Below are 72089 nucleotides of genomic sequence, written 5' to 3'. Positions count from 1 at the left end.
GACCGCCTTTCACTAGTCCGCCGATTGCCAATTACTTGCTCATCTTCCACTTTTCTTAAAGTTTTTATAGTTTATATGGGAAATATTTATTTTAATGTTATTGTTCTTGAAACATTTTATTTCCTTGTTTCCTTTCCTCACTGGGCTATTTTCCTTGTTGGGGCCCTTGGGCTTATAGCATTCTGCTTTTCCAACTAGGATTGTAGCTTAGCAAGTAATAATGATAATGAGAAATCATCAACCGACTGATTGCTAGATCACCGTTTGCTGATGGCTAGCTCATCTTTCTCTGATCATTGACCTCCAGTCTCGCCAATTGCTAATTATATCCGATTGCTATTGTGCTGATCGCCGATTGCTAGTCAATAACCAGTCATCAGTTTCCTGATAACTAGATCGCCGATTGCCAGCTCGTCTTTCTAAGATTATCGACCTCAGCTCGATGATCTCTGACCAGCCAGTCGTCAGCTTGCTGATCTCTAGCTCGCTGATCGCCAGTCCTCGATCAAGTGCTGATCGTCAATGGCTCACCGATCACCAACTGACAATCATTAAACCATTCTGCTGTCTCTCAAAGCTCTCCAACCCAATTGCTAACTCATTAATCGTCAACCTTCCTTGGCTGACTGACCAGGCAGAAGGCTGTCTGGTCGTTAGCATCTTTGGTTTACAGATCGCCGAGTCACCGATCATCGGCAGTTCGCCATTCACCAGCAGTTTGTCAATCAGACTTACTAGTCAACTTCCGCCCGTGGTTCCCTAGATCGGAAGGTAAACAACACACTTCTCGCTACTTGCCGTTCGGCATCACACCAATCCACTAAAGCGATCGATAGCCCCCATCAGGTGGCTTTTCGACAGGTGACTACTCGTGAGCACTCCAAATGCGTAGTAGACACTATACCCAGCCGTTAACTATTGATTAACATTCGGCAGACCGAAGCTGTTCTAAGGAAGACCATCAATCCCATCAGTGCGCATAGTAGGGTCAATCGTTGCCTAACCTACTTCTATCAGTTAAAGGAGTTCTCTTTCAGGGAAGAATCCTTACACAAGTTATCGCGTCCTATCCTTTCCTCCACGAGTCAAGACCCCAGCGTCAACACTCTCCCATGCGAAATGATCCGCAAGGAGCTGTCCTTTTAGGTCGGTGTCCACACCATGTTGGAGAAGTTCGGACAAGGGGTAAGACCACAGGTCTTCATATGCACGCTGGACCTAAAGGGCACATACTTCCAGGCCCAAACCTTCCATCTTCTAGGAAGTAGGAAATATTGGAGATTCTGTCTAGACAAACAAGAAATACCAGTTCAGGGCACGGTACTTCGGTCTTTCCTCAGCACCCATCCTGGGCTCACAGGATCGGCTTCTGTCTCCTCTGTTTCTGGACGACTGACTGACCCTAGCAGACTCGTTGGCAAACTTGCGTTAGCACCAGAAATTCTGAAGTCTTTTTACCAAGATTGGGTGATTATGGTAAACCTTTGGAAGTCTGGTATATCTGGGAATGATCCTAGACACCAATCTCCACAAAACCTTTTCATCAAAGGCAGGATAACGAGGCTTAGAAAGGTTACAAGACCCGTTCTCAAGACGAGAAAAACTCCCAGCCCAGAGTGACTATTCCTCCTCGGACACCTATCCTTCCTGGCCTGTCTAGCCTCCAACGGCCGCATCAGGATTTGTTCTTTCCAGTGGCGGCTTGAGTCCAATTGGAATCAGGCCTTCGAAGCCCCGGACATTCTGATCCCCATGGGACCAGAAGCTTGGACGAATCTCAAGGGTTGGGTGTCAGTCGAGAATTTACAGGGTGGTGTAACCTTCTCTTCCTTCCCCACCCCTCGGACTTGATGCTGTACTCAAGCAGGCCATATGTGCAGAGGATTGGCTTGCTGATTTGTGTATGAGGGGTAAACAGGACAAACCCGGCGCGATTAGCCTGTACTCTCATCCTGTCAGCATGTTTGACTGGGCAGGCTAATCCCGTCGAGATTTCACAAGTTTGTAATGTTATGCATTTCATTGCTCTTAGTTAGAATTTCCACTCATATTTTCATTCACCAAGTTATGATTTTCTTAAATTTCCTCTCCTTTTTCATAGTATGATTTATCTTTAAAACCCCACAGTATTCTGCCTTATCCGTGCAATAATATCTTGCATTCTGATGATAAACAGATACTGAAACAAAAGATGAAAAATTAATATTCTGATTAAGTTTTATGAATTCTCTTCATAGGAAAAAATGAAGGTGTAAAATATGGATGGAGGATAAATTAAGTAGCTAATGATAATTCTATTAACTTATGTATAACTCTCTCACATTTTCTCTCTGCCTATATAAACGCAATCGTTCTCAAATTTCTATAAATTAGCGCAGAAACAAGTACGCAGTATTGCTTCAGCATAAGATAATCTCCAGAAAGGTCTAAAACCCCATTTAGTATAATCCTCCCAGGAGACACTTGGACTCTCAAATTAATGGAGATGAATGGAAAAGGTAATCCTATAATGACTTCAAGAGAAATAAGTACAGTACAGTAATACTTTAGCGGACAAATCATTACCACGTAAAAGCCGACAGAGAATGCCTATCATGTTCCTTCATATGATTATTTCAAGTCAGATATCATAGATGTATATTATATAAAAAATAAAGAAAGTAAAAAGTACGAAAATTTGGCATTTTCAAGGTTAGATGTAGGCTACCAGTTGTACTTGATACCTGGTAATGTACCAAACTTAGTTAACAAGTGCCAAAAACGTAACCATGTAGACCTATCCTGGGTGCCCAGTCCTCTTGAACTAAGCAGGCTAGGCCATAGCATGTGTGGGCATTTCTCACAGGATTGGAGCGTCCCTCCAGTCCTGAAAGATAAACCGTACCGTCAGTTCTCTGCATGTATGGCCAGCTTTAGACACATCAAAAGAAGGGCCTCTGGACAGAGTCTGAAAGTACCTTCACTTAAATCTCTTAAGAGATGAAGGCCAACTTTCCGGTCCTTCAACAGCCTCATCAGTTTCTAACGGGCCACTCAGTGGTGAGATGAATGACAACACCATATAGGGGCTCACATCAACATGCAAGAAGGTACTTGCTCGCAGCCTCTTCCTATTTAGCAGTATAAATACTAAGATGGGCCGAAGTCCGCTCGGTACCACTATCAGCCCGCTTCATTTCAGACTAGAGGAATGTGCTCGACGACAATCTGTGCACAGCATCGCAGATAAGGTGTACTGGATGGTTTTTGGATCAACTCATAGCCGACAAAATCCCGACTTTGCGGGGTTCTCCAACGATGGATCTGTTCGTAACGCCCCTGAACCTCAAGCTTCCGCTGCTCCCCAGTCCTAGACCCCAAGGCTCTCTGGCAAGAAGCGTGCCAACAACGGTGGGTACAACGACGACGTTTACGTCTCGTCCCTGTTTTTGTCTGAAGAGAAGAGTACTCAACAAGGCTAGAACTTTGGTCAGCCTCTCAAGGGCTCTCATAGCTCTGCTATGGCATTACGCAGAACGGTTTCCAAACCTTCTGCAGCTCCTGATAGAGCCTCCAAGAGAACCCTGGAGACTACCCAGTACCTTCTCTCTCAGAGAGGCTTTTCGCAATAAGTTGCGAAGATGTTGTCAGGATATCTGAGGAATTCCTCAGCATCAGTCTACCGGGCAAAGTATAACGTCTTCTGAGGTAGGTGTCGTAGGAAAGCGTATCTCTCCACTCGATACCTCTATTCCAGCATTAGCAGAATCCATGAGTATATGCAGGAGGAAAAGACCCCTTTTCAGTTTCAGCAGGTGAAGATGATCACTCTACCTTGAGCCTCTCCTTCATACTGAAAGGAAGGGACATCCCCTCATCGCCAGATCTTCACAAACTTAGCTATTCCCAGTCGGAATTGGAACCTCCCTCTCGGAACATGGTTCGAGTTCTCCCTCAGGTCTTTAAGGAGACGACTCCCTTCTATTCACTTCACCAGGCAACAAATTTTCACCTGGTTTAGAAGACAGTGTTCCTACACATTTTGACAGCGACCAAATGAGTCAAGGAACTTCTTGGTCTCTTTCGACATCGCCCATTCATGAAAAGGTGAAAAGCAACATTCAGTTTTGTCCCCGAGTTTGCTGCCAGACATAGTCTCAAGAGGTGACGGATCCTAGACGACAAGTCTCCACTCAGTAACTGACGATCCAGATCATCTGTTACTGTACCCAGGGTGAGGTTTGAGGCTCTACCTCAAGAGAACAGCAACAGCCCACCCGGGTCCCTTCTCTTGTCGTCAGCACTGGGAGAGACAAGAGGAGGATCACCAAAACATCAACTCTGCTGGATTCACAAACTCATCAATTACCCTCTGAATCCAGATCCTGATCCAACACATCGACCCATGGTGTCTCCCTGTCCTTCTAAGCAGATTACTCTGTGATGTAGGTTCTTCAAGCAAGGGTGTGAATACTGTACTCCAAGTGACTCGTAACCTTTCACCTGCAAGATGTGACACACAGGAACTCGATACGATCTCTATCGGTCCTGTGGTGGCTGCACAACAGCTGATTGTATACCTCAAGCTCCTTATTGGACAAGTAGCAGAAGGTTAAGGGCACTGTTACCCGGTTATAGTCTGCGTGAATGAAAAGTTTTGACTGGCTCTTATTCTTTTTTTAATCCTCCCCTCTCCTGGGGAAAGCAGCATCCTAGGTTCTCTGCATAAGCTGACTTCAAACCACTGGAGGTAAACCATGCTCCCTTGTGTACCTAGTATTAAGCTAATACTGTTGCTTCCCCATCCTCTGGCGAGGTGGTATTGGGAAAGTCTTGGTTACAACAGTTTTTCCTACAAAAAGACTCTGAATAACTTTACCTTGACAGTTACACTTCTAAATATCTCGACACACAGCTTGCGTAGGCCGCGGACCTTGTGTAGCAAGGTTTTAGCGAAGGGCAGGGACTCCTTATTTTGAGTACTAACATACTCGGATAAGGAGCCCCCGGGTAAAGCCAAAAGCCAGATTGGCAGGGACTCCACCCTTCGTAATGGGTGAGTCATCCCTAAATTAATAGTGTAGGTTTGTATTCCAGTTACGGATCAAATGAAAAATTCGTAGATAATTTGTATTTTTCTTAACGATACAAACCTTAGCTATTTATACAAACTTGCCCACCAGCCCTATCCCCCTTGAAGTCCTGCCTCCAAGCAAAGTGAGCTAAAACTTGATTATATTGGTATGGATGAGTGAACGAGATTTTTAATCCTAAATAAAATCTGAGTTCAAAAGCTCGGTAAACACACTAATGTCGCAACACTGAATACTGAGCTCTACCGCAACTTTCAGTCAATTCTAGGTGTTGTAGATCTTTGTATCTCCTAATTAATCAAGAAAATCAGCTGAGCACTCAAATGTGGGTGTTGATAAACAAATTCCAAGATGATGTCCCGAGAGAGAGAGAGAGAGAGAGAGAGAGTATTCCTATGATAATTAATAATAAGGTCTGTAAACGAACTGTATGGAAACTGTGATACACTATAACATATTGGTGCTAGTGTAGTATTCATTATAAAGAGATTTTGAATGTTAAGAAGATGACATAACTCCGTGTTATTCGCAATACAGCAGCGTGACCTTAAAATCAGCTGATGCCAACGGAAAGTAAAACAAAAGTATTTGTTGATTATTGAAATGCTCCAGAAATTGAAAAATAGAATATAAATATGCTTTAATAAACAGCAGTTAAACACAATAATGTCTAATGAAATATGAAGGCTTAATAATGAACTGAAAATACTGTATAATACTGAATGAAGCTTTAAAAAAGGAACTGCCCGTATACACGCGATTACACACGCGCACAGAGAAAGAGCTAGAAAGGTTTTGCATGTTAACTAATAATAATGGATAAAATGAACTGTATGAAAACTAATTTCCTGTAACTTATTGGCGCTGATGTAATATTCATCATGAAGATATTTTGAATAAGTTAAGAAATTATATAAAAAATACACCATTCTTATGAACGCCATCTTTCGATACAGTTGGAGGACCTTCAAATCAGCTGATCATAACCAAAGGTAAACAAAATATTAAGTAGTTCTTGATTGGTAAAATGTTTCCAAAATTGAAAAATAGAATACGAAAATGAATTAGTTGAGCATTATGATATCCTAAGGAACAAGAAAATTAAATAATGATAAACAGTAAGAAAATATTGATGAAATATGATTGAGATGATTGCCGAATCATGACGCATCATAATAAATCAATAAAAACTTTACGTTTTGAGTTCGACATACGTCAAAATCGACTTATGTTGTGCCTCTCGGGCCCTATCTCTGTCGTAAGTTGACGATTACCTGTAACTTATCTAAACAGGCAAGGCGCTACCTTTTCGCAGCAGCTGTGCCATCTAGCAGTAGAGATACTCGGATGAGCAGAAGACAACTTGGTGACCCTATCGGCTCGCATCATTCCAGGCAAACGGAATGTGCTGGCAGACCGTCTGAGCAGAGCGACTCAGATAGTGGGCACCGATTGGCCTTTGAATCCTCTAGTAGCCAACAAAGTCCCGACTTTGTGGGGTTTCTCGATTGTGGATCTGTTTGCAACGGCCTTGAACTTCAGGCTTCGGTTATTCTGCTCCCCAGTCCCAGATCCCCAAGCTCTTTGGGAAAATGCTTTCCAACAACGGTGGATAAACCTGGACGTGTACGCATTTCTTCTGAGCTGTCTGATGAGAAAAGTCCTCAAGCAGGTGCGAGTAAGCAGCAACCTACGAATGACTGATAGCTCCACTATGGCAACATGCAGAGTAGTTCCCGGACCTCCTGCAGCTCTTCATGGAGATCCTAAAGGAATGCCTTCCACGGCACGACCTGCTCAAACAACCCCATTCCAACATTTACCACAGCACTGTAGCTTTGCTTCAGGTTCACGCTTGGAGACTGTCCAGCACCTCCTCACGCAGAGAGGTTTTTGCAATAATTTGCGAAAAGAATGGCTGGACACCTCATATGATCCACAGAGGCAGTTTACCAGGCAAAGTGGTCAGTTTTATGTGGTTGGTGTCGTGGAAGGGGTATCTCTCCCCTCGATGCGTCTGTTCCAACTATAGCGGAGTTCCTTGTACACCTTCGGGAGGAAATGCTTCTCTCGGTCTCAGCAGTCAAAGACCACCGCTCAGCTTTGAGTCTCACCTTTTAGACTAAAAGGAGTAGATATTTCCTCGTTGGAACTTTTCTTACTCATACATAGTTACAAGCTTACTTATCCCTGGTCAGAGCTTAGACCTCCTCCTTGGAACGTGGTTCAGGTCCTTCAGTCTAGTGAAGGGCCCCCCTTGCGAACCATTACCCCAGGCTTCTGATCACCACCTCACGTGGAAGACTGCATGGTCTGTCTGCTGGCATCTCCCATTCCAGGAGATGGGGAGAAGTAATCATCAGCTACGTCCCTGAGTTTATTGCTAAGACTCGAAATCCGCGTCTGCCGGACTCCAGGTTCAGCCCATTCTGGATAGAGTGTCTTCGTTCTGTAACCGAAGATCCAGACCAAGTGTTACTATGTCCAGTAAGGAGTCTGAGGTGTTACTTAAAAAGAACAGCAGCGTCTCGGCCCCATGTGCATGCGCTTTTTGTTAGCCAGGGGAAGGTCAAGAGGAATACAATTTCCTCTTGAATCAGGAAAGTAATTGATAGAGTTCTCAATCCAGACCCTCCTTCATCCAAACGACCCAGAGCTCATGACGTCAGGGGCATTGCAACATTCCTGGAATTCAAGAAAAACTACTCTGGAGCACAGGTACTGCAAGCGGCCGTGTGGAAGCTTCAAACGACCTTTACCGCCCACTATCTACAAGACATAACCCACAGCAACATGGAGACTTTTTCCATTGCTCCTGTGGTGGCCGTGCAATAAGTGGTGTAACGCCTTAAGCTCCTTGACAGCACAGCAAGCCTCAGCACAGCTAACTTTGCCTCTCTGCAAGTAACACTCATTTCCCATGGTCATCCTAATATTTTGTTACGTCCCCAATAACTCTTTGAGGGACGGTATTGGGTAAGTCTTAGAACTCTAGGTTTGTACTAGAGTTCCTACGTTAAAGACAAGCCACATTGCTAGTCGCTCTCACACAAGCTTCTACCGGCTGCTACCAGTGCGTTACCCTGTATCGGCTCTTGATTTTAGTGAGGGTAGGGTTCCTACTACTCTCAGGTCAAAGTAGATAGAACCTGGGTCATAGCCAAGGCCAGTTGGTAAGGACTTCCCTATAAATAGCGAAGGGTTTGTATTTGCGCCGAAACAAATAACAAATTTGGAAGTACAGTGATGCCTTGCAACACAAAGTTAATTGGTTCCATAAGGGCTTTCGTAAAGTGATATTTTACGTGTAGAAAGTTGCCTTTTACAGGTAATTAGCCTAATTCATTCCAGACGCTAGAAAATCACCACATTAAAAGATTATAAAAAGGATATGCACCACTAAACAGTACTAAATTTATGAAAAGTACTGTATTTTGATCATTTAATAATAAATTAACATTGATAATCTAAAAAAGAAGTATTTAATTAAATCAAATAATAAAAATAGAGTAAAAAATATATGGAACCTTGCCTTTGGAGTAAGGCGAAGTGCGGGGCTGTAGAGAAGGAAGAAAACGGCAGAAAAATTTTACCTACAAGTGGCAGAAAATGTAAACACTTAACTTTACAAAACAGATTTACAGGTGACAGAAAACATTAACACTTAATTTTAGGAAACACATCTACAAATGGCAGGAAATGTAAACACTTAACTTTACGATAAACTTAAAGTCAAATTTCTTTTTAATTTCCCTTTTCTAATCTTTTTTTTTTACTTTACGTTTTCTATTTTCTAAACTTAATTACACTACGTTCGATGGCAACTCCTTCGGGTAATTATGTCTGGCCTTCTTGAAACAAACCCCCACATACGAGACTTTACCCTTTTCGGGAGACTCGTTTCTGAGAAGTTTTTACAGAACCTCAATGGGTGTTGTTAAAACTTCATGAACGCCGTAAGCCGTCCTGGAGCATGCACTCTAGCCAAGACATAACTGTGAGGTTATTGTCTTGAACTCGGTTCTACCGTTTGATGGAGGCAGCCTCCCCCGTCATTGTACCCTGGGTATAACGACTTGCCTTTTTACACGATAGGCTTCCGAGACTTCATTCTATCCTTACAGGGTCATTGTTTCGAACAATTAGTCCCGAAGGAATATTGTTAGCTGACGTTAAAAGAACGACAGCAACAGCGTGGGCAACTTTTCCTTAAGTTTACGAACGTTTCAAACCCCGCCCACAGGTAACCGGACATCCGTTTCCGTGTAATGAACACTGGCTAGCCCCTCACATAAAGAGGAGGGGTAAACCAAAGGGGAAATGATCTCTTCTATAACTGTATATTTTGTTTGAGAATATGTTCGCTCTCATTCATGAAAATATTACAGCTAGTCAATGAGCAAAATTTCCTTCGGCAATAATGTTGCGATTCGTCGCACATACAATATTCCAGCAACCGGATTCGTTGCAAACGTTTCCTGGAGGCAGATAATACGCATGCACTAGCGCAAATGGACACGTACATATATGCGTGCAAGCGATCTTTTTGCCTATAAGGGCTTTATACATCTTGCAGTTAGAATTTCATTCTATTAAGTTGTATATTTATATCCCTTACTTAAACCAGGTTTTTCAGTACATTACTTGGCTACTTTCCTGTAACCAGACATACATCATTTACGTTCTGCCTCCTTATAGGCATTTTTTCCTTTCCCCCGATCGGATGTCTTAGTCTCCTACAAAGGCTTTGGCTGGAAACTTCTCATAAGGATATATGTTCCCTTGTAGGGAACATTTAATATAAAAGCTAGTTTACCGATCGGAGACGGAGAAGTACGTACGTTTTTTGTCCTAAGAAGAAGAAAACCTCGTTTACGAACGTTTTCAACTTTCTCCAACTGAGTTCCGGACACGACTTTTAAGTCGAACTACGCATGTATGCCTGTCTTGCTCACAGTTTGGTGTTACTACTCCGTAGTAGACTTATGCTCTTTACCCATCCAACAATAGATTGAAGATATCTCTCCCCTCCTAGGTTTGGTTGGATGCGTTCGGTGATTACCGTACTGTCTCTTATCCGGAAAGCAATCTCTATGGAGATTCGCTATTATAACATAAGCTGTACAGATTAACTGGTTTACCGTTTGGTATCGGTCTTATTCGGCCAACCACACTGGATTAGTGGCAGTTGGAGGGAGAACAGGCTGTTCTCCTTCCTTGCAAGAACGTGCAATTAGTTACACATCTCGACATCATCTCGAGATTTGTTTATTGGTATGCACTCCCCCCCCCCTCACCTCTGGACAATCCGTGGATGATGGGTGGCAGACGAGAGCTTCTGCAAAGAGGCCTGTCTTCTTGTCTTCCCTCTGGATCTGATGCTTTCTTTAATGCATCAAAAGAGAAGTAGGGGGGGGGCGGCATATGTCGCACCATTCCAGCCTCGTCTGTTGGCCCGATTCAGAAAGGTATTATTATTATTATTATTACTATCCAAGCTACAACCCTAGTTGGAAAAGCAAGATGCTATAAGCCCAGGGGCTCCAACAGGGAAAAATAGCCCAGTGAGGAAAGGAAATAAGGAAATAAATAAATGAAGAGAACAAATTAACAATAAATCATTCTTAAAACAGTAACAACGTCAAAACAGACATGTCATATATAAACTATTAACAGCATCAAAAACAAATATGTCATAAATAAACTATAAAAAGACTCATGTCCGCCTGGTCAACAAAAAAGCATTTGCTCCAACTTTGAACTTTTGAAGTTCTACTGATTCAACCACCCGATTAGGAAGATCATTCCACAACTTGGTAACAGCTGGAATAAAACTTCTAGAGTACTGCGTAGTATTGAGTCTCGTGATGGAGAAGGCCTGGCTATTAGAATTAACTGCCTGCCTAGTATTACGAACAGGATAGAATTGTCCAGGGAGATCTGAATGTAAAGGATGGTCAGAGTTATGAAAAATCTTATGCAACATGCATAATGAACTAATTGAACGACGGTGCCAGAGATTAATATCTAGATCAGGAATAAGAAATTTAATAGACCGTAAGTTTCTGTCCAACAAATTAAGATGAGAATCAGCAGCTGAAGACCAAACAGGAGAACAATACTCAAAACAAGGTAGAATGAAAGAATTAAAACACTTCTTCAGAATAGATTGATCACCAAAAATCTTGAAAGACTTTCTCAATAAGCCTATTTTTTGTGCAATTGAAGAAGACAGAGACCTTATATGTTTCTCAAAAGTAAATTTACTGTCGAGAATCACACCTAAAATTTTGAAAGAGTCATACATATTTAAAGAAACATTATCAATACTGAGATCCGGATGTTGAGGAGCCACCGTCCTTGACCTACTTACAATCATACTTTGAGTTTTGTTAGGATTCAACTTCATACCCCATAATTTGCACCATGCACTAATTCTAGCTAAATCTCTATTAAGGGATTCACCAACCCTAGATCTACATTCAGGGGATGGAATTGATGCAAAGAGAGTTGCATCATCTGCATATGCTACAAGCTTGTTTTCTAGGCCAAACCACATGTCATGTGTATATAGTATGAAAAGTAATGGGCCAAGAACACTACCCTGTGGAACACCGGATATCACATTCCTATAATCACTATGGTGCCCATCAACAACAACTCTTTGAGATCTATTACTTAAAAAATCAATAATAATGCTAAGAAACAACCCACCCACTCCCAACTGTTTCAGTTTGAAAACAAGGGCCTCATGATTAACACGGTCAAAGGCAGCACTAAAATCAAGGCCAATCATACGAACTTCCCGACCACAATCAAGGGATTTCTGTACAGCATTGGAGATTGTAAGAAGGGCATCACATGCTCCAAGGCCTTTACGAAAACCAAATTGCAAACTAGGGAGTAGATGATTACCTTCAGCAAACCTATTAAGACGTTTTGCCAGAAGACGTTCAAAAACTTTAGATAATATGGGAGTTATGGAAATTGGGCGGTAATCAGTGGGACTTGAGCTACCACAAACACATTTACATAGAGGAGTAACATTACCAATTCTCCAACTAGTGCTAAAAGCTCCTCTTCTTGCTAACTTGCGCAAAATAACAGATAACTTTGGAGCTAAGAAATCTGCTGTCTTTATAAAAAACAAAGGAAAAATACCATTTGGGTCTACACCTCCATAAGCATCAAGGTCCATCAACAGAGCTTTAATCTCACGAGATCGAAAAGCTAAACTAGTTAGTTTAGCCTCAGGAAAACAGGAATGAGGAAGTTCAAGTTTTTCATTACTCTGTTTACTGTCAAAAACATCAGCCAAAAGGGTTGCCTTTTCCTTTGGACAGTGAGTGACTGAGCCATCTGGTTTAAGTAAAGGAGGAACTGTTGCATCTACACCAAAGAGTGCAGATTTAAGGGTAGACCACCATTTATGTTCCTGAGTTGTACCAGAAAGTGTTTCTTTTATGGTTAAATTGTACTCCTTTTCAGTTGAGACATAAACTCTCTGAGCAAAAGCTCGAAGCTGAGTATAGTTGTTCCAGGTCAAATCTGATCTGTTCCCCTTCCAAAGATGATAGGCCTCCTGTTTCTCCAAATAAGCACGTCTACAATCATCATTGAACCAGCATTCACATCTCTTAGAGAACCATCTAGCAGGTCGAAGCCTCAGATGGACAGAGGACAACTAGTTGCCCCCATCTGTGTACCAGGAATGTGCTTGCAAAACCACCCAGATAGTGGGTTCCTAGTGTCTTGGAATCATCTTGTATCCATCAAAGTCTTAACTTTGTGAGGTCCCCGACTGTGGTTATGCTCGCAGCGCCCCTGATCTTCAGGCTCCCACCCGACCATTCCCCAGTCCCGGAACACCAGGCCCTCAAACAAGATGTATTCCAAGATCGGTGGGGCGGCCTAGAGACGTGCCTTATTTTTTTTTCCCCCATTCGATCTGGTGAAAAAGTCCTCAGCCAAGTCAGGACAAGCAAGATCTTATCAATGACTCCAATAGCTTTGCTATGGCATCCCGCAGAATGGTTCCAGGACCTTCTGCAGCCTCTGACGGAGTTCCAATAGCTTCGCTATGGCAACCCTCAGAATGGTTCCCGGACCTTCTACTGCTCCTGATGGAGTTCTCTCAGAGAGGCCTTTCGCAACGAGTTGCGGAAAAGATGTCAAGGCACCTCAGACACTTTTCAGCGTCGGTCTTCCAGGTGAAGTGTTCGGTCCTTTGTGACTGATGTCATGGAAGGGGATTCTCTCCCATCGATGCCTTTACTTATACAAGTATGAGATAACTTTTCCCCCGTCGGATCTCAACCTCCTCCTGGGAACGCAGTTTGGGTCCTTCAGTCTCTGAAGGCCCCTCTCTACGAACCTTTATGCCCGGCAGCAAATTGCTTCCTTACACGGAAGAAGGCCTTTCTATTCGCTTGGGCTTTTGACCAAGAGAGTTAATGTGTTGTATGATACATCTTCTGATGTCTCCTACTCTAGGAGACGGGAAGAAGTAATCCTCAGCGGCGCCCCTGGGTGGATTGCCAAGACTCAAATTCTGAGTGTGCTGTACCCTAAGTGCAGCCTATTTCAAATAAAGAGTCTTCGTTTGGTAACCGAAAACCCATCAACTGGGGTTTTACCCAGTGGGGAGTCTGTGGGGTTACCTTAAAAGAACGATACCAGCTCGCCCCCGTGTGCCGGCACTGTTGACGAGCACGGGGAAGGTCAAGAGGAAAACCTCAAGGATTTCCTTCCCCTCTGGGATCGGAAGGCTATTGAGGTTACTCTCAATCTAGACTTTCGTTCATCCTAAGACCCAGAGCTCATAACGTCAGTGGGGTTGCTATGTCCCTGTGGCGCAGATACTTTTAAGTGGGCATGTGGAAGCGTCAATCGACTTTCACGGCCCACTACCTGCAAAGACGTAACCCACAAGAACATGGAGACCTTTTCCATCGGTCCTATGGTGGCCACACAACAAATGGTCTAAACACCTCAGGCTCCTTGATGGACAAGTAGCAGAGGGTTGAGGGCTAAGGCTACCCGGATTAGTCTAGGGTGAATGAGTAATAATGCCTGGCTCCTTTCTTTCTTTCACCTTCTCCCCTCTGGGAAAAACAGCTCCTCAAGCCTCAGCATAGCTGATCTCACCTCGCTGCAGGTAAGACCCATTTCCCTTGTGCCTCCTAAGTATAGAAGAATACTTTTTTACATCCCCAATTCCTTTTGGGGGAGGGTATTGGTTAAGACTTTATGAACAATAGGTTTCGTACTCGAGTTCCTATGTTAAGGACAAGCCACACTGTTAGTTCCACTCACACACAAGCTTCTGCAGGCTGCAATCAGTGCATTACCTCATATCGGCACTTGATTTTAGCGAGGGTAGGGTCACTTCTACTATCGATCACAGATCACAATAGAGAGGCCAGGTGGTGAGGACTTCCTCCCTCCTAAGAGTAAGTCACCCTATAAATAGTGGAGGGTTTGTATCTACGCCGGAACAAATAACAAATTTGTAAGTAATTTGTATTTTTCCTAGTATACAAATTGGCCTGCCACCCTGTCCCCCGAGAAGTCCTGCCATAAAGCAAAGTGGTTACTCAGCCGAGAGGTGTGAGTGAGCGGAGTAGCCAGTCTACCGCACCCCCCACCTGCTAACTAGCGAATGGGGTAGTTATCCCTCACTAAAATGATCATGGCTTGTCTTTCAGCTATGCCGAAAGTATACCCAATAAATAGCTCCAGGTTTGTATACTAGGAAAAATACAAATTACTTACAAATTTGTTGTATTTGCATGATAAACTGGTTTTCAATCATTTCGCTTCGTAGAAGTTTCTGAACATTCTAGGGCTCTTTCTGTAAATAGTATTTTGACAAGGTTAAGTTCTTCCTTTTTTTTATTGTGATTAAAGAAGAGAGAAATGAAAGTACAGTTGTCATAAATCTTTGACAGGAGTTTGCCATCGACCCAAAATGAAGACTAGACAGAAGAACTCTAATTCTAAAGACCCTGTATTGGAGATCATAGTTTCTAAATACTTAAATGATTCTACCTCATTAATCCCTTCTCCTTCCAGGGATATTTCATCTTCCATTGTATACTCAGTTCGCATTATCTCGTGGGACGTGGCTCTGGAGCAAGCTCAACAGTAGGAATGAAACTTGCGGCGGTCTAAACGGTTCAGCATACATCTGACGCAAGGGCTGATGTTTGTCGGCATATCCAAGAAACGACTAGAAGGATGGACCTCAAGAAATCTGATTAGTCATTACTCTTCACTGACCCTTTCTCCTTGGTGAGTTTCCTTAATCATTCATGTTATAATAAAGCCTTATTTACAGGAGGAAAATCCCAAGTTCTTATTTTATTGAGCTTTTGATGAGGGGCAATAGGGGACAAACAACAGTACAGGTGTTATAGGTCTTCCAGAAGAGTTTGCTTTATGCTAAAGTAATGTAACAAAATGGGGAAATATTCTTCCTAATCAAGTTGTTGAATCGATAAATGTTCAAACTTGCAGCAAATGTTTGTATGTTGAACAAGCTAATATAAGTCTCTTTTTATAGTTTATATATGAAATTTGTTTTAATGTTGTTATTGTTTTTAAAATATTTTATTGTTCCGTAAATTCCCTGTGGCCGCGGGGGCATAAAAACAAGAATAGCGCCAACGTTATCCCTGAGTGTCGTAAGAGGCGACTAAAAGGGACGGGACGAGGGAGCTAGGAACCTCCTCTCCTGTATCTACATCCTGTGAGACATCAACAAAGAGATGGAGCTGGGGGGAGTGTGGCTGCTCCCCGCACTCTAGTTTTTGGGTGTTTGAATGTGCGTGGATGTAGTACGATAGAGAGTAAAAGATGTGAAATTGGAAGTATGTTTAGGAATAGAAGGATGGATGTATTGACTTTGTGTGAGACGAAGATAAAAGGAAAGGGTGAAGTGATGTTTGGTGAAATGTCTGGTAGAGTGTCTGGGATTGAAAGGGGAAGAGCGAGAGGGGGTGTGGCTTTATTGCTGAGTGAATGGATGACAGGTAAAGTAGTGGAATGGAAGGAGATATCATCTAGGTTAATGTGGGTAAGGGTTAAGTTGGGTAGGGAATGTTGGGCGTTTGTCAGTGCGTATGGGCCAGGTAGTGAGAAAAGTGAAGAAGAGCGGAATGAGTTCTGGAATGAATTAACTAGGTGTGTAGAAGGACTGGGTAGAAGGAATTATGTAGTTGTCATGGGTGACTTAAATGCTAGAGTGGGCGCTGGAGAGGTAGAAGGTGTCATTGGGAACAATGGCGTACCAGGTGAAAATGAGAGTGGTGAGAGACTGGTAGATATGTGTTTTGAGCAAGAGATGGTGATAAGTAATAGCTTTTTCAAAAAGAAAGATAAAAATAATTATACATGGGTAAGAGTGGCAAATGGAAGAGTAGTAGAAAGGGCATTAATGGATTATGTGTTGATAACTAAAAGAATGTTTGGAAGATTGAAAGACGTGCACGTTTTTAGGGGTATGGCTAATGGTATGTCTGATCATTTTTTGGTGGAAGGAAAATTAGTTGTAGCAAAAGAATGGGGGAATAGAGTAGGTGGATGTAAAAGGGAGGTAGTGAGGGTTGAAGAGCTAATAAAACCGGGGGTAAAAAGTAAATATCAGGGAAGGTTGAAAATGATATATGATGAAGTGAAAGTAAGAGAAACTGGCAATTTTGAGGAGGAGTGGAAGTTAGTAAAAGAAAATTTTGTTGGGATTGCAAGTGATGTGTGTGGAAAGAAGGTTGTTGGAGGCAGCATGAGGAAGGGCAGTGAATGATGGAATGAAGGAGTGAAGGTAAAAGTGCAAGAGAAAAAGAGGGCTTTTGAAGAATGGCTGCAGAGTGATAGTATAGAGAAGTATGAAAAATATAAAGAGAAAAATGTGGAAGTAAAGCGCAAGGTACGTGAGGCAAAGAGGGCAGCTGACCTGAGGTGGGGTCAGGGATTGGGTCATTCATATGAAGAGAATAAGAAGAAGTTTTGGAAAGAAGTGAAGAGAGTAAGGAAGGCTGGCTCAAGAATTGAAGAGACAGTGAAAGATGGAAATGGAAGGTTGTTAAAAGGAGAGGAGGCAAGGAAAAGATGGGCGGAATATTTTGAAAGTTTACTGAATGTTGAGGATAATAGGGAGGCAGATATAATTGCTGTTGCAGGTGTTGAGGTGCCAGTGATGGGAGATGAGAATGAGAGAGAGATTACAATAGATGAAGTGAGGAGAGCACTAGATGAAACTAGAGTAGGAAAAGCATCTGGTATGGATGGTGTGAGAGCTGAGATGTCAAAGGAAGGGGGTGTGACTGTACTTGAATGGTTGGTGAGATTGTTTAATGTGTTTTGTGTTGTCAATGGTACCAGTAGATTGGGTTTGTGCATGTATTGTACCACTATATAAGGGTAAGGGAGATGTGCATGAGTGTTGTAATTCAAGAGGTATTAGTTTGTTAAGCGTAGTTGGAAAAGTGTATGGTAGAGTAATGATTAATAGGATCAAGAATAAAACAGAGATGCAATCTTAGAAATACAGGGTGGTTTTAGAAGAGGTAGGGGTTGTATGAATCAGATTTTTACAGTTAGGCAGATATATGAGAAATATTTAGCAAAAGGTAAGGAGGTGTATGTTGCGTTTATGGATCTGGAGAAAGCGTATGATAGAGTTGATAGGGAAGCAATGTGGAATGTGATGAGGTTATATGGAGTTGGTGGAAGGTTGTTGCAAGCAGTGAAAAGTTTCTACAAAGGTAGTAAAGCATGTGTTAGGATAGGAAATGAAGTGAGTGATTGGTTTCCGGTGAGAGTGGGGCTGAGACAGGGATGTGTGATGTCGCCGTGGTTGTTTAACTTGTATGTTGATGGAGTGGTGAGAGAGGTGAATGCTCGAGTGCTTGGACGAGGATTAAAACTGGTAGACGAGAATGACCATGAATGGGAGGTAAATCAGTTTTTGTTTGCGGATGATACTGTACTGGTTGCAGACACAGAAGAGAAGCTTGGACGATTGGTGACAGAATTTGGAAGAGTGTGTGAGAGAAGGAAGTTGAGAGTTAATGTGGGTAAGAGTAAGGTTATGAGATGTACGAGAAGTGAAGGTGGTGCAAGGTTGAATGTCATGTTGAATGGAAAGTTACTTGAGGAGGTGGATCAGTTTAAGTACTTGGGGTCTGTTGTTGCAGCAAATGGTGGAGTGGAAGCAGATGTACGTCAGAGAGTGAATGAAGGTTGCAAAGTGTTGGGGGCAGTTAAGGGAGTAGTAAAAAATAGAGGGTTGGGCATGAATGTAAAGAGAGTTCTATATGAGAAAGTGATTGTACCAACTGTGATGTATGGATCAGATTTGTGGGGAATGAAAGTGATGGAGAGACAGAAATTGAATGTGTTTGAGATGAAGAGTCTAAGGAGTATGGCTGGTGTATCTCGAGTAGATAGGGTTAGGAACGAAGTGGTGAGGGTGAGAACGGGTGTAAGAAATGAGTTAGCAGCTAGAGTGGATATGAATGTGTTGAGGTGGTTTGGCCATGTTGAGAGAATGGAAAATGGCTGTCTGCTAAAGAAGGTGATGAATGCAAGAGTTGATGGGAGAAGTACGAGAGGAAGGCCAAGGTTTGGGTGGATGGATGGAGTGAAGGAAGCTCTGGGTAATAGGAGGATAGATGTGAGCGAGGCAAGAGAGCGTGCTAGAAATAGGAATGAATGGCGAGCGATTGTGACGCAGTTCCGGTAGGCCCTGCTGCTGCCTCCGATGCCTTAGATGACCGCGGAGGTAGCAGCAGTAGGGGATTCAGCATTATGAAGCTTCATCTGTGGTGGATAATGTGGGAGGGTGGGCTGTGGCACCCTAGCAGTACCAGCTGAACTCGATTGAGTCCCTTGTTAGGCTGGGAGGAACGTAGAGAGTAGAAGTCCCCTTTTTGTTTTTGTTTCTTTGTTGATGTCGGCTACCCCCCAAAATTGGGGAAAGGGCCTTGGTATATGTATGTATGTATGTTTGGTAAGTTTTTATTAATTTTCATACGCTGCTTTTCTTACAAAACTTGTACATTACATGGGTTGTTTTTCTTTGTTTTCTAAGAATTTTGCCTTTTTATATATTTCCATATCCAAAGATTCATTTGGATCTTAAGCCTACATTTGTTTCTTGAATGATCCCAGATTCCCTTTTTTCTTAAGTGTGCATTTGTTTGTTGGCATATTGACATAGCTGGTCAATGTTTTCACCTTTAGTCTGTTCCTGCTTCCTTTTTTCGGTCTTCCTGGCTATCCTCTTAACTTTTTATCTGTAACAGCTGGGGTTTCCACCAGTTGCATCCTTATTGTGGAGTGCCCTCTCAGGTCTCAAGTACCCTTTAAAGATTACACATTTAAATCAACTGGTACTGTTACAAATTAAAGGAGCTCCTTAAATATCTTCTCAGGGTGTAAAATATTGAAATATTGATTACAGCTTATGATGTTACATACATACATACAGTACATATATCTAGGCACTTCCCCCAATTTTGGGGGGGTAGCGGACATAAAACAAATGAAACAAAGGGGACCTCTCCTCTCTACGTTCCTCTGACGAGTTATCTTGGAAAGTCAAAATAATGAATGTTCATCTGGAATATAGAGTAGCCCATCAATTGTTAACTTTTAACACCCAGTTAAGGCACTTTTACATGGGGATATTTTAGTGTCGTCGGCAAGCTGTCCTTGTGCAAACGGTTACTATCCTGGAAAGTCTATTTACTGGCGCCAGTGAACTATCCCAGTGTAAACCAGTTCTTAGCGTATGTTATGCATTACTGAGACTAGCTTCGAATTGAATCCAGGCGAATGGAGTAGTTGGTAATGGTAAAGCAGATGACACTGCTGAGTTTGCAACAATTTTACCACAACTTCAACTCACCTCATAACCATCATAAAGTTTTTTGTAGTAAGAAAATGGCTTACTGGAATATTGAATCAGTAATTAATAAAACCTGTTTCTGTAATGAGAATAGTCATAATAGAAACAAAAAAGAAAGTCCTTTTAGAAAGCTTGCATATTTCATACAAGATTGATCAAATGCTTTTAAATGTGTTTGCAAAATTAAATAATTTGTAGTAGGTTATGTAAATTATTTTTTTGTCTCCAATGAATAGTAAATATTCCTCCCAAATTTATTTCTGCCAACTTTTTAAGAGTCAAATTTGATCATTGAATTAGGCCCCAGTCAGTGACTTATTAATTTTATTGGTCATAACCTCAACTATTTGGTTTAATGAATGATTATTATTCCTTTTCTTCATACTTTATTCACTACAGCACTTTTGACAAAACTGTCTTTCTCAAATGATTACTGGCCTACATACGCCTAGTTTCTTTTGTAAAAGGAATGGTAAACCAGAGGCTTTCTATGAAGAATCTTGTAGCAAACTCCTTAATGCCAGTAAGGCTATAGCCTTCAATGAAAATTGTACGACTAGAGAGAAGCTGTGTCCCAAAAGTATAGTTTTTTTTTTATATATATATATTTATATATTTATAGAGGGAAGCTGTGCCCCAAAAGCATAGTATTTTTTCAATATTAATCTTACCCGATAATCATGTAGCTGTCAACTCCGTTGCCCGACAGAATTCTACGGAAGGGATACGCCAGCGATCGCTATACAAGAGGGGGGTGTACTCACCAGCGCCACCTGTGGCCAGGTACTGCAGTACTTCTTGTTGACACCACCTCAATTTTTCCTCTGTCGTGCTTCCGGCAAGACCTACATGGATACGCTTATAATTTTGGAGTCTTTGTTCACGGTTTTGGTGAAGTATTGCTCTGAGATTTCAGCTTTCGGTATACAGGAAGCTTTTCCCTTAGCTTAGATAGCTTTTGGATTAATTTTGATTTATGGTTTAACGATCTTTAGCTTTAATTTGGAATCCCCCTTGACTGTTCTCTGATTCAAGATGTCCGACCATTCTCAAGCTCCTCCCCAAAGACGATGTAGGACTTGTATTAGGCGGCTTCCGAAGGCCTCGGTTGATCCTCACACCGTTTGTTCCGACTGTAGGGGAAAATCCTGTCAGTTGGAAGATCGATGTGAGGAATGTGCCGGACTTTCGGAACTTGATTTTATTCGATTCCTTAAGTATACCACTAAGTTAGAGAGAGAGAGAGTTAGGAGGAGTTCGGCTCGCTCTTTACTTTATTCCTCCCCCCATGATCCTCAACCTTTTCCTCACCCTGTAGTGGCTACCCCCGAACCTACTATTAGTGCTCAGCCTGATATGTCAGATGTTTTACGTGCTATTCAGGCTTTAGGTGATAAAGTGGAGTCGGTAGTGAGTGACCACAAGTTCCTTTTGGCAGACGTCAAGGAACTTAAAGTGAAAAGTGCAGTGGGAAGTGGTAGTGCCAGTGCTGTGCCTAGTGCTAGTGTCAGTGTCAGTGTTGCGCGTGAGGATACTTCTGTGCGTGCCAGTCGTCCTCCCAGTCCGGTACCTCTTGCAAGCTCCCATGCCCAGGGGAGAAGCAATGTCGAAGGGCAAAAGGGTTCGGCAGGCCTTGATCGGCGCACAGTAGTATCCTCAGTGGTTGCGGGCGTATCTTATAGAGATCGTCACTTCCACTCTCAGATGATTGAGCCCTTAAGATCCTCGTCTGCAGAAGATTTTTCGGGGAGAAAACGCTGGACTCAGGCCTCAAGACCTCTTAAGCGTAAAGTCCAGACCGCGCGAGTCCAACAGCCAGGGTGTAGCCATTGGGCTAGCTCGGACTCGCCGCAGTCATCAGGTGACTGCACGCCTCCTAAGAGAGGCAAGGTGCTGCCTCAACAAAAGCTTTGCCTCAACAGACCTCAACTTCTGTTGATCCTAAGATGGCTTTGCTGCAGACTATGCAGTCGCAGCTTGCGGTGTTGATGCGGGAGTTTCAGGCAGAGAAGGTTAATACACCTCCTCCTGCGAGCGCTCCTCCTCCTCAGCGCAGTACAATCTGCCAGACGTATGAGGTTGAGGTTCCTCAAGCTACCTCCATGCGTGAGCTGCCGCGTTGGGAGTTGCCAGATACCAGCGCTGTGCAGCAACCTCCACTTTCTTTGAGGCAGGAGCCTCTTACCACGCAGCAACCTCCTCAACAATGGGGACAGGAACCTTATGCTTTACAACCTCCTCTACCCTTGAGGCAGGAGTATCTTGCATTACCTCCATCCTCGAGGCAGCAACCTCTTGAGGTACGACAACCTCTACCATCCTTGAGGCAGCCACCTCAACTCTCGCAGCAGCCACCTCCACTTTCCTCGAGGCGAGAACCTCAACTCTCGAGGCAAGCACCTCAAGAACCTCAACTCGTGAGACAAGAGCCTCTCTCTGCGCAGCCACCTCAACCCTTGAAGCAAGCGCAACTCTTGAGGCAGGAACCTCATGCTATGAGTCAGCCACCTCAACGCATGCATCTGCCACTTTCTCCTCAGCTTGAGCCTCTTCCCATTCAACTTGAACCGCAGTCTATGCAGCATGAGCCTCATGCTTTACTACAGTCGCCTCTCACCACGCTTGCTCCTCAGACCTCCGCAGAACCTCCTTCATCCCAGCCTCAGGACTTTGTCATTACCAGCCCTCATCCTCTTCAACAGAGACTTGAGGATGAATCCGCAAGTGCGCATGCACCCGCTCTTCAGGATTCAGCCATTCAGCAGACCGCTTTAACTTTACCTCTCGCTTCTCAACCCTCAGGTGATGAGGTTTCTGAGGATGAAGCTGCTCACCTGGATGATCCTTCATCTGACGTGGAGGAACCCAAGTCATTGCCACCCTCCATCGACTTTCGCAAGGTTCTGGCTCTGTTCAGAGAACTTTACCCGGATCACTTTGTGTCTGCTACCCCTCGCTCTCCTCCATCCGAGTTCTCTCTAGGCATGCAACCTGTTAAGTCTGCCTACACTAAGCTCGTCTTCGCTAGATCTTCAAAGAGAGCTTTGAGAATGTTAGGGGATTGGTTGCAGTCCAAGCAGCAACTGGGAAAGACGTCTTTTATGTTTCCACCTCCTAAGCTGACGTCTAAGGCGGGCGTCTGGTATGCCACAGGAGAGGAACCAGGCTTGGGGGTCCCTGCCTCTGCCCAGGCTGACTTCTCAAGTTTGGTTGACTCTCCACGAAGGTCAGCTATGAGACGCTCTAAGGTCTGCTGGACCTTTTCTGACCTGGACCACTTCTTGAAGGGAGTCTTTCGCGCCTTTGAAATTTTTAATTTTCTCGATTGGTGCCTGGGGGCCTTGAGCAAGAAGACTGCCCCATCTTACAGAGACTCGGCCATGTTGATCATGTCCTGTATGGACAAAGCAATTCGCGATGGTTCCGGCGAACTTGCCTCTATGTTTGTATCGGGAGTCCTCAAGAAAAGGGAACAGCTTTGCTCCTTCCTTTCCACTGGTATCACCTCTTGCCAAAGGTCGCAGTTACTTTTTGCTCCTCTTTCTAAGTTCCTGTTTCCTGAGGATCTTTTCAAGGAATTGTCTGCGGCGCTCATTCAGAAGGACACGCATGATCTTGTGGCCTCTTCAGCACGGAAGGCTAAGATTGCTCCTTCAGTTCCTAGAACTTACCGCACCCCAGTGGCTGATACTCCTGCTACTAGATTTATTCCGCCCTTTCGTGGCAGAGCCCCCAGCCGAGGAGGTACCCGTCCAGACGGTCACAGGGGCAGGTCCAAGAAAGGTATCAAGTCTTCGAAAGGCAAACACTGACTCTCCTCCTCTCCAGACAGCTGTAGGAGCCAGACTCAAGTTCTTCTGGCAAGCTTGGGAAAGAAGAGGTGCAGACGCCCAGTCTGTCAAGTGGCTAAGGGAGGGTTACAAGATACCATTCTGCCGCAATCCCCCTCTGACCACTTCTCCCATCAACCTCTCTCCCAACTACAAGGAAAAGGACAAGAGGCTAGCATTACATCAAGAGGTGTCGCTTCTGTTACAGAAGGAGGCAGTGGTGATAGTCCGGGATCATCAATCCCCGGGCTTCTACAACCGTCTCTTTCTGGTGGCCAAGAAGACAGGAGTTTGGAGACCGGTGCTGGACGTCAGTGCGCTCAATGCTTATGTCACCAAGCAGACGTTCACTATGGAGACGACGAAGTCGGTCCTAGCAGCGGTCAGGCAGGAGGACTGGATGGTCTCGTTGGATCTGAAAGACGCTTACTTTCACGTCCCCATTCATCCAGACTCCCAACCTTTTCTGAGATTCGTTTTTGGAAAGGTTGTGTACCAATTCCAAGCCCTGTGTTTTGGCCTAAGCACGGCACCTATGGTGTTCACGCGACTGATGAGGAATCTTGCGAAATTCCTCCACTTGGCGGACATCAGAGCCTCCCTTTATTTAGACGACTGGCTGTTAAGAGCCCCCACAAGTCGTCGCTGTCTGGAGAGTCTCAATTGGACTTTGGACTTGACCAAGGAACTGGGTCTTTTGGTCAACTTAGAAAAGTCCCAGCTTATTCCTTCCCAAACCATCGTTTACCTGGGAATGGAGATTCGGAGTCAAGCTTTTCGAGCTTTTCCGTTGGCCCCAAGAATCAACCAAGCCCTAGAGTGCATTCTGAGCATGCTGAAGAGGAACAGATGCTCGGTGAGACAGTGGATGAGTCTAACAGGGACCCTGTCATCGTTAGCCCTGTTCACCGAGTTAGGGAGACTCCACCTCCGCCCCCTTCAATTCCATCTAGCAGCTCACTGGGACAAGGATTTGACGCTCGAAGCGGTCTCTATTCCTGTTACCAAAGAGATGAAGACTACTCTCATGTGGTGGAAGAGCAACATCCTTCTCAAGGAGGGTCTCTCGTTAGCTGTTCAGACCCCCAATCTTCATCTCTATTCGGACGCATCAGACTCGGGCTGGGGCGCGACCTTGGACGGACAGGAATGCTCGGGGATATGGAACAAGGAACAGGAAATGCTTCACATCAATTGCAAGGAGTTGTTGGCAGTACATCTGGCCTTAATGAACTTCAAGTCCTTCCTGCTAAACAAGGTGGTGGAGGTGAACTCCGACAACACCACAGCCTTGGCATACATCTCCAAGCAGGGAGGGACTCATTCGAAGAAGCTATACGAGATCGCAAGGGACCTCCTCATTTGGTCAAGAAGTCTAAACCTCAAGCTGGTAACGAGATTCATTCAGGGCAATATGAATGTCTCGGCAGATCGCCTCAGCAGGAAGGGTCAGGTCATCCCCACAGAATGGACCCTTCACAAGGACGTGTGCAACAGACTTTGGACCTTGTGGGGTCAGCCAACGATAGATCTGTTCGCCACCTCCATGACCAAGAGGCTCCCATTGTACTGTTCCCCAATTCCAGACCCGGCAGCAGTTCACGTGGATGCTTTTCTGCTGGATTGGTCCCATCTCGATCTTTATGCATTCCCGCCGTTCAAGATCATCAACAGAGTTATCCAGAAGTTCGTCTCCCACGAAGGGACACGGCTGACGTTGGTTGCTCCCCTTTGGCCTGCAAGAGAATGGTTCACAGAGGTACTGCAATGGCTGGTCGACGTTCCCAGGACTCTCCCTCTAAGAGTGGACCTTCTACGTCAACCTCACGTAAAGAGGGTACACCCAAGCCTCCACGCTCTTCGTCTGACTGCCTTCAGACTATCGAAAGACTCTCTAGAGCTAGAGGCTTTTCGAAGGAGGCAGCCAGAGCGATTGCCAGAGCAAGGAGGATTTCCACTCGTAGAGTCTATCAATCCAAGTGGGAAGTCTTCCGAAGCTGGTGCAGAGCCAATGCAGTTTCCTCTACCAATACCTCTGTAACCCAAGTTGCTGACTTCCTGTTACATCTTAGGAATGTTAGATCTCTTTCGGCTCCTACGATCAAAGGGTACAGAAGTATGTTGGCATCAGTTTTCCGCCACAGAGGCTTGGATCTTTCTTCCAACAAGGATCTACAGGACATCCTTAAGTCTTTCGAGACCTCTAAAGAACGTCGCTTGTCCACTCCAGGCTGGAATCTAGACGTAGTCTTAAGGTTCCTGATGTCTCCTAGATTTGAACCTCTCCAGTCAGCCTCTTTCAAAGACCTTACTCTCAAAACTCTTTTCCTCGTCTGCCTTGCAACAGCCAAAAGAGTTAGTGAGGTTCACGCCTTCAGCAGGAACATAGGATTCACATCCGAAACAGCAACATGTTCCTTACAGCTCGGGTTTTTGGCAAAAAATGAACTTCCTTCACGTCCTTGGCCTAGATCGTTCGAAATTCCTAGCCTCTCCAACATGGTGGGTAACGAGCTAGAGAGAGTTCTTTGCCCTGTCAGAGCTCTAAAGTATTATCTTAAAAGGTCAAAACCTATACGAGGACAATCAGAAGCCTTATGGTGTGCCATCAAGAAACCTTCGATGCCTATGTCCAAAAACGCAGTTTCGTATTACATAAGGCTTCTGATTAGAGAAGCTCATTCTCACATGAAGGATGAAGATCTTGCTTTGCTGAAGGTAAGGACCCACGAAGTGAGAGCTGTAGCTACTTCGATGGCCTTCAAACAGAACCGTTCTCTGCAGAGTATTATGGATGCAACCTATTGGAGGAGCAAATCAGTGTTTGCATCATTTTATCTCAAAGATGTCCAGTCTCTTTACGAGAACTGCTACACCCTGGGACCATTCGTAGCAGCGAGTGCAGTAGTAGGTGAGGGCTCAGCCACTACATTCCCTTAATCCCATAACCTTTTTTAACCTTTCTCTTGAATGCTTTTATTGTTGTTTTTGGGTTGTTACGGTAGGCTAAGAAGCCTTCCGCATCCTAGTTGATTTGGCGGGTGGTCAATTCGTTCTTGAGAAGCGCCTAGGTTAGAGGTTGTGTAGAGGTCCTTTAGTATGGGTTGCAGCCCTTGATACTTCAGCACCTTAGAGTTGTTCAGCCTCCTAAGAGGAACGCTGCGCTCAGTAAGGAAGACGAACTTACCAGGTACTTATAATTTCATTGTTATTTTGAATAACTGATAATATGAAATACGGGATACTTAGCTTCTTGATATACATGTACACTGGTTTTCACCCACCTCCCTGGGTGTGAATCAGCTACATGATTATCGGGTAAGATTAATATTGAAAAATGTTATTTTCATTAGTAAAATAAATTTTTGAATATACTTACCCGATAATCATGATTTAATTGACCCACCCTTCCTCCCCATAGAGAACCAGTGGACCGAGGAAAAATTGAGGTGGTGTCAACAAGAAGTACTGCAGTACCTGGCCACAGGTGGCGCTGGTGAGTACACCCCCCTCTTGTATAGCGATCGCTGGCGTATCCCTTCCGTAGAATTCTGTCGGGCAACGGAGTTGACAGCTACATGATTATCGGGTAAGTATATTCAAAAATTTATTTTACTAATGAAAATAACATTTTTCTATATACATTCAGGAGTCAAGAAAGGGAAGGATAGTGAAACTACAGAACTATTAAATCTTTCTTACAGTTACTGAGGCGCTGTTATGTGGACTGAATTTTTTGCCTGGTTGATTTACGAAAACAATTTGTACTCATCCATGTGCTAATCTTTTTGTTTTTTGTTTTAAGGCTTTTATTTTCTAATGAAACTTAGATTATGGTCTCCTTCCGTCGCAGTTTTAAACGTTACTTACGCATGTAATGTTATTTCAGAGGAAGGTTGGTGAAGATGATGATGATGACTATGAGCCTGGGGCAAAGAAAGTGAAGAAGCCCAAGGCCAAGAAGAGGAAAGCCTCCGACGACGAGGACGATTCCGATGAAGACTGGGGAAAGAAGAAGAAGGTACTAGCAGCTGAAGTGCGCAGGAGTTTTCTTTTATGTATTGCCTGTGATCTTGCATCTGCTTATGTGATCAATAGCTCTTATTTTGCAATGGATAACTGGGGGTGATGGAATCTTCAACTGATCAGTAGAACGGCGTCTCGAATGAGGCTGGTAGTCGTAACGTTCATTGATTGAGGAAAGGTTCCATTTTGTATGCGATAGGGTTTGTAAAATAATGCAGTTGTTTAATGATCTTATGAGCAATTAAGGGAGGCGCTCTGTGTTGTATCGTGAAATATGTAGGCAAAAAAAAAAAAAAAAAGGATGAAAGTAGTTATGTTCATATATGCATGTTGAAATACTGAAATTTTTTCAATACTAAGTGATGGGATATATTGAACTATATCTACAAAATCTTATACTGAATTATATAGTTATTTTGATTTTTAATTTTTTGATGATATTTGAAAGATGTTTTATTTATAAAGGAAATTTTATTTTTTTGATGATTCTTTGAAAGATATTTATATTTTATATTTTTATTTTACTTTATCTGTGAAAGAAATCTTTATTTTTTTTTCATGATCCTTTGTAAGATGTTTCATCTAGAAAGTAAATCTCTCGGAAACTTTTGTTTCAAGACAAAAGCAACTTGTCCTGCAATATTATTAAAATTTTCGTTACGCTGTAGTCTCCCAAGAAGGCTGCCGGCGGTGGACGCGGGAAGGCTTCAGCTTTCACAAAGTCCTTCAAACTCTCTGACGAGTTGGCAGCTGTCGTCGGCACAGACGTGATGCCCCGTCACGAAGTGGTTTAAAAAACTGTGGGCCGTCATCAAAGAGCGTAACCTCCAGGACCCAGGCAACAAGCAGTTTGCCATTTGTGATGACCAGCTTTTCAAAGTGATTGGTAAGAATCTTTGAATGCTGTCTTTCTATAATTTAAAGTACAGAAGGTCTTCAACTTACAAACTTGATAAGTTCCAAGAAACTGTTTATAAGTCAAACATTGTTGAAATTTGCCTTAGGTTAGGCTTCACCTAACTTACATGCCTATGATTTTCAGCTGCAAATGTTAACCCTTTTACCTCCAACGCTATTTGGAACTTACCAACCCTAACCCCCAGGCGTTTTATTTTTTCAAGCACATTTTGCCATATACATTTTTTAAATTGCTCTAACAGCCTTAATTATCGTCAGAGATAGGTCAGGTTGGTCTCATTATTTTGGAAAATGCCTGAAGTTTCTGCTATCAAAAATATGCAAAAAAAATGTAAAGATTTTTTTGCAAGGACGTACCGGTACGTCCATGGAGTAAAGGGATGAGTTTTGTGACATGTACCAGTACGTCCATTTGGGGGTAAAAGGGTTAATAAATATTCCCCGTTTCATATTGCAAATGTTCTCTTGTTTATTACATTAAATATTTGTTCCGGCGTATATACAAACCCTCTGCTATTTATAGGGGTTTATATTGTTTTAATACAGTATTACATAATGAACCTTTGATACAATATCTGAAATTTGCGATTTCAGTTTGATTTGTTTGTCTTGGGAATGTTTGTAATTTGAGAACCTTCAATACGTATTGATTCTTATGATATATAATTTGAAGGATTGCTGAAGACTAGATCATTCTTTCACTTTTGTGTCTTGCTCCATTCTTTGATAAAGACTTGGCCTGGAGTTTAGTTGTAAAGGTATCTTAAATTGAAAATTTTAAGTTTGTACCAATTTGGAAAAGTTTCAAAGGAAGTTGGAAGGAAATCTTGTTCCTCCACATATTATTAGGTAGTAGGCGATTAGTAACGTACCTGCCATCTATTGAATTACTAAGAGTTGTTGGGTCCTTTGACTGCCATAGAGTAGGATCCCTCTTTGGTCAAGACTCATTTTTCCTTTGCCAGCACATTATACCGATAGTCTATTCTTTACGTAATGCCTTTTATCATTGACTTGCTAATCTCTTGGATGGGATGGTTTGTAATTCAGTATTTGACCTCCCAAATTATGATGAATAATTTAGGGGCAGATAGTGTTCAGAGGTTTGTCAGTTTTTTTTATTGTGTTAGTTACCTTTATCGGCATCATTTTGCTGCTGTTGAAATGTCATTCGGTACTCCTTGCACAAGACAGAAGACAGCGAAGAACTCCTGTCCTTTGGATTTTGACTTCAACATGGAAGATTTTGAGTTCACTAAGGTTATGCTGTTTTTCTAGACAGTACTAGTATTTGTAATGGTTTCATAGGGTGCATACCTTGTTTTTTTCTTCCATGGTTTTATACTATGGTATTGCTATAGATGGCCATTTTCTTCTTAGTGAGCCTGAAATAATGTGTGTACAAGAAGTTTTAAAAGTTAAGAATTTTTAAACTGGTCTCAGTGGGTAACTCTTGATAGTTATGCCACTTAGTCTTCTGTATTCCCCGGCCAGATGTTGCTACTGCTTGTCTTATCATTTCACGGGATAGTGCCGCCTCTCTTTTTAATCAGCTTCTATGGTCTCTTAATGGTATACGATGGATGCACATTCTCAAGACCTTGATGGCTGGTTTCTGCTGTTTTTCAGGAAGGAGAAAAAGATCACGCGCATTCCTATGAAGTCTTGCCATCTTGGACATGGCTGGCTCTTAAATCAGCTTTGAAATTGTCCCTCTAGTGTTCCCTCAGTGCAGTTTTCCCCTCACATCCCTAGCACATGAGCCAGGGTGTATTTTCCTTCTAGCTCTACACAAGCTGTCCCATTTCAAGGATGGCAGTCTTGCTTTCCTGACTAGGGACAAGTGATGTGTATCTTTCTGCTTATGGCTTTTTGTCTACCATTGCTACTTGTCTTTTTGGCCCAAGTGTGCCTGGTATTCATGCCTGCTTTGACAGGTGAGCCAGTCCTTTGAAGCATAATAACTTTGTAGTGTGGTTTTTACCCTCAATGAATAAGCCTTGTGATGCTGGGAAAAGGGTTTATGGAAATTTGGTCATTTGTGTTTTGAAGACTTACTGAAGTTGGTCAGCTGTAAACCTCTACCAGTGGAATAAGTTTCATGTGGCTCTTTTATCCAAATAGTCAAATTATTGGAGAGGTGCTTGCATTGTTAGATCAGAATCCTGAACAATAATTTTTTATCCTGGAAGTACCTGTGCTTTTTGTGGCAAGGCAAGGTGTTTGTTTCCAATACCTCTTTTTCGGCCTGTGTGTTGTTTACTTTCCTCATTACTTTCATTGTTTGAGTCCTTGGGCTTGTAGCATTGTTTTTTAAATATAAAACTTACCCGCTGGTTATATAAAGAGCTAAAGTCCCCTGACGCCCTGGCAGAAATTCAAATTCTCGCGCTATCGAAGATACGGCAGGTGTACACCCGCACCCTAGCGGTAGCTCAGGTGGAACAACACACCAACTCCAGTTCTTCTTCTGCCACCATACCTGGCTGACATATTGAAGTTCGCTCTCGTGGTTTTACTCTTTTGGGAAGTTGTTTGGTGATGTAAAACGTTCTTTTCTGAGTTTAAGCTAACGTTAATTGTTTTCTCTTTTTTCTAATCTTGAAATCTTTTTGTTTGAGGTTATCTTTATTAAACTTATACTGAAAATATGGGAGACCAAGACCGTCCCCAGTGACTTCCGCGATGCAAACATCGTTACCATCTTCAAGAAGGGAGACAGGGAGAACTGTAACAACTACCGAGGAATATCACTACTAAGCATCGCGAGTAAGATTTTCGCTCGGATTCTTCTTGACCGCCTCCTTATTCTCCCAGTGCGGCTTTCGACCTTCCCGCGGGACCATAGACATGATCTTCTGTGCGCGACAACTACAAGAGAAGAGCCTCGAACAACAACAGCCCATAATGTTCATCTTCTGGGATTTGAAAAAGGCCTTCGACAAAGTACCTCGACCTGCCATGTGGGCTGTCCTCAAAAGATATGGCTGCCCACCCGATTTTGTCAAGCTGGTGCGTGCCCTCCATGACGGAATGGTTGGCAGAGTCTGCCACCAGAACTCTCTTTCAGACCCATTCCCCATCAACGGCGGCCTGAAGCAGGGCTGTGTTCTGGCCCCAACGTGTTTCTCGCTATACACCACAGCAATGCTCAACGAGATTCCCCCAGACACACCCTCAGTCGACCTACGTTTCCGCATGGATGGAGGCGCTTTCAACCTCGCCAGACTCCGCGCCAGAACCAAGACCACCTTGTGTGCAGTGCGATAACTGCAGTATGCTGACGACAATGCCACCCCAGGTCAGACGGCAGAGGACCTGCAGTCGTTAGCTGATGCATACAACTCTGTCTACGAACGTTTTGGGATGCAAGTCAACACAGATAAAACCAAGACCCTCGTCCAACATCCACCAGGACTGATGCTCCCAAACTTCAATACCACAGTGAATGACCAACTGTTAGGACAGGTGGACCAGTTCTCCTACCTAGGGACCATCCTAACATCAGCTCCCACAAGCAAAAAGGACGTGGAGAACAGGATCAGGGCAGCCCACTCCGCCTTTGGCCGACTCAACTGCCGCGTATTTAACAACCACGCACTGACAATGACCACCAAAATAATGGTGTTCAGGGCAGTAGTCCTCTCCACGCTCCTGTATGCATATGAAACATGGACGCTATATAGAAACGATATTTAAAAACCTAGAACGCTTCCAACAAATGAAACTGAGGCAGATCTTGAAAATCCCCTGGGAGAGCCACACCACCAACATTGAAGTCTTAGAACGTGCCTCGCTGACCAGCGTGGAGGCCACCATCATCCACTACCGCCTCCGCTGGATAGGACACGTGCATAGGATGGATCCATCTAGGCTCCCAAAAAAAATATTCTACGGAGAACTGACCCAGGGCACCAGACCACGAGGAGCCCCAAAAATGCGCTATAAAGATCAACTAAAGCGCACCCTGGCTCTAACTGACATCGATCCTTCCTCATGGGAAGAAACCGCCAGGGACAGGAAAACCTGGAGGAGTACAGTACATCATGGCACAGTGGACATCGAGGAGAGGAGGAGACAAAATGAGGAGGCTAAGAGAAGAAGAAGGAGAGAGCGATTAGAACAGCCCCGCCCACCACCTACCCTCCCTTGTGAACACTGTCCGCGACTCTTCCACCACAGACTAGGACTTAACAGCCACATCAGACATAAGCACCCACCCCATAGATAGGAGGCGGATGGCTAACGACAGAACCCAATACTCGGACACGAGTGGGCACCGACGACGACGATCTTTATTAATATTTCTCTTATTTTTTGCTCGTCGGTCTTTCACGTAACCATTCAAAATGGCCGACTCCTCCCCTGCTTTACGTAGGTGTGTTAGTGAAGGGTGTCGAAGGGAACGAGAAGCGTCATCAATCGTGCAGACGTCCCCTCGAACGTTCCTGTTGCCGTAACTCAGGCCGTTCACCCTCATCGTAGGAAAGGTGAGGTTCATGCGTTATCCCCGTCTTCCGGTGAAGGGTCGGGGAGTGAGATCTGGCGCCACGCGTCAAGACCTCTTAAACGGACGCATGAAGTTTCTCAGCATCAGGAATCGCCTGTGCGTCCAGGATGTAGTTCGTGGGACTCACCGGAACGTTTCCGTTCTCCCATCTCTTGCACTCCGGCTAAACATCTAGATCACCGTATTTGTGTGGATAAGATTCCTTCCGATTCAGACCTTGTTACGATTCATGCTCCCCCTCTTCCTTCAGATTGGCTTTCTTCTCCCGAAATACGTGGTGACGTTGGATCGAATATTCCTTTAGGGAGTTCTGTAGATCCTAAATGGTCTATGCTTGTGACTATGAAGGAACAACTCTCGTCGTTGATGGATTCTTTTCAACCAGGTGTTGGCAGTATGGCTGGGCGTCAGGCGTCAGACCAGTTATCGCACAGGCGTTCGATGGTCTCTGGTGCTGACGAGTTATCGCTTAGGCGGTCTCCCATTCATAGTGTTCAACACCAGGATGATTTTGATGAGTCACGTCGGAGAAGTTTGGTTGACCGGTTTTCGCCTTCTGGTCGTGAGGAAGAACATCGGCGTCGACAAGTGGACGAGACGCGTCAACGTTTTGAAGTAGTGGATCGCCCGCGTCAACAACTTGTGGACGCGTCGCATCAAAACATCGATTCTCAGGGTCGACATCTTGACAGCTTTGATCGTTCGCGTCAACAGTTTTCGGACTCTACGCGTCCACTCAGCGATCTTCGGCAGTTGCCTTCTGAGTCCAAGCGTCAATCTGGTCAACAGCAGTCGGATCCTAAGCGGTCTCGGCAGTTGTTAGTTGACGAAGATCGTCTACCCGTCCATGTTTCACGTCAATCTACTTCGACCTCTCCCCGTCAGTTGGATGCAGATATTGGCTTTGACAGGCAATCCCATCCAGACTTTGTTCCTTCGGTTCAGGCTGCAGCAGTTGCTGCACTGCCAGAAGACGAACTTAAGGAAAAGTCGGATGTGGACGATCCTATTGAGGAAGTCTCTGAGAATGAGGAAGAGAAGCATTATCAACATGCTGTTGATCTTCGCAAGTTTATGTTGATTCTTACTGGAATTTTCCCGGATCAGTTTACTCCTGTGGCCCCTCGTTCTCCACCTTCTGAGTTCATCTTAGGTAAAGCTACCAAAGTTCCAGTTTATAGCAAGATGGTTCTTTCTCGATCCTCTAAACGGGCCTTGAAATTAATGGGTTCCTGGTTGGACTCTAAGAAATCTTTTGGCAAAACGGCCTTTGCCTTTCCACCCGCTAGGTTGGCTTCTAAATCTAGCGTGTGGTACGAGACTGGTGAAGTGTTGGGCTTGAGTTTTCCTTCGTCTGCCCAAGGGGATTTCTCAAGTTTAATTGATGCTTCTCATCGTCTTGCCTTAAGGAAAACGAAGATTTGGTGGTCTATTCCAGAGTTCGATCATTTGCTTAAAGGTCTGTTCAGGGCCTTCGAGGTGTTTAATTTCTTAGACTGGGCTCTGGGGGCTTTGAGTAAGAGGGTCTCAGATATGACGGATACACACACTAGTGGACTGGTTCATTTGATGTCCTGCTTGGACAAAGGTGTGAGGGATGGCTCCAACGAGCTAGCTGCCTTGTTCACGGCTGGAATTCTCAAGAAAAGGGCCACAATGTGCTCTTTTCTCTCTGCAGGAGTGTCTCCCTACCAGAAAACGGGCCTTCTTTTCTCTCCATTGGCTAATACCTTATTTCCGCAAGAGTTGGTGTCCTTTCGTGGGAGGGAAATCCTCTGGAAGGGGCTCTTTCAAACCAGAAGGAAGGAAACCTAGAGGCAGAGGGGGCAAGTCTGGCCGAGGTAAAGTCTGACTGCCCTTTCCTTCAGACAGCAGTGGGTGCCAGGTTGACTCACTTCTGGGAGGCTTGGGAGAGAAATAGAGCGGACCCCTGGTCCGTCCAAGTGTTAAAGGAGGGTTACAAGATCCCCTTCCTGGCAAATCCTCCTTTAGTCACAGATCCGGTGGATCTTTCGCCCAAATACAGAGAGGGACCGAAGAAGCAAGCCACGCGTCTTCAGACGTCTCTTTTATTAGAGAAGCAAGCAATAGAGGAAGTGCAGGATGTAACGTCTCCGGGGTTTTACAACCGCCTTTTCCTAGTACCCAAGAGTTCCGGGGAGTGGAGACCGGTTCTGGACGTAAGTGTGCTAAATGGTTACGTCCAAAATTCGACGTTCACTATGGAAACTCAGAAGACAGTTCTGGCGGCTGTGAGGAAGGACGATTGGATGGTCTCTATAGATCTTCAGGACGCCTATTTCCACCTTCCGATTCATCCCAGCTGCAGACGTTATCTGAGGTTCATGGACGGAAACAAGGTCTTCCAGTTCAGGGGTCTTTGTTTCGGACTCTGCACGGCTCCTCTATTGTTTACCAAGATCATGCTGAATGTGGCAAGCATGCTGCATTCGAGGGGAATCAGAGCCTCTCTGTATCTGGACGATTGGCTGATAAGAGCCTACTCAGCCAATTGTTGTTTGAAGGACCTCAAAATGACTTTGGATCTCTCCAGAGAACTGGGCCTCCTGGTGAGCTCGAAAAAATCGCAACTGACTCCATCCCAGGAGATTCTTTATTTGGGGATGGAGATTCACAGTCGGAGTTTTCGGGCTTTTCCGTCGTCGGGGAGAATTCAGGCCGCCCTCCTAAAAGTCCAAACTTTCCTGAAGAGAGAACTTTGCTCCATAAGAGATTGGATGAGCCTTCTGGAGACTCTCTCATCATTAGAGAAGTTCGTGACCCTGGGTAGGTTGCACTTGCGTCCTCTTCAGTTTCATCTCAATCGCCATTGGAAGAAAGAGGACAACCTCGACAGGGATTGCATTCCCATCTCGGTTTCCATCAAGTCTCATCTTCAATGGTGGTACAACGAGCCCAGACTGAAAGAAGGCTTGTCTTTACTTCAGAAGAGCCCAGACCTCGTGTTGTGTTCCGACGCCTCCAACTCGGGGTGGGGAGCCACTCTAGAGAAGAAGGAGCTTTCGGGGAATTGGACTGTGGAGCAAACATCGCTCCACATCAATCAAAAGGAGCTTTTGGATATTCATCTGGCTCTCATAGGCTTCGAGAAGCAGATCAGGGGCAAAGTGGTCCAAGTCAATGCGGACAGCACGACAGCTTTGGCCTATATTGTGAAACAAGGCGGGACCCACTCTTGGTCTCTGTACGAGATTGCAAGACTTCTTCTCATTTGGGCAGAGGAAAGGAAGGTGACTCTTTTGACTCGATTCATCCAGAGGGTCAACAATGTGAGCGCAGACAGACTCAGCAGGGGAGGTCAGGTTCTCTCCACAGAGTGGATTTTACACCCGGACGTCTGCAAGAGTTTGTGGCGGTTATGGGGTCGTCCTCTCGTGGATCTCTTTGCCACCGCAAAGACAAAAAGGCTGGAGTGTTACTGCTCTCCGGTTCCGGATCCCGAAGCCTTGCACATAGACGCCTTTCTGATGAACTGGTCACACATGGAGGTTTATGCTTTCCCTCCGTTCAAGATTCTTTACAAAGTGATTCAGAAGTTCATTTCCCATGAAGAGACCAGAATGACACTGATAGCTCCGTTCTGGCTGTCAAGGAGCTGGTTTCCAGAGGTACTGGAATGGATGGTGGATTTCCCGAGAAGCCTTCCCATAAGACCCGATCTTCTCAGACAGCCTCACTTGGCCCGAAATCATCTAAACCTCCGAGCTCTACGTCTGACTGCCTTCAGACTATTGAAAAACTCGCTAGAGCTAGAGGATTTTCGAAGAAGGCAGCCTAGGCAATTGCGAGGGCAAGGAGGTCTTCAACCATCAAGGTGTATCAGTCCAAGTGGGAGTTATTCAGAGAGTGGTGTAGGACTAACGCGATTTCCTCTTCCAGTACCTCTCTTACCCAGATAGCAGATTTTTTCTTAGACCTTAAATTTAAACATAACTTCTCGTAATCTACTATTAAAGGTTACAGGAGTATGTTGGCAACGGTTTTTAGACACAGGAACCTAGACCTTTCTAATAATAAGGATCTACAAGATTTGCTTAGGTCTTTTGATACAACCAAGAAGATTCAAACAGCTCCCCTTGCCTGGAATTTGGATGTTGTCCTTAAATTTCTCATGAGTGACAGATTTGAGCCTTTACACTCGGTTTCATTTAAGGATTTAACCTTGAAAACTCTTTTTCTGGTTAGCCTTGCCACTGCTAAAAGAGTTAGTGAGGTACACGCTTTAAGCAGGAACATTGGTTTTCCGAATGGAAAAGCCATTTGTTCTTTGCAACTGGGGTTTCTGGCCAAGAATGAAAACCCTACTCGGCCATGGCCCAAATCCTTCGAAATTTCTAACCTTTCTGATTTGGCTGGAGATGAATTAGAAAGGGTACTCTGTCCAGTTAGAGCGTTACGGCTTTATGTGGACAGGACTAAGAATCTGAGGGGTAACTCAGACGCTCTGTGGTGTGCAGTTCGGAAACCCTCGATGCCCATGTCTAAGAATGCCTTGTCTTTTTTCATTAGATTGTTGATTCGAGAAGCTCATGCTCAGTGTGATGAGTCGGATCAGAGGCTTCTCAAAGTGAAGACACATGAAGTCAGAGCGGTAGCGACTTCAGTGGCCTTTAAACAGAACCGTTCTCTGCAAAGTCTGATGGATACGACCTTTTGGAGAAGTAAGTCTGTTTTTGCATCCCATTATTTGAGAAATGTTCAGACTCACTGTGAGGACTTTTTTACGTTGGGTCCTTTTGTAGCGGCAAATGCGATAGTAGGTGAATGATCTACCACTACGTTCCCTTTTTCTTAATACCCCTTTTCTATCTCTTGGAACTCGTTTGTTATGGTTGTTTGTGGAGATTGGTCGTCAGTCTTCCGCAATCTTTGATTTGGTTAGGTGGTCAATTTGTTCCTCGAGTGCACCCGGAACAAGGGTATTGGTTGAGGTTCTGTCATGTTATAGGTGGTCGTACCGTTTGACAGCTCCTAGAGATTTTCAGCCCAAGTGGATCACTGGATCTCTTAAGGATAGCGGACGAAATGAGGCAGAGTATCATTGCTGCCAGCTTCCTTATCAGGTGAGAACCGCTTAAGTTTGTTGTATGTAACCCTTAAGTGAATTTTCAATATGTAGCTGTCTCTGACCCACCACCAATGGGTGTCAATCAGCTCTTTATATAACCAGCGGGTAAGTTTTATATTTAAAAATGATATTTTCATAATAAAATAAATTTTTGAATATACTTACCCGCTGGTTATATAAATTTAACACCCACCCTCCTCCCCTCTAGAGACTACCTGTGGTATTGCTATGAGGCATGAAGAACTGGAGTTGGTGTGTTGTTCCACCTGAGCTACCGCTAGGGTGCTGGTGTACACCTGCCGTATCTTCGATAGCGAGAGAATTTGAATTTCTGCCAGGGCGTCAGGGGACTTCAGCTCTTTATATAACCAGCGGGTAAGTATATTCAAAAATTTATTTTATTATGAAAATATCATTTTCCAATCAGGGTTTTAGTTTGGTTAGTAATAATAATCACCACGTTGATGACTGGCTAGGAATGGTGGTCAGAATTTTTGTTTATCTATGTAGATCAGTAAACCTAAGAATGCTGTACATGAATAAGCCATGCTGCTGTCCTAGAAGTTCCTTGTAAGTATCTCTGGAGGATTTCTCATTGGGCTTCCGTTATTGTGGTTATTTTTCTAAATTGGGGAGGGGTTGTTTACATGTGTTCTTGTCTCAGTTGATGAGTGGCTTCTTTGTGAAAACTTTTTTCACACCTTGTGATGAAAGAGAGTTCTTTCGTCTTTTGTGCGGGGCAAGTTTATATATTGCTGTGGATTCTGTTAGATTCTGCTAATACACACTACTGTACTCTTAGCATTGTCATCTAGTTTCTCTGGAAATATGGACCTCTTGTCTGGTTTGGCTCTCCCTCCCCAATTGTGACGGTTATGTATGATTAACGGGGCATGTAATCTACTAAAGATTTTGCAACAATGAACCTATCAATCGTTCAAGTTTCTTCCCTTCCCTGCACTTATTGCTTATGCTGGAGTGTTATGAGAACTGGGAGTGTACAGTTAAAGAATTGGGATCTTGGTCGTAATAGTTTGTCACAAGGCTCTACATTACTTGCTAAGCTACAATGCTAGTTTGGATATATGTATGTGAAGGGGTCTTTAGGACTCCAAATAGGGCCAGTGCCAGTTGGCTGGAGACTTGGAGGTTAAGAGATCTTTAATTAGGTCACTACTAGTTTTCAGTCTGTATTTATAAGTCATTGGAGAGATCTTTAGGCAGTTGATTGTGGTCTTTTATAACTGCTTACTAGTCAAGATAAGGAAGCAGAAATAAAAGAAAACTATGCTGGGAGCTTGTCTAGTAATATTGAATGTTATTTCTGACACCCCCTGATGTTCATATTGCATTTTCTCCAGAAGCTTGGTTTACCGAGTTTTGCATTCAACGTTCATGTTTAAAATTTCATTTTCTTTTCTTTAAAAAGATACATGACCCCAGTAAAGTAATGAAACTCCTAGCTGTTTATTGTAAGGACTTCTGATGGTTTCACGTTATTCAGGTTTTCTGTCTTTTCTGCTGGAATTGTTAGCTTCCTGCAAAGGAAATGCAATTAGATTGCAACAAATGCTGATCACAATCCATGATGGACACAATGATCACAATGTGGTAACTGAGAGACAGAAGTCATTGTGAGAAGTAGTGTCGAGCTCTTTCAAATTTTCGTAATGGATTCGTAGTAAACTTTCAATTGTTCCGTAACCGAAATACAAACCACGCTATTTACAAAGGGTATTACTTTTAGCGCAGCTGAAATGACGAGCCAATAGTTTTCAACGAGGGTTAATTACCCCCGCGCTAGTTAGCGGGGGGTGGGGAAGGGTAGCTTGCTACCCCTCCCCCCTCCACACACCAGTGACTTGCTTCACTTCACTTTTGGCTCGGCGGTGATCAGACGTGTCTGTTCATCGCCTTCGTGACAGCCTTTAATTTTCTGCTTTTTCTTTTCAGCTTGTGTGATTGGTTGGAAGTTGACCTTCAGATTTTCTTTTATTTACTATGCGTACATGCCCTGGAGTTGCCGGCCGTCCTTGTGGGACTTTCATGTCGGACGTTATTACGGATCTTCGCCAGCGATCTCCTGCTCGTCGACGATCTCCTGCTCGTCGACGATCTCCTGCTCGTCGACGATCTCCTGCTCGCCAAGACTCTCCTGCTCGCCGAAGCTCACCTGCTCGTCGGCTCTCTCCTGATGTTCGCCCCCCTCGCCAACGCTCTCCTGCTCGTCAGCTCTCTTCCGAGCTTCAGCGCTCATTTGAGGACCATCGCCCTGCGGTCTCTGACCACCCTTTAGTTCCTGCTGAACTCCCTGCTCACCATCCACCTGGTCCTGTGGCTACGCAACATCGTGCTGCGCGTGTGTCAGAAACACATGTTCGCCAACGCGCCAGCGATCTTCCCGTTCCTGCTCGTGAACGCGCCGCACCACCTGTCCTCTCACAGGACACGCGTCGACCTTCTGCTCGCCAGCGATCACCAGCTCGCCAGCGATCACCTACGCATGCTGCTCGCCATCGCACGACCCTGCATGATCGCCCGCTTACGCATGCTGCTCCTCATCGCACAACCCTGAACGATCGCCCTCCTGCGGATGCTGATCACCATCGCACCCTTTCACGCGATCATTCACCTGCGCATGCTGCTCGCCATCGCACAACCCTGCACGATCGCCCGCTTACGCATGCTGCTCCTCATCGCACAACCCTGAACGATCGCCCTCCTGCGGATGCTGATCACCATCGCACCCTTTCACGCGATCATTCACCTGCGCATGCTGCTCGCCATCGCACAACCCTGCACGATCGTCCGCTTACGCATGCTGCTCCTCATCGCACAACCCTGAACGATCGCCCTCCTGCGGATGCTGATCACCATCGCACCCTTTCACGCGATCATTCACCTGCGCATGCTGCTCGCCATCGCACAACCCTGCACGACCGCCCGCTTACGCATGCTGCTCCTCATCGCACAACCCTGAACGATCGCCCTCTTGCGGATGCTGATCACCATCGCACCCTATCACGCGATCATTCACCTACACATGCTGCTCGCCATCACTTACCATTACGCGGTCATTCACCTGCGCATGCTGCTCATCATCGCACATCAGTGCGTCGACATACCACAGCTCGTCATCGATCGCCTGTGGATCTACATCGCCAGCGATCTTCTTCACCTACGCGGCAGCACGATCCCTCGCCGTCGCGCCATCGCTTGCGTTCGTCGCCTCGGACACGTGTTCATTTACCTGCCCACCCTCACGCCCACTCGCCTGCGCGCCCGCGCGATCGTTCGCCTGCGCGCCCGCGCGACCGCTCGCCTGTGCGCCTGCGCGACCATTCGCCTTTCCGCGACCGTTCGCCCTCGCGCGACCATAGTTCGCGGCGAATTCCACAGCCGGTGGTAGCAGCAGGGACGCGTGCTCCTAGACGGCACTCGGGATCACCTCCATCCAAGCACAGGTTGGTAGTGCAGGACGAAGACAGGTCAGTACAGCATTCTTCCCCACCTTCTTTTCAGGCAGGTACCGTCGTGTCCACTCCAAAGGATCGCCCGATCCGTTTCACCTTAGCAAGGATTTCGGACTCTGTGTCCTTGGAGCAGTAGACTTAGTTTGGTCCACTGGCACGGGCGTTAGTGAGGGTTATGAAACCAGCACTCGCCGGCCAGGGTAACAAACCAGCGGCTGTCTCTCCTACGCTGAAGAGAAAGAGAGGAGTGGACTTCGTGGTGACTTCCCCCAGGGCGAAGTTGGTTCCCAAGAGGTCGGTCTCGAGGGTCCCCTCTCCTGCACGAGTACTCTCTCCTTCTCCCGTGGACGAGGCCTTTCCGTCCTCAGGTGAGTCCAGTGGGGCGGTAGTCTTCCCCTCGGCACCAGGGGGGGAGACTTCGCTTCAGGCAGGAGAATCGTCTCGTGAGGAAGGGGCCCCTCGAACCTCGTTGTTGGGATCCTGTATCCCTCCCAGGAGGGAACCCAAGGATTCCAAGACCATCCCTAAATCCTCTGCAAGGATTCGTCAGGAACCCACGACTACCCAGGGGAATGTCCACGTATCACCCCAGGAAGAGATTCCTGGGGCAGGAGACTAACTGCCAGCCCGCAGGGAGGAGAACAGCAAGAGTCCGAACATACCTTCTGGCAGGTCCTAAGCCTGATAAGGCAACTTAACAGTCTTACGGATCCAGTCATCCCCCCCCCCCGTGAAGGCAAAGACACGATTCTGGATGAAGTGTTTGACGTTCGGAAGGCCCCTAAGACCAGTGCAGCTCTGCCCTGGTCTCGGGGGCTGAAGAGTGCCAGAGCTAGGGCCAATGCTCAGCTCGCACTTCTTGCCTCCTCCAGTCGTTCCACTGCCGGGAACAAACTCATCCCTCCTCCTCGCCTTCAGCAGAGGAGGTATTTCGAGATCCTGGGTGAGCACAACCTCGCTCTTCCTCTCCATCACTCTGTGGAGGAGCTGGCGAAGGGAGTTCCCTTGGAGAAACTCTCTGCCCGGCAGATGTCGTTCTCGGCGGCAGAGATCCTTAACCACGAGAAGGTCGCTAAGTGTGCCATGCAGGCCACTTCATGGCTGGACTTCTGGTTAGGATCTCTGGGCATCCTATTGCGATCGGAGGACTTGTCCAAGGAGACCAATAGGAAGGCCCTAGAGACCTTCTTGCTCTCGGGCACCCGCTCCATCGAGTTTTTGGCGCACCAGGTTACCACCCTGTGGGCCAACTCGGTGTTGAAGCGTCGCGATGCTGTGTCCGAGAGATTCCATCCGAAGGTCCCCGCCGTAGATGTGTGTAGGCTCCGACATGCCTCCCTCCTGGGGGAGAGCCTGTTTGAGCCTCAAGACTTGGAGCGAACGGCTGAGAGGTGGAGGAAATCCAGCACGGACTCCCTCCTCCACAGGGCCCTTACAACTCGGCCCTATAAGCCTCCAGCCCCGCCACAACAGCAGCAACAGCCTCGTAAGGCTCCCAAACAGGCACCGGCAGCTAAGAAAGTGGTGTCTAAGCCCCAGCCCTTTCCAGCCAAGGTCAAGAGGGGCGGTAAGTCCTCCAGGGGAGGCAAGACTTCTAGGGGTGGCGGCCGCGGCCGCAAGCCCTAGGGGTGGCAGTCCCCCTGCGTGTCCACCTGTGGGGGGATGCCTTCAGCGTTGCGTCCGCAGGTGGCAGCATCACGGGGCCGATGCTTGGACGGTCTCAGTGATCGGCCAAGGTTATCGCGTCCCGTTCACGTCATCTCAACCTCCCCTGACAGCGAATCCAGTGTCGTTGAGCTCCTATGCCATGGGATCGGCAAAGGGGCTGGCCCTTCAGGCCGAAGTCGAGACCATGTTCGAGAAGGGTGCTCTCCAGGAGGTCGTGGACGGCTTTCCAGGCTTCTTCAGTCGACTCTTTCTTGTAAAGAAGGCTACTGGAGGCTGGAGATCCGTCATCGATCTCTCGGCTCTGAACAGGTTTGTCAAACAAACTCGGTTCAGCATGGAGCCAGCAGACACGGTCAGACTTGCGGTGAGACCACAAGACTTCATGTGTACACTGGATCTAAAGGATGCGTACTTCCAGATCCCAATCCATCCGTCTTCCAGGAAGTACCTGAGATTCTGCCTAGACAACAAGATCTACCAGTTCAAGGTGCTGTGTTTCGGTCTCTCCACAGCTCCTCAGGTGTTCACCAGAGTGTTCACCCTGATTTCGACTTGGGCGCACAGGAACGGCATTCGTCTCCTTCGTTACCTAGACGATTGGCTGATCCTAGCAGACTCGGAGTCGACCCTTCTTCGGCACCGAGACAGGCTTCTAGATCTTTGCCAGGATCTGGGGATCGTGGTAAACCTCGAGAAGTCCTCTCTGCAGCCGTCCCAACGACTGGTTTATCTAGGCATGCTAATAGACACCAATCTCCACAAAGCCTTTCCATCAGACGACCGGATAGCAAGGCTGAGGAGGGTGGCGGAACCTTTCCTCAGGCGAAAAGAACTCCCCGCCCAATCGTGGTTGCGTCTCTTAGGCCACCTATCCTCCCTGGCCCGTCTGGTTCCAAACAGCCGCCTCAGGATGAGATCCCTTCAATGGCGGCTCAAGTCCCGGGGGAATCAAGGATCCGATTCCCCGGACATTCTGATCCCAATGGGGTCTCGGGAACAGACGGACTTGCGGTGGTGGCTTGCCGACGAGAACCTGCGGAAGGGAGTGAGTCTTCTCGTCCTCCCCCCGGAATTGACTCTGTTTTCAGACGCGTCAAAAGAAGGGTGGGGGCGCACGTTCTGAACCAGAGGGCCTCAGGCCTATGGTCAGAATCAGAAAAGTGCCTACACATCAACCTGCTAGAATTGAAGGCCGTCTTTCTGGCCCTTCAACAGTTCCAACAGTTCCTGGCGGGTCACTCCGTGGTGGTGATGAGCGACAACACCACGGTAGTGGCTTATATCAACAAGCAGGGAGGCACTTTTTCGCAACAGCTATCCCATCTTGCAGTAGAGACTCTGAGGTGGACCGAAACCCACTCGATAACACTATCAGCTCGCTTCATTCCTGGCAAGAGGAATGTGCTCGCCGACAGTCTGAGCAGGGCTTCGCAGATAGTGAGTACCGAGTGGTCTTTGGATCCTCAGATAGCCAACAAAGTCCTGACTTTGTGGGGTTCCCCGACGGTGGACTTGTTCGCGACAGCCTTGAACTTCAAGCTGCCCCTGTACTGCTCACCAGTCCCGGACCCCAAGGCACTCTGGCAAGATGCTTTCCAGCAACGGTGGGACAACATCGACGTGTACGCCTTCCCACCATTCTGTCTGATGAGAAGGGTGCTCAACAGGACCAGACTATCGGTCAACTGTTCCATGACTCTAGTAGCTCCGCTATGGCATCACGCGAAATGGTTTCCGGACCTTCTGCAACTCCTGACGGAACTCCCAAGGGAGCTTCCTCCACGACACGAGCTTCTCAGACAACCCCACTCCGGTGTCCCTCACAGGGTCGTAGCCTCGCTTCGGCTTCACGCCTGGAGACTATCCAGCGTCTCCTCGCGGAGAGAGGCTTTTCGCAACAGGTTGCGGAGAGAATGTCTCGGCACCTGCGAAGGTCCTCTGAGGGAGTCTACCAAGCGAAGTGGAGAGTCTTTTGTGGTTGGTGTCGTGGAAGGGGTATCTCTCCACTCGATGCCACTATTCCAGCAATAGCGGACTTCCTTGTGTATCTGCGAGAAGAAATGCGCCTTTCTGTCTCGGCAGTGAAAGACTATCGCTCAGCCTTCAGATTGAAGGGCGTGGATATTTCTTCATCGCTAGAACTCTCTTTACTCATACGTAGCTATGAGCTTACCTGCCCCCAGTCGGAAGTGAGACCCCCTCCTTGGAACGTGGTTCGAGTCCTCAGGTGAGCCATTACGCCAGGCCTCCGATCGCCACCTGTCTGGGAAGACGGCTTTCCTACTCGCCTTGGCCTCGGCCAAGCGAGTTAGTGAACTTCATGGTCTCTCGTACGACATCGCCCATTCAAGGGGATGGGGGGAGGTAACGTTCAGGTTCGTCCCTGAGTTTGTGGCCAAGACTCAGAATCCTGGAGTGCCGGATCCTCGGTTCGACTCTTTCAGGATCGCGAGTCTCCGTTCTGTAACAAACGACCCAGACCAGCTGCTACTATGCCCAGTGAGGTGTCTGAGGTACTACTTGAAGAGAACGGCTGCAGTCCGTCCTCATGTGCGAGCTTTGTTTGTGAGCACAGGCAGGACAAAGAGGAGGGTCACCAGGAACACCATCTCTGCTTGGATTCGAAGGGTTATCCACCATGCCCTGAATCCTGACCCTCCTCCGTCACGTCGCCCTCGGGCCCACGATGTCAGGGGTATTGCTACATCCCTGGCCTTCAAGAGAAACTTCTCTGTGACGCAGGTACTTCAAGCTGGGGTCTGGAAGCGTCAAACGACCTTCACAGCCCACTACCTGCAAGACGTGACCCACAGGAGCCTCGATACGTTCTCTATCGGCCCTGTGGTGGCTGCACAACAGCTGGTCTAACCTCAGGCTCCTTTTTGGACAAGTAGCAGTAGGTTGAGGGCGTTGTTACCCGGTCTTAGTCTGTGTGAATGAAAGAGTATGTCTGACCCTTACTTCTTTCTTCATTCTCCCCTCTCTTGGGGAAGCAGCATCCTGGTCCTCGCATAGCTGACCTCGACCTCTGCAGGTAACCCATGCTTCTTTGTGCTCCTAGTATTAAGCTTAATACTGTTGCGTCTCCCATACCCTGACGAGGTGGTATGGGGAACGTCCTATCCTAGAATTCCTATCTGAAGGTCTCAAGGTCAACTTCATAGGACGAGTCACACTCTCCTCCTCACACTACTTATGTAGGCCACTCGTTCCTAGCGATGCTAGGAACCTGTGAAGTACAGGGGCTCCCTCTCTCTAGTGCTGCTCACTGAGGGATCGAGCCCCCGGGCAAGCCGAAGTCAGTAAGGCTGGGGACTTTCCACCCTTCCTAAGGGGTAAGTCACCCTTCGTAAATAGCGTTGTTTGTATTTCGGTTACGGAACAAATGACAAATTCGAAGATAATTTGTATTTTTCCTAACCATACAAACCTTAGCTATTTACACATATGTGCCCGCCATCCCTGACCCCCAAGTCAAGTCCTACCTCTAAGTGTAGTGAAGCAAGTCACCGGTGTGTGGAGGGGGGAGGGGTAGCAAGCTACCCTTCCCCACCCCCCGCTAACTAGCGCGGGGGTAATTAACCCTCGTTAAAAACTATTGGCTCGTCATTTCAGCTGCGCTAAAAGTAATACCCTTTGTAAATAGCTAAGGTTTGTATGGTTAGGAAAAATACAAATTATCTTCGAATTTGTCATTTTTTACATAGAATTACTAACATTAGATTTTCATAATGGCCAAGGGCAGAAAATTATTGTGTTACTCCAAGGGAAGAGTATAATTGCTTGTCAAGTTGACAATGCTATGACACCAAAACTCGCTAGTTGAAGTTTTGTTAGTGATGTGCCTTAAAAGACCTAAAGTTATTTATCTCCCTTTATTCTCAGAAGGCCAAGAATCATGGATTGTAGACTACAGTATATCTGACTTGTCTGGTGTCCATAGTTTGGCATTATGCTGATGATCTGTGTTCCTATAGTAAGTGTTTTGTATGTTCACTGCACCTTACAGTCTTGTACCTTATTTGTTCGCTGCACCTTACAGGTCTTGTTCCTTTCATATTGTAGATTCTCTTAGTTTTGTAAATTTTGGTGATGCAGCAGCTAAAGCTAGTTAATTGCATCACAATCTGAATGACTGCTTATTTGTTCGTGTGCAAGCTTGGCCGCTAGATTATCACGGGTTTGATTTATTTGGATAAGCTGGATTAATACTTCTGCTTGTTTCTTCATCCCTTTTGAATTTTACTTTGAAGACAAAGGTTATAGGGTTATTTGTATCTTTTTTTTTTTTTTTTTTTTTTTTTTTTTTGAAGAAATGTAGTTAGAAATTTCATAGTGTAATCCACAAACCCTCGCTAAATTTTAATGGCTCGTCATTTCAGCTTTGCCGAAAGTAATACCCCTAAATAAATAGCATAGGTTTGTATTCCATATATGGAACAAATAATGTTTCACTAATTGAGTTCCCTTTAGAGGTTAAGCCTTTTGTCCCTGAACCTCAACATATGAGTAGCACTAACATGCCAGTTGTAAACAATGGGTTAGGAAGTCAAATGTCTACTAGAAAAATCTACCCTTCAACTCTTGTCGAGGAAATTTCGGATGGGTCTTTTTCATAGAAAAAAATTAAATATTCTTTAAATCCTTTTGGTTTCTATTAAATCTACAGCATTTTTAGATAATAAGAGAATGTTATACGCACTGGAATTTAGGTAGCTGCTGTTCTTATTTTAATTGTTCATTACTCTTGTAGTTTATTTTATTTCTTTATTTCCTTTCCTCAATGGGCAATTTTTCCCTGGTGCTTATAGCATCATGTTTTCCTACTAGTGGTTGTAATTTACCTAGTATTGATGATAATAGCATTCTTGCCCCAGCTGTTTGCTTATGTTGATGTACCTGTTCTGCATCGATTACATCAGATACTAGTGGTTGCCGATACTTTTGAAGTGACCAAAATTATCTCGAGTTTATTTACCATAAAATTACTTTATTAATAGGTAATAGGTTTTTGAGAATTTGCTTCTACCAAGTACTAGGTTTGTAAGAATTTAATTTTTGGTTTGGATTTGAAAATTATTTTATCATCATCTCCTCCAACGCATATTGACGTAAAGGGCCTCGGTTAGATTTCGCCAGTCGTTTCTATCTTGATCTTTGAAATCCATACTTCTCCATTCATCATCATCTCCTCCTTCACGTTTCACATTCTTCAGCCATGTAGGCCTGGGTCTTCCAACTATTCTAGTGCCTTGTGGAGCCCAGTTGAAAGTTTGGTGAATTAATCTCTTGCAGTACACATTTATTTCAGAAAACTGGAATATAATCTAGGGCAAAGTACAACAAATAAGCACTATTTATGGTCAATGTATGCTTGAATCAGAAATTCTTATTGTATCTCTTCATCTATCAGGAGGCAATTGCTAGCATTCATAATTAACCACTGAATTAATATGGGCAGAGATTTCTCTATATCTATTTTGTAGGAATTTCATCAAATTCAATTTCGATATGGATTCAAACAGGTACTAAGTAATGTATTTATAATTTAACTATTGAAGGCAATGAGAATTTCATTTACATTTTGCTTAAACTATGCCATTCGCCTTACATTTAGGAAAGGATTCAGGAGGTACTAAAGTATTGTAATTATTCATTGGCTATTTAAGGCTGAAAATTTCATTTACATTTTGCTTGAACTATGCCATTCTCTTGACAAGTGAACCTTAGTGATATAAATAGTCGCTATTACGAATATTCGCCTTACATTTAGGAAAGGATTCAGGAGGTACTAAAGTATTGTATTTATTCATTGGCTATTTAAGGCTGAAAATTTCATTTACATTTTGCTTGAACTATGCCATTCTCTTGACAAGTGAACCTTAGTGATATAAATAGTCGCTATTACGAATATTCGCCTTACATTTAGGAAAGGATTCAGGAGGTACTAAAGTATTGTATTTATTCATTGGCTATTTAAGGCTGAAAATTTCATTTACATTTTGCTTGAACTATGCCATTCTCTTGACAAGTGAACCTTAGTGATATAAATAGTCGCTATTACGAATATTCGCCTTACATTTAGGAAAGGATTCAGGAGGTACTAAAGTATTGTATTTATTCATTGGCTATTTAAGGCTGAAAATTTCATTTACATTTTGCTTGAACTATGCCATTCTCTTGACAAGTGAACCTTAGTGATATAAATAGTCGCTATTACGAATATTCGCCTTACATTTAGGAAAGGATTCAGGAGGTACTAAAGTATTGTATTTATTCATTGGCTATTTAAGGCTGAGAATTTCATTTACATTTAGCTCGAACTATGCCATTTTCTTGACAAGTGAAACTTAGTTATATAAATAGTCGGTATTACGAGATTTATGAATTTTCTGCTTGCAAATTATCTTTCCATTCAAGTTACTTTATTCCCAAAGTATCCTGTAAACATAATAGCATGAATGTTTTGTCGAAAACCTCTTGAAATAATTTTCTCCCTCATTTACATTTTGCTCGAACTACAGTATGCCATTTTCTTGACATATAAAAACTAGTTGTATAAATAGTTGCTATTACGAGATTTATGAATTTTCTGCTAGCAAATTATCTTTCCATTCAAGTTACTTTACAATAGCATGAATGTTTTGTTTGAAAACCTCCTATAATCCTTTTCTCCCCACAGGTGTCAAACGCTTCCGTACCTTTGGTATGATGAAACATTTGAAGAACCACTTCTTGGAAGCCGCATAAAAGCTGCTGAGGTTAGGGTAGCGAGCTGTTGAACTCCATTTGAGTAGCACATCCAGGCAGTGACTGACCTCCCATTGTCATCTTTTGTAGCTGCTGTTCATATTTGATGGTCTCGTGTTCTAGTGGTGATTGTTTGACTTGGCCATCCGCAGCTTTTATTGGACTTTACAGTACTTGATTGAAACAGTTGAAATAGCCTCAATAATTGTTGGGAACAATAAATTTGCATCCATTTTGAAATTATTTATTGTAATCTCAGTTTAAATTTAGTGGAAGGAACTTATTTCTTATAACAGCATTGTTTGGTGTGCTCTTTTCGTTCTGTGTAAAATCTTGAAGTGGAGTTATATATATTTTTTTTTTTTGTACTCTATTTTTCCCCCCCCCCTTGTCTTTGTCTTAACGCTGGGAGAAATAGAAACTATTAATGTGTAGTTTTATTTTATTTTCAACCCCCCAAAATCTGCCGGAGGGAAGCAGTATTTCATTCCCGTTAATTGTTTGATGTGTTCAGTCCAGTGAAAAAGTTTAAGCTGTAGCAAATTTCATCTAGCATTATTAAAGTTTGTCATAAATCATTATACATTTTGTTTTTTGAGCAGTGAAAACATGTATAAGGTAAGATGTTAATAGGAGATTTGTTTCTGTGGCTTGCATGAAAGGTAATTTTTTTTCTTGCTCTTTTGAAAGCATCTTTATCATTAACCAAGTTGTAGATACACACTCCAGTTCATAGGCTGTGGCGTGGAACTTGGATCCAAGTAGGGTCGCGCTTCATTTTGTTTTCACTTTCTATTTTGAGTTTGCGATGCAAGAACCCACAGGTAGTTTTATGACTTTAATCTGTCACAATGGTAAAATCTTTTAATAAAATATTTTGTAAGAAAAAAAACAGGAATATTGTGTTATTTCCCTATTTGTTGACAAGCATCATTTTGAATGTGGTTTGCTGCAGCCTTCCACCCCTTGACCTTCAGAAGCATTTCTTTTCCCAATGTTTTATTTTGCCCTTTTTAATGGACTACCAACACACTTTTCTATGGTACCTCCCTAATGTTCATATTTCTTTCGTCCATGAAAACTAGCAATGTAGAATGCTACTCCTACAAGTTAAGAAATTTGCCTTCAATAAAGTAAAGCAGCAGCTAACATCAATAACATGCAAATGTCTGATAGCTTCTGTTTAAGTACGCTCTACAAACAATATGTTCCATTTTTCAATATTAATCTTACCCGATGATCATGTAGCTGTCAACTCCGTTGCCCGACAGAAATCTACGGTCGGGATACGCCAGCGATCGCTATACAGGTGGGGGTGTACTCACCAGCGCCATCTGTGGTCAGGTACTCAAGTACTTCTTATCAACAAGACCTCAATTTTTCCTCTGTCGTGCCACCGGCAAGACCTACATGGATACGCTGTTGATTTTGGAGTCTTTTGTTCACGATTTGGTGAAGTATTTGCTCTTAAATTTAGCCTTCGCTGTACAGGAAGCTTTAGCCTTAGCTTAGCAAGCTTTTGGTATTAATTTGATTCATTGGTTAACGATCTTTGCTTTACTTTGGAATTCCCCCTTTGACTACTTCTAAAATTCAAGATGTCTGACCATTCCCAAGTTCCTAAATACAGGCGATGTAGTGTTAGGACTTGTAATAGGCGTCTTCCGAAGGCCTCTGTTGATCCTCACACCGTATGTTCCAATTGTAGGGGAAAATCCTGTCAATTGGAAGATCGATGTGGGGAATGTGCTGGGCTTTCGGAATTCGATTTTAATGAATTCCTCAGATATACTCGTAGGTTAGAGAAGGAGAGAGATAGGAGGAGTAATTCTCGCTCTTTGGATATTTCCTCTCCCCATGCCCCTCAACCTTTTCCTTCCCCTGTGGTGGTGACCCCCGAACCTGCTACGAGTGCTCAGCCTGCAATGGCTGATATGTTGCGTGCCATTCAGGCTCTCGGTGATAAGGTGGAGTCGTTGGTTAGTGACCGCAATCAGCTCTTGGCAGATGTCAGAGAGCTGAAAGCGAAGAGTGCAGTGGGAAGTGTTAGTGCTAGTGCTGTGCATAGTGTCAGTGTCAGTGTTGCGCATGAGGATACATCTGTGCGTGCCAGTCGTCCTCCCAGTCCGGGACCTCTTGCAAGCTCCCAAGCCCAGGGGAGAAGCAATGTCGAAGGACCAAAGGGTTCGGCAGGCCTTGATCGGCGCACAGATGTATCCTCAGTGGTTGCGGACGTATCTGCTAAGGATCGTCCCTTCCACTCCCAGACGAATGAGCCCTTACATTCCTCGTCTGTGGAAGAGGTTTCCAGGAGGAAACGGTGGACAAAGGTCTCACGACCGCTCAAACGTAAGGTCCCTTCCGAGCTAGTCCAACGGCCCAGGTGTAGCCACTGGGTCAGTTCGGACTCGCCGCAGTCATCTGATGACTGCACACCTCCCAAGAGAGGTAGAGTGGTCCCTCAACAGGCCTCTGCTCCAACCACAGTAGACCCTAAGTGGTCCATGCTGCAGACTATGCAGTCTCAGCTTGCGGCTTTTATGCAGGAGTATCATGCAGAGAAGGTTAACACCCCTCCTCCTGTGAGAGCTCCTCCACCGTTGCGCAGTCCTCACTGCCAGACGCATGTTCGTGCTGCACCTTCTGCTTACATGCGTGAGCTGCCGCATCGGGAGTTGCCGGGTTCCAGCACTATGCGGCATTCTCCTCAGCCCATGCAGCATGCTCTGCAGACCTTACAGCATGCTCCGCATACCATGCAGCATGAGCCGCATTCCATGCAGCATGAGCCTCATACCATGCAGCATGAGCCTCATCCCATGCAGCATGAGCCGCATACCATGCAGCATGAGCCGCATACCATGCAGCATGAGCCGCATCCCATGCAGCATGAGCCGCATGCCATGCAGCATGAGCCGCATGCCTTACAGCATGCTCTGCATACCACACCGCATGCTCCTCAGCCCACCGCAGACCCTCCCTCACACCGGCCCTCTGCTTTTGTTGTTGCCAGTTCACAGTCTGTCCAGCAGAGGCATGATGATGGATCCGCAGGTACGCATGCACCCGTTCTGCAGGATTCAGCCGTTCAGCTTGCTGCTCTGCCTTTGCCTCTTACAACTCAACTGTCGGGTGAGGAGGTTTCTGAGAATGAAGCTGCTCATCTAGATGATCCTCACTCTGAGGTTGAAGGACACAAGTCTTCGCCACCCTCCTTAGACTTTCGCAAAGTCCTTGCTTTGTTCAGAGAGTTGTACCCTGAACACTTTGTGTCTGCAACCCCTCGTTCTCCTCCCTCCGAGTTTGCTCTGGGCATGCAATCTACTGCGCCTGCCTTCACCAAGCTTGTTCTCGCCAGATCATCAAGGAGAGCTTTGAGGGTTATGGGGATTGGTTGCAGTCCAAGAAGCAACTGGGAAGGACCTCTTTTGTGTTTCCTCCTCCCAAGCTGGCTTCTAAGTCGAGCGTCTGGTATGCCACGGGAGAGGAACCTGGCTTGGGGGTTCCTGCCTCTGCCCAGGCCGACTTCTCAAGTCTGGTTGACTCTCCCCGCAGGTTGGCTATGAGACGTTCGAAGATCTGCTGGTCCTTTTCAGATCTTGATCACATGTTAAAGGGAGTCTTTCGTGCCTTCGAGATATTCAACTTCCTCGATTGGTGTCTGGGAGCCTTAAGCAGGAAGACTGCCCCTTCTGACAATGACTCAGCCATGCTGATCATGTCCAGCATGGACAAGGCAATACGGGATGGGTCTGGCGAGCTTGCGGCTTCTTATGTATCAGGGGTCCTCAAGAAAAGAGAACATCTGTGCTCCTTCTTATCTGCTGGTATCACCCCTTGCCAGAAGTCAGAGTTGCTGTTTGCTCCTCTTTCCAAGTGTCTGTTTCCGGAGGAGTTAATTAAGGGGATGGCTGCCTCTCTTCTCCAGAAGGATACGCATGACCTCATGGCTTCTTCTGCACGTAAGGCTAAGACCTTATCTTCCGTGCCTAAACCCTACCGCCCCTTAGCAGTTGATACACCTGCTTCCAGGTTCATCCCGCCCTTTCGTGGCAGAACCTCCAGCAGAGGAGGTACCCGTGCAGACAGTCACCGTGGCAAGTCCAAGAAGGGTTCCAAGTCCACAAGAGGCAAGTTTTGACTTCCTTCCTCTCCAGACAGCTGTAGGAGCCAGACTCAAGACCTTCTGGCAAGCTTGGGAGAGCAGAGGTGCAGACGCTCAGTCTGTGAAGTGGCTGAGGGAGGGATACAGAATTCCGTTCTGCCGCAATCCCCCTCTAGCTACATCTCCCATCAACCTCTCTCCCAACTACAAGGAGAAGGACAAGAGGCTAGCGTTGCAACAAGAGGTGTCGCTCTTGCTACAAAAGGAGGCAGTGGTCATAGTCCGGGACCATCAATCCCCGGGCTTTTACAACCGTCTCTTCCTGGTAGCCAAGAAGACAGGAGGTTGGAGACCGGTGCTGGACGTCAGTGCGCTCAATGCTTATGTCACCAAGCAGACGTTCACGATGGAGACGACGAAGTCGGTCCTAGCAGCGGTCAGGCAGGAGGACTGGATGGTCTCGTTAGACCTGAAAGACGCATACTTTCACGTCCCCATCCATCCAGACTCCCAACCTTTCCTGAGATTCGTCTTTGGAAAGGTTGTGTACCAGTTCCAAGCCCTGTGCTTTGGCCTAAGCACGGCACCTCTTGTGTTTACGCGACTGATGAGGAATATTGCGAAATTCCTTCACTTGGCAGACATCAGAGCCTCCCTCTATTTAGACGACTGGCTGTTAAGAGCTCCCACAAGTCGTCGCTGTCTGGAGAATCTCAGATGGACTATGGATCTGACCAAGGAACTGGGCCTCCTGGTCAATTTAGAGAAGTCCCAGCTCGTCCCATCCCAGACCATTGTTTACCTGGGTATGGAGATTCAGAGTCGAGCTTTTCGGGCTTTTCCGTCGGCCCCAAGGATCAACCAAGCCCTAGAGTGCATCCTGAGCATGCTGAGAAGGAACCGATGCTCAGTAAGGCAGTGGATGAGTCTAACAGGGACACTTTCATCGCTGGCCCTGTTCATCGAGTTAGGGAGACTCCACCTCCGCCCCCTTCAGTATCATCTGGCTGCTCACTGGATCAAGGACATGACGCTAGAGACGGTCTCAATTCCTGTTTCCGAAGAGATGAGGTCTACTCTAACGTGGTGGAAGAACAGCATTCTTCTCAAGGAAGGTCTTTCGTTGGCTGTTCAGACCCCCGACCACCGTCTCTTCTCGGACGCATCAGACTCGGGCTGGGGTGCGACATTGGACGGACAGGAATGCTCGGGAACATGGAATCAGGAGCAAAGGACACTTCACATCAATTGCAAGGAGTTGTTGGCGGTTCATCTGGCCTTAATGAACTTCAAGTCCCTCCAGCTAAACAAGGTGGTGGAGGTGAACTCCGACAACACCACAGCCTTGGCTTACATCTCCAAGCAGGGGGGGACTCATTCGAGGAAGTTGTTCGAGATCGCAAGGGACCTCCTCATTTGGTCAAAAGATCGAAGGCTCACGCTGGTAACGAGGTTCATTCAGGGCGATATGAATGTCATGGCAGATCGCCTCAGCCGGAAGGGTCAGGTCATCCCCACAGAGTGGACCCTTCACAAGAATGTTTGCAGCAGACTTTGGTCCCTGTGGGGTCAGCCAACCATAGATCTGTTCGCTACCTCGATGACCAAGAGGCTCCCATTGTATTGTTCTCCGATTCCAGACCCGGCAGCAGTTCACGTGGATGCCTTTCTGCTGGATTGGTCCCATCTCGACCTGTATGCATTCCCGCCGTTCAAGATTGTCAACAGGGTACTTCAGAAATTCGCCTCTCACAAAGGGACACGGCTGACGTTGGTTGCTCCCCTCTGGCCCGCGAGAGAATGGTTCACAGAGGTACTGCAATGGCTGGTCGACGTTCCCAGGACTCTCCCTCTAAGAGTGGACCTTCTGCGTCAACCTCACGTAAAGAAGGTACACCCAAGCCTCCACGCTCTTCGTCTGACTGCCTTCAGACTATCGAAAGACTCTCAAGAGCTAGAGGCTTTTCGAAGGAGGCAGCCAGAGCGATTGCCAGAGCAAGGAGGACATCCACTCTCAGAGTCTATCAATCTAAATGGGAAGTCTTCCGAAGCTGGTGCAAGGCCAATGCAGTTTCCTCAACCAGTACCACTGTAACCCAGATTGCTGACTTCCTGTTACATCTAAGGAACGTTAGATCCATATCAGCTCCTACGATCAAGGGTTACAGAAGTATGTTGGCAGCGGTTTTCCGCCACAGAGGCTTGGATCTTTCCTCCAACAAAGATCTACAGGACATCCTTAGGTCTTTTGAGACCTCTAAGGAACGTCGGTTGTCCACTCCAGGCTGGAATCTAGACGTGGTCCTAAGGTTCCTGATGTCATCTAGATTTGAACCGCTCCAATCAGCCTCTTTCAAGGACCTCACATTAAAAACTCTTTTCCTCGTATGCCTAGCAACAGCTAAAAGAGAAAGTGAGATCCACGCCTTCAGCAGGAACATAGGTTTCACATCGGAAATGGCTACATGTTCCTTGCAGCTCGGTTTTTTTGGCTAAAAACGAGCTTCCTTCACGTCCTTGGCCTAAATCGTTCGAGATCCCTAGCCTATCCAACTTGGTGGGTAACGAGCTGGATAGAGTACTTTGCCCAGTCAGAGCTCTTAGGTACTATCTGAAAAGGTCAAAACCCTTACGAGGACAATCAGAAGCCTTATGGTGTGCTGTTAAGAAGCCTTCGCTTCCAATGTCTAAGAACGCAGTTTCTTACTACATCAGGCTTCTGATTAGAGAAGCTCATTCTCATATGAAGGAAGAAGACCTTGCTTTGCTGAAGGTAAGGACACATGAAGTGAGAGCTGTGGCTACTTCAGTGGCCTTCAAACAGAACCGTTCTCTGCAGAGTGTTATGGATGCAACCTATTGGAGAAGCAAGTCAGTGTTCGCATCATTCTATCTCAAAGATGTCCAGTCTCTTTACGAGAACTGCTACACCCTGGGACCATTCGTAGCAGCGAGTGCAGTAGTAGGTGAGGGCTCAGCCACTACATTCCCATAATCCCATAACCTTTTTAACCTTTCTCTTGATTACTTTTATTGTTGTTTTTGGGTTGTACGGTCGGCTAAGAAGCCTTCCGCATCCTGGTTGATTTGGCGGGTGGTCAATTCTTTCTTGAGAAGCGCCTAGGTTAGAGGTTGTGATGAGGTCCTTTAGTATGGGTTGCAGCCCTTTATACTTCAGCACCTAAGAGTCGTTCAGCATCCTAAGAGGACCGCTACGCTCAGTAAGGAAGACGTACTTATTAAAGGCAGAGTAATGGTTCAAGTCGACTTCCTTACCAGGTACTTATTTATTTTATATTGTTATTTTGAATAACTAATAAAATGAAATACGGGATACTTAGCTTCTTTGTTAACATGTATACTGGTCTCCACCCACCACCCTGGGTGTGAATCAGCTACATGATCATCGGGTAAGATTAATATTGAAAAATGTTATTTTCATTAGTAAAATAAATTTTTGAATATACTTACCCGATGATCATGATTTAAAGGACCCGCCCTTCCTCCCCATAGAGAACCAGTGGACCGAGGAGAAAATTGAGGTCTTGTTGACAAGAAGTACTTGAGTACCTGACCACAGATGGCGCTGGTGAGTACACCCCCACCTGTATAGCGATCGCTGGCGTATCCCGACCGTAGATTTCTGTCGGGCAACGGAGTTGACAGCTACATGATCATCGGGTAAGTATATTCAAAAATTTATTTTACTAATGAAAATAACATTTTACAGGTTTTAGAGCCTTATTGGGTCACTGCATGACTTTGTTATTGTCATAGTCAAGTAGCAACTGTAATTGTCTGAGAGTGCTCTATGTTAAATCTATAGTGCCTGGAAAAGTGATATTCTTCAAATGTGTTGACTAGTTCAAAAGTGATCTATCGAATTTGACATGAATTCTTGAGTCTCGAGTACATTTCAGAACAGTCATCCTCTTGACTTATGAAATTTCTATATCAGGTTACTCATTTAAATACCATCTATTTCTCTAGCTCAAGATCCTTAAAGTTGGGGCAGTGGATGGAATTTTTCAGTAATAGTGAAATATAGATATGTGATGCACCTATTTGCCGAGATTTGTTTTGTAAAATATATTTTATCTACCATGGCATATTTCCCAATTTTGTGAAGTAGCCTGACAAGGGACTTGGCTGAGTTTGGTTGGTAGTCTTAAAGTGCTACAGCCCACCCTTCCCTGTTTTCCACCGCAAATGTAGCTTCATATGCTGACTCCCGTACTTCCGCTACCTCAACGCCCGCCAAGGTGACCCGAGATAGCAACGGTGCCTATCTTGGTAAACTTGGCACATTGTTCCATCTTATTTCTCTTCTTCCTGTTTTTTTAAAGTTTGTACTTGAAAGATCTTTTTTAATGTTGTTAATGTTCTGTAAACATTTTATTTTAATTGTTCATTAATTCTCTTATAAACAGTAGATTACTTATTTCTTTGTTTCCTCTCCTCACTGGGCTAATTTTTCCTGTTGGAGCCCTTAGCCTTAAAGCATTCTACTTTTCCTACTAGTAGTGTAGCGTAACTAGTAATAATAATAATAGTAATGTGATGTGTCTGCTTGAATGGAGTGCTTTCAAGATTACTGTAATTAGTTCTCAGGAACTTGTCCAGTTGTTTAGTCACAGATGTTCCTAAATTTCCTAGAAATACTAGCTGTGCTGGAGGCTCTAGTTCTGTTGCACGATCTAGCTAACAAAGGAGAATGTTCACTCGGACCTCACAGTAATTTTGGCATATGTGAAACACGGTGTCACAATGTCGAGAACTTTATTTTTTTCCTAATAGAAGAACTATCATGTTATAAAGAAGAAAGGCACATCTGCCTTCTTCCTCATTCTGTATAGATATATTTTATCCTTCGATCAAGTCTTCATTTCAACCTCTTGTTGAAATTTGGACGCTGATATTGAGAATACCTCATCAGTGTTTAGAAAGTAACCTTTTTAGGTGATCAAAAGCTAGTGAATTTTTACATAAGCATTAAAATGGAAGAGCATGATTAAATCTTAATGAATTACAGGTTGTATAGAGTATTATTTGTATTATCCCTTCTTGATGTAGTTATATTTTCCTCTTTAATTGGTCTTGAAAATTGTATTACAGTGCTTTTTAGATATAAAATGAAGATTGTACAATACTGTGTTTTGATTGTTAATGATTGGTATCTAAGTTTCTAAGGCTTCTGGAGAAAAAAGTTATTCTTCATTGATAAACCTGAGCTGGTTGCATTGGTGTTGATTTTGTGGTTGAGGTTAGGCTGGGCTAGGTCTAGTTGTGTTGTTGTATTGTGGGGTTGTTTGCTGTAGTGCTAAGGTGTTAGGTGAACGAAATTTTCTTTTTATGATTTAGGTGAACTGGGCTTGACTGTATTATTGTGTTGAGATGGCGACTGGTAAAATTCCACTTCCACAATTTAGGAGAGATAAAAATAGTTCTGTTTAAGAAAGAAGTAGAGGCTCGGCAAGTGGTGACATGTTAAAGAGGAGAAACGGGGTATTGTGTTGGCTTTGAGTTTGCCTGAGACTGATGATTTTTTATTTGAGGGAGAAAGTTTTTGAGAATCTAAGCTTGGATATGCTAAAGGGTGTTGATGGTATTAGGGGTTTGATTACATTTTTAGATGAACAATTTGGGAAGGATGAGTTGGAGGATAATTTGCAAAAGTTTGAAGATTTTGAGGACTATTGCAGAGGTTCTAGTGAGGATATTAATCAATTTATTATTAATTTTGATCTCAATAGAATTAAAACTGACACTCTTGAATTGCCATCTGAAATTCTTGCATTCAAATTGTTGAGAAAGTCAAGGTTGAATAAAGCAGAGAAATTGCTAGTCATCTCTGGTATGAATTATCAAGAGAAAAGCACACTGTATAAGCAAGCCAAGAGATCTCTAAAAAAATTCATAGGAGAGGGAATATGTGGGGGGAACAGGCTCAGCCAGGATTCAGAGGTTAGAAAGTTAGAACTGACCTATATAGCTTCTGAATAGAGGAATCTTAGATCATAGTATGGTGACTCAAAGACTGGGCATAGCATGGGGTGGAGGTAGATATTCTGGTTTGGGCAAGCGTGGGGAGAAGCCTTTGAACCCAACTGGACCAGATGGTTCTTTTAGACATTTTGTGAAAGACTACCCAGATAGTTGGGAAAGATTAAACTGTGTACACATAACTAGTCAGGGTGTAGGGTCTGATGAAGGAAGTAATGAGTGTGGAGTCAGTGCTAGTGCTGATGAGAGTATAGTGTTATTCATGGGATTTGATAAGTCCGAGATTGCAAGATTTGGGATTGAGGCGGGTAGCTGTGCTGTTTTAGACAGTGCATGTTCAAGTATCGTTTGTGGGAAAACATGGCTTCAGGGTTATTTGAGTACATTGAGTGAGGATGACAGGTTGTTAGTCGAGACCACAGATAGTAATAGGGTGGCCAAATTTTGGTGGGATGGGTACTCAGTTGAAGCCTCTTGGGGTGTGTAGTCTACCGGCTTCCTTAATTGGAACTAAGGTCACAATTAAAACTGACATAGTTGATTCTGACATTCCTTTGTTGCTATCAAGGCAGGCTATGAAAACTGCCGAGGTAAAGATGGGTATCGAAAACGACTCTGCGGAGATTTTAGGCAAACCAGTAGTTTTGAATATTACTTCTTGTGGACATTATTGTATTTCTCTTGGTAATGATGTCAATGTTGATTATGTTAAATCGGTAAAACTTGATGAGCTTTCAGATTCTGAAAGATTAAAGACTCTTAAATTTGCATAGACAGTTTGCTCACCCGAGGCAGAGCAAGCTGGAAGCTTTGTTGAGTGATGCTGAGATTTGGTGGGAACAGTATGCCCATGATTTGGAGAGAATTGAGAATAACTGTGTTTTGTGTAAGCAATTTGAGAGAACACCTAGACCAGTGGTTGGTTTGCCCATGGCAAAAAAATTTAATCTGGTTGTTTCTATGGATTTGTAACATTGGCAGGAGGGAAAATGGATTCTTTATCTTATAGATATGTGGTCTCGATACACACAGTCGGCTTTCATAGATAGGAAGAAAACCACTAATGTGATTGATCAGATAATGGAACTTTTAGGGTCATGGAGGGGGTATTGCATGATAATGGTGGGGAATTCAATTCAGATGAGATGAGGGATGTAGCTGCAGTTTTAGATGTGAGGATTAACACAGCAGCTGCTGAAAGTCAGTCTCAGAATGGATTGTGTGAGCGAATACATGCAGTCACTGATGGGATGCTTGTTGAATTAAAAGTTCAATATCCTCGAACTGGGGATGTGTTGTTGAAGTGGTCGAATATGGTAAGAAATTCCCTCCAGAGGTGGAATGTCTTTGGTAGCCACCAGTTGGTTTTGGGGAAAACCCTAATCTTCCAAACATCATGACCTGATAAGGTTCCTGCATTGGAGAGCAAGACCACCAGTGAGGTTTTTGCTAGGCATCTTAGTGCTCTACATTCATCTTTTGCTAGGCATCTTAGTGCTCTACATTCATCTTTTGCTAGGCATCTTAGTGCTCTACATTCATCTAGGCAGGCCTTAATACAGACAAAAGCCGAGGAGAGTGTGAGGAGGCCTCTAAGGAGTAAGGTTAGGGTGGCAGAGAAAGTTTTCCAGCCTGGTGATAGTGTGTTTTATAAACGGGAGAGTCATGATCGTTGGCTTGGGCCTGGGAAGGTGATTTGTCAGGATGGAAGGTTGATCTTTGTAAGGCATGGGGGTGCAATTGTTAGAGTATCACCAAATAGACATTAAGTGCGGGGTTGGAGTTCAGTGGGGAATTTAAATCTGATGGTGCTGGGAACATAAGTAATAAAGCTGGGGTGTTAGATGGTGATGGTGATGTGGAGTGGGACTTGACATCGTTTGCTCAGTCAGATTTAAGGGAAGCCGATACTACTGGTAATGGGGTTGAAAGCAGTGAGGTGCAGTCACAGGTGCCAGTTGGAGCAGAAAATGAAAGTGAGAATTGTTCAGTTCCTAAAATTAGACTTCGAATACAAGAGAATGATTGTTGGAAAATATATGCTACAACTTACTAAAGCCGAACAGAACACGTCAGAGTGTCAGGAAGCAAAAAAAGCAGAGCTGAAAAGATTGTGACTTTGGCACTTATGAGGAGGTGCCTTTTTGGGGTCAGAAGTGTATTTCAACCAGGTGGGTTCTGACTAGGAAAGATTCTGGGATAAAAGCACGTTTGGTGACGAGGATTTTTGAGGAAGAAAGTACTTTTCAGAGTGATTTCCCAAGAGTGGGTGAGAGTGCCATCAGATTGTTTTTGACAGTGGTAGCTCGTTTGGGGTGGTAAATAAGAACTACGGATATTAAATACGCTTTTCTTCAGGGAAGGGACCCTGAGAGGGATGTATACATTCATCCTCCTTGTGAAGTAAGAGTGGAGGGTGTGGTGTGGAAACTAAAAAAGGACCTCTATGGGTTGTGAGATGCTTCCAGACAATTTTATTTGAGTGTTAGGGAGGAGATGCAAAAATTAGGATGTCAACAGTGTGTTATTGAGCCAAGTTTATTCTACAAATTGTCTGGGAAGGGAAAACTTTAGGGTATTTTGGTTACTCACATAGATGACTTTTTGCATGCAGGTACAAGTGGTTTTAGGGAGGAAGTTATGGAGCCATTGAGAGAAGGGTTTCTTGCCGGTAGGGTGGAGGGAGGTAATTTTTATGTCGGTTTTAGAACAGTGCAAAGTAAACGGGTTTTTGCTTGATCAACGTAGTCATGTAGATAGTGTGGAGATGGAGCAATTAGATCAAGAAAGGCTTTCGCAAAGGGGTTCAGAACTTTCAGCACTTGAGAAGACAAGTTATCGATCTATTGTAGGTGCAAATAATTGATTTGTGTTGGGTTCAAGACCTGATATGGCTTTCGATATGGTGGAGTTTTCAACTAGAGTAAATCATGCAACCTTGGAGGATTTAGTTAAGGCTAGATAGGTTTTGAGAAGGTTTATGAATCTTATATTCTGTTCCCATGCATAGATAATCCTTGGTCTTTGTATGTTTTTACTGATGCATTATTAGCTAATTTACCTGATGGGGTTAGTAGTTCTTTGGGTATTGTTATTTCTATTACTGATGGGAATAGATCAAGTCCTCTTACCTGGCATGCAAATAAGATAAAGAGGGTGGTTAGATCGACCTTGGCAGCTGAGACTTTAGCATTGTTGGAAGGATTGGAGGAGGCACTTTATCTCAGATCAATGTTGATAAAAATTGACACCAGTGCTGTAGTTAATGTTGTCGGTTAAGTGGATATAAGAGTATGGTGGAGGCTATTTATTCTACCAAAATGGTAAGTGGTAGAAGATTGAAAATTGATCTTGGGGCAATAAAGGAGATGCTAAAAAATGACGTAAAACAAGTCAACTGGTTACCAGGATCATCCCAGCTTGCTGATTGCCGGACAAAAAGTTCTGGTATGAGGTGAACAGTTGCTTACTGTATTTTGTACAGGTCGCTTTGGGAATATTGAGATCTAAATGTTGTTGCTTGGTTGAGTGTTGTCTTGGTATGTTCACTCACATATTTTACAATTGATGGATCTTTATTTTAGATGTCTTGTGTGGAGAAGAAGGTCTTGGTTTTAAACGTTGCTGATTTTCAGTCTTGAAATTGTATGGAATTGTAGCTAAAGGTTTTGGTTTTAGATATTGCTGGTTTTGAGTGACCTTTTTAATATGACATTGCATGTTTTACTGGAAGAAAAGAAAGAGAGAGGGGAAAATTTGTGGGTTGTTTGTTCGGTGGTTTGAAGTGTCGGTCGTATGATGGGGTGGGTGTGGTGGTGGTGGTGGTGGAGAGGTGAGGCCGGAGGGTGGAGAGCAGGTGGTCTTTCTTTCTGATGGCTGCTTTCCCGGTCCCATACAGCAGGAGAACCCTATTCTTTACAGGACCTCCTCTGTCGTTTTACCTTATTCGTTTAGAGTAATTATCGTTTCAGATCGTTTATTGTTCATTTACTGTTAAATGGTCACTGTTGTATGACTGTTGAACTAAGAACGTTTCCAGTTTACTCTTGAAAGCCTTAATGTCTTCAATCATTCGAATGGTTCGTGGGAGCTTATTATATAGTCTCGGGGCCGCATAGTTAAAGGATTTAGAGCCTAAAGTAGACATATATCTAGGTTTCAACGGTTTAAAGCCATCTGTAACTATTCTTTAGCGTGGATCAAGGTGTCACAGCGGGAGCGCTCCCAGGACAGGTCAACCAGCAACTTACTGTGAGTATACCTTCAATCAGAAGGGTGATTACATTACATCTCCCTTCATTTAAAAGGTATATATTTGTAAACATAGTTAAACAAACATAGGCTAATACCGGTATATATGGAGTCTATAGCCAAACTATAAATCCTAGATCTTAAAATACTATCTACTTTCAGTGTATGGTGATACTTTTATTATTCTCAAGTAAATCTTACTCATTCTATATCACACAATTATATAAGCTATGGAAGATAATATTCTTAAGGGCATTAACGTATAATATTTGTTACGATGACATTATATATACATAAATAAAAAAATCTTCATGGTCATTGAATATATTATAGTTAGCCTAAATAAAGTTTTCTCTAAATCAAAACTTGTACCGTTTTCTTTTTCTTAAGGCCGCTGATCTAGGGGTAACTTGCTTATAAATTTCACTCGTATACTGTACATCAATTAAATATCAAATCAAATTCATACGAATATCATCTGAACTCCTATTGTAATTGATTTAATCTATTTTAAAAATATTTAAATATATTTTAAGAAAAATACTATAATTTTAGCTGATGAAAAGGCTATAAAACTCAGACAGTGGTGGAGGTCCCTGATTGGTTGAAACACTTCCCTAACTAGTGGGGCAACTTTTGGGAAATTATCCCCAAATCTGGTAACTTAAAAACACTCTCTAAATATCCTTGATTAATTCAGTCTTCAATTAGATTTATAATGAATGAGAATGACTTAATTACGTTTTATTGTTTTCCTTTGGTATGACCATTACAATTATTATTTGATTGATATAAATTTCAGAGCACAACTGTAATCAGACCACGAGTTCAAGATTAAAAAATTGTTTTACTGTGTGTGGTTTCACAAATACCATAATTAAAATTGAATACAGAATATATCATAATCATAGAAGATACAGGAGTACATAGTACAGTATTCAGTAGGCTCTAGGTTCAATTTTTGTTGGAGACTACCTGGAGAAAGTAATTCTGATCTGGGGAACTTTTAGGTGACCTCTAGGGATATCCTTGACAGTGTAGATAGTAGAAGAAGATTCATTTCTGTCCAAGACACAACACAGAGAGGAAGAAGGAATTATGTTTTTTTATTTTAAATTGTGATTCTGTGAACAACGAAGGCTTAATGGGTAAGGAGGGACACAATTTTACAAGGTTTTGTTTGTTATGTTCTCGCTTTTGTTTTATCAATCAAAAAACTGGATATTCGAATATATTATAGGTGTTGTAGGTCACCATGATTGATAGTAAACATCAAATTTCTCTAAGGGTCTTTTAATAGCGAAGAATTTTTATGAGAAGACATTTCCCAAAATGCTCTTTTTTCGCGTGTGGTGGTAATCTCATAATCAGTGAAAAGGTGAAAAGTTATTAGATGAGATTGTTTCTAGATGTGGTTTTAACTTTTCGATTAACAATAGGATGGTGTATAATTGTAGCTGTGTGGTTTGGGTTCTAATTGTGCACACTGTAATCACCTATAATTGTATTTTTTACCATAAGAATAAATTGAGATATTAATGCCTATAGCCGTAGGCCTAGATTCTATAATCCAAATCAAATGTCGATAATATCTACTTTCAAAGGATTGTTTTCCTATGATTGAAATATTTTATTTGATAAAATGAACTGTTTTTAAATCACATGTTTTAATTCAATCTGATAAGAAATTTTATTGATATTTTTTTTCACATTTTAAAATTGTGAATGTAATATTGTTGCATAGATATTGTGAAAACTCTGTAATTTTGAGTAAATTATTTGCATTGCAAAAGTGTAATTAGGAACCAAGAGTTTCAGGTGATGTGTGTTGGAAAGATATTCGTTAGTTGACCAAAAATGTATTTCAGTGGATAACTCAACACTCATTCTTAATTTTACTAATACAAAAAATTAATTCTTACTTTTATGGGTTTATTTCTCGCCCTCCATCAGACAATAAGAGTCTGTTCATGCAGGCCTTGGTGTGTGAAAATAATTTCTTTCCAGTTAATATTTTGCTCTGTATCTTATCAGTTATTTCGCTAGCATTTGTATTCAGGCTTAATAGTTTTTAGGTCACTATTATAACACTTTCTAAAAAGATAAGTCTTCAGGTTTTTCTTGAAAGCTGCCACATTTTTGCTATTCTTGACATCAAGTCATAGCTTTGTTATAGCTCATACATATAGTTTTTAATACACATATAATTCATTTGAATGCAAATACAGACAATCCACGGGACAAATTTTAATAATTTTGATTTTACGAAACAATCATTGTCTCGTTTTCCATGAGTTTGAAAGTCCTTTGCCAGCTATGCCCACCAATTAGGCTCTCTCTCTCTCTCTCTCTCTCTCTCTCTCTCTCTCTCTCTCTCTCTCTCTCTCTCTCTCTCTCTCTCTCTCTCTAAATTGCCGTGATAAAAGCTCAAGTAGGAACATGGCTTTTTATTTAAGTTTTTGGGATATATTTTTGGGAAAACCTTTACAGAAACGATTTATTTTGTATGCAACTCGTTTTTTTTTCTCATATTCCATTAGCGAACAGGTATAAGTACCTCATTAGTGATGACTAAACTCGTACTGTAAGGGGGTGTGGGGTTCCTTGCCTGTTTTTCGACCAACCAGACAGAACTGGTTTTTTGTATATTTCTTCTTCGTTTAAGAGGGCGGGTCTACTCGGTATCAGTGAATTTGAAAAAAGGGATATTTTTAATCTGAAAATGGAAAACCTTATTTAGTAATTAATACCTACAGTCTTCGTTTAGTATCAAGGTAAAAAGTTGAATTTATTTTGCATTAATTAATTTTGTTACTAAGCGACGTTTACCTTCATGGGGAAATTGCTGGTGACATTATCATTTTGATTAAAAAACCTTGACATTAAGTAACATGAATCGAAGGCGTGACTTTTGATTATAGTTTTGTACCATGTTGCCAAATGTGCAAATTCACTTCATTAAGCACCTAAGTATCTGTGCAACAATAACAACAGCAAATGCAGACGCTTCTAGTCCACTGAAGGACAAAGGCCTCAGACAAGTCAATTCATATTTGGGGTTTTGCCAGGTTTCATCACCACGTTGGCCAAATGTGGATTGGTGATGGTGGGAGACATTGGTCTGGTCGCTCACAGAAGGCGGGCAATAACTAATAATTAGCAACAAAAATACTTTTACTTTAAGGTTGGTTATAAATGATCAGTGCTTCTGTTTTTTGAACCATTATAGAATGAGTGCAAATGCTACAACAATTATTATTTCAATCTAACGAATTGATTCTTCACTTTTGACAATGTAGTAAAGAAGGACCAGTGCTCTCATTTTCAAGATAGTTACCTGAGTAATTTTTTTTTGGATTTAATGAAATTTCTAAAGTAATGGTACTTCAAGGTAATTTTAAGGTAATCTGGACTTTGGGCCTTCTAAATTTTGAGGAAATTTCAATCGTTTTCAAGTAACTTTTCTCTTGATTAACACCCTTTTTCTGTAAACATTGCTGCTTTCAATTTTAAATTGACACTCCTCAGGCACAGTAAAAAAAAAAAAAAAATTGTGACAAATCCATACAGCCTATCCCTCCCTACATTCCACCTAATTATCTTACTAGTTTATAAAACTAGCTATATATATATATATATATATATATATATATATATATATATATATATATATATATATATATATATATATATATATATATATATATATATATATATATATATATATATATATATATATATATATATTACGTTTTATGAGTTTTTTAGTATCTAAGGTAATTGTTCGAAATTTTAGGTAATTTCTGAGGTATTCCCTTGAACGTCACATGAGAGCCTTAGGAACGACTCAAAGTGGTTGAACATTGGCTGTGACATCATACTAATATGGCAATCTTTATTTAAAGTAACTATTTAGGAAAGATTTTAAAATTACTTCTTTGTTAAATCATGTTTGTGTTTCTCGGTGACATGGGCAGTCTTGTATGAATTGCTCAACTTGCTCGTATGCCCCCCCCCCCCCCCCCCCAAAAAAAAAAAAAAAAAAAAAAAAAAAAAAACATACATCTGTTTAACCAGCTACTATAAAGAGCTACTCATGCGGTTGGCCCCATAAATGAAATTTACTTAAAGGGATGTTATTTTCTGGCCCTGTCACATACAAAGGACCTCTAGGCACTGCAGGGCCTACAAGGTCAGTTTATCGTATAGATTCTAAGGTATTTTGCACATCACTTATTTCGTGTTTATCAAATGCTTTCATTTTGAAATTGGTATTATTTAGGTTTAGCATTTATCCTCGCCTTATTTGCAATGACACATTCACTATTAGTTTTTATGTGTTGGTTCTGGAAGAATCGTAATAAGTTAAGACGAATTTTTTTGTGCAATTCTGATATTTGAGAAAATATTCTTTGGAAAACCTTTATTGATGCGTCTTGTATTGTCTTAAACCGCATCAATATTTTTCTATCATTCATTAGTGGACAGGTGTAATCAAAGCATTAGTTAATGACTACACACTACTGTAAGTTGGGGCGGGTTTCTCTAGTCTGTTTTTCGACCAGTCAGGCAAAAGTGGTCTTCAACAATTTGTCATTTTTTTTTTTTTAACTTTTTTTTAATCTGTAACTTTAATCGAAGGCGTGACTATAAAATCTTTGTATGTACATCATTTCATCTTTAACTATAGTCCATTTCTTTTAGCGAGGTATATTTGCACCGACTCGCAACGGTGCCCTTTTAGCTCAGAAAAGTTTCCTGATCGCTGATTGGTTAGAATGATCTTGTCCAACCAATCAGCGATCAGGAAACTTTTCAGAGCTAAAAGGGCACCGCTGCGAGTCGGTGCAAATATGCCTCGCTAAAAGAAATGGACTATAGTTTAGATTCTTGTTAATTTTACGGTCGTGGTAAATGGAAATGTTTATAAAAAGTTTGATACTTGACTTTAAAGTATTGTCAGTGTAATAAAATATATTTTAATTGAACTACTTTACTTTACTTTACTTTAGAGGTTTATTTCTCGCCCTCCATCAAACACTAAAGGTCTGTTCAGGCGGGCCTTGGTGTATGAAAAAATAATTCCTTTCCAGTTAATATTTTGCTCTGTATCGTTATCAGTTATTTCGCTAGCATTTGTATTCAGGCTTAATAGTTTTCAGGTCACTATTATAACACTTTCTAAAAAGATAAGTCTTCAGGTTTTTCTTGAAGGCAGCCACATTTGTGCTATTCTTGACATCGAGTGGAAGGTCGTTAAAGAGTCTCGGTGCAGCATAACTGAACGTTCTTCCTCCTATTGCATGATTCACACTAATTTCGAATAGTCTATGGGGGTCATCTGCATGTCTAACTCTTACAGTGGCGCTGGTAGCTTCAGGGTAGGGGATCAAGCAATCACGAAGATATTTTGGCTTATCACCTGTAAGTGCTTTGTGAGTCAACAAGCAAATTTTAAATTCAATCCTAGCCTTAACAGGTAACCAATGTAGATCGATCAGTGCAGGAGTTATTCTCTCCCGAAATTTAATGCCTTTTATCAGTCTAGCCGCCCGGTTTTGCACATTTTGAAGCTTCATTAGTAGTGTATTGGGCAATTTGTAGTACAGAGAATTGCAATAATCAAGCCTTGATATTACATGACTCACCACTAAAATTTTTGTACTGCCCTCTGTTAAATATTTTCTAATAAATGCTATGTTTCTCAGGTGATAGTTACACACTTTCACTGTGTTCACAATTTGGTCCTTCATTGACAAATTACAGTCTATCAGTACACCCAAATTTTTCACAACAGGCACAATCCCAACATCAGCATCACCAATTTTTATACTTTGAATTAACTGGTAATTCTTCAAAGCCACCCTTGTGCCAAAGAACATACATTCTGTTTTATCATCATTTAATTTGAGCTTTTTCCTCTGCATCCATGTTTTTATTTCAGTCATTATCTCGTCAATTTTCTTCTTTGTATCTTGTGTTGTTGAAATTGAGAGGTAAAACTGAGTATCATCTGCATATAGTTTAAAACCCACTTTGTGTTTTTTCAAGATGTGTGATAGCTCGATAGTATATATGTTAAACAAGATAGGGCCCAGGACACTACCCTGTGGTACACCCTTCATAAGAATTCTCTCATTGGATCGGTTTCCAGAAACTTCTACAATAGTCTTCCTGTTCACTAAGTAACTTCGCAAAAATTTCAGTGCTTCCTGAGTCACTCCAATAGACTTCAAGTCGTCAAGTAAGTACTCGTGCACAACAGTGTCAAAAGCAGCACTAAGATCTAACATAATTAAAATTCCACACTTTCCCCCATCAAGAAGACCTATCATATCATTCATTAATACAATAATCAACAACGAAAGTATTTTGACTTTTCTAAGAGTAGCTATGAAGTACCAGTTTTTCTGTAGAGTTTTAATTCTGAAAGTCTTTGTCGAGATGTTATAACAGTTATACCCTTTCTTGGTAGAAATACCTTGACGAGGTTAAAGAGTTTGCGTATAGCCACGATGAGGGAAGTTGTACTGGCCAGGGCCACCCATACTAGGTTAATTTGCTGTGAGCTATCAGAAAAAACTCTCCCACCATGAAAAATGGCTAAACACCAGACATGAATTGATCTGAGGCTTTGTCCTGCAGTGGACAAGACACGGCTGCATTTGTTATATGTTATAATTTTGATCCAACTACGTACAAAATTGGCTGTATACAGATACTGAGGCACTTAATGAACTTAATTTATACTTTTGACAATATGGTACAAAACTAATCAAAAGTGTTCGTACTTAAGCATTGACTCCCCAATTATGGAATATAGCAGTGACACCCTGCAGTAGTGTTACTCTTTATTGAATATTGCTGTTTTGGAGCCAAATTCTAAAATAAGTGCATATTAAATCATGTTTATTTTTCCAGGTAATGTAGGTTATCTGAGATGTGTTAATCATCTTGCAATGATCGTAGCATTTCCTAAAAACATAATTTGTCTTGTTTATGATAACGCTTTCTTTCTGGTTCCGAGTTTGGTTAGAGCTCTTAGACTCTAGCCCGTACTGGCCACTGTAAATAGCCTCTCATATTGTTTGGCCAATAGGTTTTAATGCTTATATTTTGAAACCTAGGTACGATTTAGATTTTGATTTTATTTCCGCATTATTTTCTTTGAGATATTTACTATTCTATTATCTATATGTTGATTAATTGGGAATCTATTGTATCCATCTAGATGCCATGTCTTTGACGTAGGCTGTCAATTGCCCACTAGATACCAAAATAGACATTTTTTTTCAAGTGCTTCGATATTGAGGATTGGAAAATTAATGCATAATACAATAAGCTCTCACGAGACATCAGAATGATTGAAGACAGTAAGGCTTTCAAGAGGAAACTGAAGACTTTCTTATTCTGTTCGTCCTTTGACAGTGACGATTTAACAGTAAATGAACAATACGTGATATGAAATGTTGAATACTCTGAA

The 72089-nt window shown here is 43.6% G+C and overlaps 1 long non-coding RNA gene and 1 pseudogene across 2 annotated transcripts in view; both read left to right on the top strand.

The window, feature by feature from the left end:
• The first annotated feature begins 14130 nt into the window (after window positions 1-14130).
• Window positions 14131-51145, top strand: LOC137632125 (uncharacterized; annotated as a pseudogene).
• A 13355-nt stretch (window positions 51146-64500) lies between these two features.
• LOC137637582 (uncharacterized) overlaps window positions 64501-72089 on the top strand; it is a 29984-nt gene continuing 22395 nt past the window's right edge. Inside the window, exon 1 of one of the 2 annotated variants that reach the window (XR_011043719.1) lies at window positions 64501-64606. This is a non-coding gene — a long non-coding RNA (uncharacterized lncRNA). Of the gene's footprint in view, window positions 64607-65636; window positions 65755-72089 lie in introns of those variants that run through there. The other variant, XR_011043718.1, reaches the window with a different exon arrangement.

Source organism: Palaemon carinicauda, chromosome 3, assembly GCF_036898095.1.
Source record: "Palaemon carinicauda isolate YSFRI2023 chromosome 3, ASM3689809v2, whole genome shotgun sequence".
In the NCBI taxonomy this organism is placed as follows: Eukaryota; Metazoa; Arthropoda; class Malacostraca; order Decapoda; family Palaemonidae; genus Palaemon; species Palaemon carinicauda.
Note: the sequence above shows the minus strand (reverse complement) of the source record. Positions and strands in the feature narration are given on the sequence as shown.